Raw genomic sequence first — 72,089 nt, 5'->3', positions numbered from 1 at the left:
TAAATTGGGCGTCAATCAACCAATCCAGATTAAGCCCAATAGCCAAACAGACAATAAATGATATATACGGAGGTACACTAAAGAGCCAATTGACAAATTAAATTCTCTTTGAACATTTGTAACTTACCTTGCTGACCTCAGGCTTTCATGTTCCTACCCACTTTCTCAAGATGTGATAGGACCCTAATTTGACTTTCTTTTGTCTCTCACTTGCTCCGGTCACCTAATTAATGACACTTGGCTTTCATTGATTACCAAACCAATTAGTTATGAAATTGCTGTCACCTAATCATTTAAACTCAAACTAAATTGATTTTAACTTGTATTTATCTTGATCTACCTAATTTCACCCTCTTAGATCTCATTTAGGCTATTGAGTGGATTAATTAGTTGTCAAGCAGTTAATCTAACATTAAGCAGGAAAACAAACAAAGCAAGATAGAACGCAAGAAACAACTAACTATTTAAACAAAATTTAATAATATAGTTACAAGTCCAAATCTAGAAAATTAGTAAAACATCTTACAGAAAAGATTCTAAATCTAAGCAACAACAAAGCTCAATCAGATCTAAAACAGAGTAAAGGAAAGGATTAGAAAGTGATATTTCTTCAAGCCAATATCTAGAAATGATCTTCAAGCTTGATTCAGCATCCTTTTTATTTTTGACATTTCGCAATCTGGTGCTGCAACACCCAATTCCACCCCGCAATGCAGACATGGGATCGTCAAAATATGACAACTTCGAGAGCTTGGCATCCTGATGAGAGATCTTGGCTTTGTGATGCAAATGATTAAAATTCCAAAAATTCAAAGCTTTGCCATCTCGACTCCTGCTCACACCTCTTTAGTTGCGTGATCTTGAAAGTCCATTGGTGTTGTGTGTCGCAACATAGACTCTTGCAACATGGTTGTTTCTTTGTTCTTCCTCAGTTTTTTGGCATTACTTTAACCTGAGGATACCTAAAACACAACTATAAAACATCACCTCATCAAATGTTTTTCATTTATAAGCTAAAAACTATATATATAAAAAAAAAACAACCAAAACATGCTTATGCCACCAAAATACGTAAATAAACAAAAACACGCTAAAAACACTACAAAAGCTCACAGACTTATGACTTTTAAGTCTAAAATGAAGGATAAAATCATGTTTGACATTTAGTTGGGCACATAATCACATTTGACACTCACACTTGAGTTCTAACAACGTAGTTTGAGATTACATGCAGTCAGATAAAATAATGGGTGTCATCAAATGTAGGGTTTCCTCATGGGATCACATCAATTCAATTATGATTTTTAGACTTAGGAGATTCTTAACCTTCTATATGATGCCCTGAGAGTCCTTAATGTCAGGATCATGTTCTTTTGTACAGTATGAATGCTTAGATTTATCACTCTACATCTTCTAATACTGTTTGGAAATTTTTCTGTATTCCTGAGCAGGTAACAGAATCTGATGCTGTGGATGCCATGGAGGTTGCTATTAAGTGTCAGAGATTGGGTCTCACTACTAAAGCTATGGCTTTGATTGCTCTGTTTAAGCTCTCTTCTCGATTTCCTTCTTGTTCAGAGTAAGTGCATATTTTATCATTCATTACTACTCCTTCCCCTTGCTTATACATTTCTACTGGTTTTGCTTGGCCTAAAGGTTACCAGGAATCCTTTAAAGTTTACAAACTCTATCTAAGCATAACCTAAGTTGAATTTATTTCTTGGCAAATTGGTTCAGCCATACTAATTATTGAGAAATTTCTGATTATTTGTTTGTATGTAATGAAAAAGAAAATCAAATCTTAATGATTGGTATCTGCAGGAGAATCAAGGATATAATTGTCCAGAATAAACGAAGCCTTGTGCTTGAGTTGCAGCAACGATCTATTGAATTTAGTTGTATTCTTCAGAAGCATCATAACATTAGGTATGGTTTTTTTCTGGGTGTTTTACGATTTATGTCACTACCTTTTAGAAGGTTTCCAGCACTGTAACATAGTTGTGAAGCACAAAACTGATGGATGAATCCATACAGATCGGCCCTGGTTGAAAGGATGCCAATTTTGGATGAGGCAACTTTCACTGGAAGGAAGGCTGGCTCCTTGCCAACAGCTGTTTCAGCTTCCTCCATAATACCATGTAATCTTCCAAATGGAATTGCTAAACCAGCTGCAGCTCCTATTGGAGACTTACTTGACCTAAGTTCAGATGATGCCCCCCCTGCACCTGTCTCTTCTGGTGGCGATTTTCTTCAGGATCTCCTTGGTGTTGATTTATCCCCAGCTTCTGCACCATCAGGTTAGTTGGGATGCATACTTGTGCATCTTCTAGAAACATTTGAGTGAAATTTATTTTTTCAAGCAACTGATTGTGTTTTGATCTATGAAGCATGGCCACTACACACTGACATGGAAATTTCTAAAAAACTAGGCCATGGATATGCCGATAAAAAATACATAAAAATAAATTTTTTATCTAAACATGTTCAGTATATTCGTAAATATTAATACTTTATATAACATTAAAGGTTTAAATATACTTATCAACTTATATGAATTAAGTAATTAAAGATACAAATATAAAATATCTTTATTGGGCTATACTATGCACTTATAATCTTGTCTCTTCTCATTTTTCTTAAAATCTTGTCTCTTCTCTTTTTCTTTTTCTTTCTTGTACTTTCTTTGCCCATGCACACCATTTGGTTTCGATAGAAATCCCCCCCCCGCCCCCAATTTTCCTTTGTCTACTCTCTCTAATTTTTCTCCATCTCACTCTAACCCTAATACCAGCAACACACCTTGCAGTTTGCTGCTGCTCATTGTCTCCAGCTACCATTCTCCACCGACGGTACTTCACCAAAATTTGTCAAATCATTCCTTTCCTTATCGTCTTTATTATCTAGATATTTAGATTTCATTCACCAATAAACCCTTCCTCCACTGCTCTCAATTGCTTGAAAATTTGATATGTTTCTGTGCTCTTGTTCTTCCTTTCTCCAGTTCAAAACTTCCAAAAGTTCAAGCTCCACCACTAACTGCCATCTCTTCCGTCACTATGGCTGCCTCTTCTTATGTCCTTGCATGTCTTGACCATGACAAGACTCTATCCCATCTAAGGCTGTTTTTGTTTCACTAAAAACAGTTTTCGGTAAATTATTTTTGGAAAATAAATTGATTTTCCGGAAAAGTTAATTCTTTTTGGTGTTTGGATGATTTTACATAAAATATTTTCCGTTGTTTAGTAAATTTTTTTAAATTCATTATTTGAAATTTGTTTTCAATGGAACAAACACAATATAAATTAAATGTGTTACAAAATATTTTATGGTACTATGTTATAATAATTAATATCTTATATAGACTTATATAGACTTAATAATAATTAATGTCTAATTAAAACTTAATTTGAAATTACATATATTACATATATGTGAGTGGAAAGTAGCACATTGAAGTTGAAAGGAATAAATAAGCGAAGTATAATTTACACAAATACTTATATTTATATTGTTAAAATATTCATATTTATACTTTAAAATATTTATTATTAAATAGTATAAATTGTAATGTATATGTTTATTATTAAATAATAAACTAAATATTTTCAATAAAACATGAAGAATATTATTTAAAATTCAAATATCTTATTAATGTTAAAAATTATTATAAAATAAAATTGTAATATTCAGTAATTTTATAAAAATAATAAATTATTTTATTATTAAATATAAATATGTATGTTTAATAATATTAAAAATTATAATTTTAATAATATTGAAAGTTAGAATATTTGATAGCAAGATTTTAATATTTTTAAATACTTTTAAAAGTTAAAAATAAAAATTTATTATTAATATAATAATATTAGGCTTGTTTCAAGTTATTTTTTATATAGGTTAAAATATGCTATAAGTCCCTATAGTCTTTGTAAATTTGAAATTTAGTCCATGTAATTGTATTTCTAGGAATTTAGTCTCTCTACTTTTCATATTTCAAAACTTAGGTCTAACTATTAACACTGTTAAAATATCTTGTTAAATTTAGGTTCATTATAATGTCATTTTTTTAGTTACATGGTTACCAATTGAGGTTTTTTTTTCTTTTCAAAATGCCACACCAACAAATTTAACAATATTAATAATTAGACTTGAAATTTGAAATTTAAAAAGTTGAGGGACTAAATTTCAAATTTATGAAGAATACAGGGACCAATGGCATATTTTAACCTTTTACATAAAAATCAAGTTACTCATAAATGGCTTTTTTGTGGAAAATGACTTACAATTTTCAAAAGTGGAAGTCAATTTCCAAAAAAAGGCTTATTTTTTGTTGACCTGTAAGTAATTTCCCGTTGACTATGGTATTTTCCATGAAAGAAACACAAGAAAATGCATTTACATTTTCCCTAAATCTTTTCTGGGAAACAAACATACCACAATTTTTATGTTCTTTGTCGTGTCCTAACATTGCCCTAAACATATTTTGATGTGTTGCTAGTGTGTCCATGTCAGCCACCATATGAGGGGGTTTTCTTGTGTCTGTGCTTCATAGATTTTGATGATGTAGAACACAACTAATCTAATTGTGTAACTAGTTTGCTTAAGATCTAAATTTGTCACTCTTGTTTATTTATGGGGCTAATTGTAATATCTTATAATCTAGGGTTATATTTGACTTTTATCTCATTCAATGTGCTGATTTGTGGTTGTGCCTATCTCATTGTTTCTTTCAACATCTGACCACAATATATTTGCCAATCACCAAGTTTCATCTTTGCATATAAAAATTTTTCGAGCATCTGACATGTCATACATCAATATTCCACCATATTGTTGAGCCTAGATCTAGGGTTATATATAGTATTTTACATTTATATCAGTTTTTAGTATCTTAGTGTAATTTTCTCTTTTTCCTGTTAGGTTTTGTTTTAAAGTCAAGTTTATCAGTTTTTCTATTAATGTTGCATTTGATTGGTTGAACGAAATTAAGTTAGAATGAAATAGTTATTTGGTGGGAATATAATAAAGAGAGCATAGGTTTTATAATGTTTAGTTTGGAGAATGGCATAAAAAGATAATTAAGATATTTGGCTGTTTAAAATCCAATAATGGAACATATGTCAAAGTATTATTTTACCCTTCAATTAAATGGTAATTTTCATTTATAACAATTAAACTTTTTTATGTCATAAAATATTGATAGTAATTTAAAAAATACATAAAAGTTTTAAGATCTAAAATTACTATTTAAAAACAATATTCTAAGATTTTATTAAATATATTTATTGATATATTGAAAACAATATTTTATATCTAATAATATATTAAAATATATTTAGAAATAAATAACATTTTCATATAATTTGACATCCTATGATTATAATTATGAATTCCAAATTGGTTTCGGAATGTAATGGGTGTAATGATGATTCCATTGCATAATTACTCAAGTTGACATTTGTGAAAGGGTAAAATGTTGAAAGAAAATGTTTTCTCGTTGTTTTTATTGCCATCTTTTCCTAAGAGAACTTTGTTTTGTGTCGCCATAAAGATAAATATTTCATAAAGTGAACTACTTTCAGTGTTTGATTGCTTCTTGCCTATTGATTAAAAAAGTCTGATTTTCTTATTTTGACTTTCTAGGCACAAGTCAGTCTCCAAAAACTGGTACAGATGTTCTGCTGGATCTTTTGTCAATTGGAACATTGCCTCCTGTGCAAAGCAGCTCATCAGCAATTGACATATTATCCTCCAGTCATGACAACAAAGCACCAGTTGCCAATTTAAATGGCCTTGCATCACATTCCTCACTTTCTGCAAATGCCACTTCTCCTGCAAGTTCTGCTGGAATGATGGATTTGTTGAACGGGACGGGTGCTATTACTCAAAAGCATGGTAAATTTTAAAGTTTGGAACTCTGTTTGACCGATAGTTATAGCCTTGTAGTTGCCAAAGTAGTTATAGTTATCTTTTCTGTGAGCAGAGGAAAATGGTCCAGCTTATCCATCCTTAGTTGCATATGAGAGCAGCACCTTGAGGATGACGTTCAACTTCTCAAAGCAACCAGGAAACCCACAAACAACGTTCATCCAGGCTACTTTTACAAATTTGTCACCTAATGTTTATAATGGTTTTCTTTTCCAGGCGGCAGTTCCAAAGGTAACTCGAGATTGTCATTATTGAGCTTGCTGTACATATAGTATAGAAATTTTATAACAGTCTTCACTGCCATCTTTTACTGGTGGATATTTCGTTATCGGTTTTCTATCTATTACTTTTTTATCATGGATTAATGTGAACAACTAAAAACTTTGCCATTTGCAACTGAAAGCCTGCTCTTACTAGTAGTTCTCAATATGCCTCAAGAGTACTCTTTTTCTTTAGCCTTGTTTGTAGGTTCCTAAAATTGAGTCTTCATTAGTTTCACAAAATTTATAGTATTTTCTTGTTCCTTGAAAGTAACCATCAAAGTTTGTAAATCTTATCATATAGAATTTCTCATTCTTCTCCTTTTAATGAGTGTGATGCTGATACAGTTGCTGCATTTAAATTCTGCAGTTTCTTCAGCTGCATTTGGATCCTGCTAGCAGCAATACTTTGCCTGCAAGCGGTAATGGGTCCATCACACAATGTTTGAAAGTCACTAATACCCAACATGGGAAGGTATGTTTATTGAGTTATACTTATCTGTTACTCTTTCTGAATCTAATGGCTTAGCAAGAAAAAGGTTTAGTAAATTATTCATATACCTAGTCTTTAGTTGGTTAAAATCTGTGTTGCTCCAACTCATCCATTTTGGTACCCGTGTCGACGCAAGTTGACACTGACTTGGGATGGGATTTATGTCGGGTTCCTGGGACTCGGCCTCCTGTGACTGAAAGGAGAGCAGTTAAAAAATGAGATCAGAAAGGAGATGAAGCTGTAGGACAAAGACAAAAGGCAGCAGCAAGAAACAGTTGAGGAAGGTCTAATTCTGAATTTCATCCCTCTAAAAAAATTCAGAAGTTAGTCCCTCTAGTGTACTTTGTCATAATTTAGTCCCATACTTTACGAAAACTGAGAAGTTAGTCAACTAGGTAATGTTGTTAAACCTTGTCATTAAATTTTTTGACTTGGAAACTTATAGTTAAGCAATTTTATGCAAGGAATTAGCAAAATTAAACAGTTCAAAAATTTAATGTAACAAATTAACAAATATTAGCAGTTCAACTTGATGTATTTACCAACAAATGGACTACTTGCTCAGCTTTTGTAAAGTACAAGGATCAAAATTTGGCTAACTCTTCTCAGTTCATAAAGTAGGGGGATAAAATCATAACTCGACCAATGAGGAATTAAGCCAAAACACTTGAAATTAGGCCTGGGCTTGAATAGTATGGCCCAAAAGAGTTTTAATTGTTTAGTCCAAAACAATCCATTCCAAAACATTTTTAATTTTGATAATAATTAAAAATATTAAAAATATTTTTCTCTGATGCTATTTTATTTTTCATCATAGAAAAAAGTTTTTTTTTTCTTCTAACTTTTTATCATAGGGTTTCTACTTGGACTTATCATGTTTTTTTGCGCTACTCTTTATCAATGTTTTGGACATCTTTTATACTATTTAATTTTTAGAAGTATTTGACTTTAGATGATGCTTGCATGTAGTTCCATTATAGGCAAGAGTTGAAGTGCATGTCCATTTTACTCTTATGGAGTAGACAAAGGATGATTTATTTCCCTAGATTTAAGGTTTTTAGTTTTGTGCCTAAGAAGACGAATTCAAGAGAAGCTAGGAAAAGAGGTGTTGATAAAATCTGAAAACTAGCCTGAAGGTAGCAAAGCAATATTGTTGTCCCTGAATTCGACTATCCAGTTTCTTGTTATTTTGGGGTATAGCATAAGAGGGTTTAGTAGTGGCACTTCTTCAAAAAGAGAAGGAAAGAGCTTGGAATGACATAGTTGCTAATAAAGCTATTGATTTCCTTGTGGGTTGCACCAGTATTGTTTAAGCTTGGTAGGAAAGATAGGAAGTTTGAAGATGGAAAAGAGAGTAAAGTAAGCTGTGGTAGTCATGAAACCTTAAAAAAAGACATATTCATGTTTGGTATGGAGCACCATTTTTGAAAGGGTATATTAGTAGAGATTTAGTTACTATATATTATCTACTTCACATTCAGAAATCGTTGGTGATGCGCATAAGGATAGCTTACAAGACGAACGATAAAGATGTATTGGAAGAAGGGCAAATCAACAATTTCCCTCGCGATTTGTGAGGTTGATCCATAGCGATGGTTGAAGATATTCATCTACCACCTTTTAAAACAAAGATCCTTTGAGAAATTTGTGAGTTCTCACAATGTGTAGAGATAGTGCAATCTTTACTTGTACTGGAGGGGCAAGAGATTTTTGGTGGTTGTGTTGTGTCAATGTCAAAAGGGGTGGATCACATTAATTTTTCACAATAGAAAAAATTTTCATTTATTATTATTATTTAAATGTATATTTTTAATATAAACCTTTTTTTTGTAAATCTATCTTTATGGAATTGAATTTTGGGATGGGGAGTCGCACAGAAACTCTGTTGCTTTAGATTTCGTCTTTCAAACATAGTTAGATTTATGAGAGGAATCTGAGCTTAGTTCAGTGAAAAAAAATTATACGAGGATTTGGACTCGTCTTTTTTTTTTAATTACTATTTTTTGTAAAAGATTAAATAAATCGTCAAATATGAATACTATTTTCAGTTGTAATTATATTTTATTTTCCTTTTCATTAGGATTTCTTCTTTTTCCGAGGGATAGGACTATCATTATTAACCATTGCAGTTTATTTAAGTAACTATATATAAATTATTAATGCAAATAAACATTTATATTTACCAATTATATACAAGGAAAATAAAAAGAAAGAAGAAAATGGATTTTTTTTATAATATAAAATCAATGTAAACAAATGTTCTATATTTTAAATTATATAGTTTTTTGAAAAAATAATTTAAATTATAATATAATCATTATTTTTTTATTTTTTATATGTGCAAAATATAAAAAGGAGAAAGAAAAAGAACTAGATAAAAAGAAAATGATTATAAAATAACGTAAATAAATATTTATATTTATATTTATATTTATATATATAATTAACGTAACATAGAGTAGTTATGACATTAACAACGAAGAAAACAGAAAAATATTTTCATTTTATTTTTTATAAATTATATAATTTTCTTATTATTTAATTTAACTTATATTGTGAATTAATATTTAACTTTCTGCATTTATTTGTGAAGAAAGAAAAACTGGAAATAGTTATAAATTAACAAATGAATAATATAAATAACTAATCTATAATGGCTCATTATAAAATTAATTTTTATATTTGTATTTATTAATAATTTGGAAATATATATAATGGACGGTTATTTGATACACCGGTCAAATTTTGTTTACTCCACAAATGGGGTTAAGAAATCATCATACGTCCTTAACTGATATTTTTTAAAAAATAAATAAGATACATAGTAATTAAAAAATTAAAAAATTTAAGTTGAGATTCTAAGGGATTTACAAGATCTTTTAAAATTACAAATATTTACCTTAGTAAAATACAAATGATCAGAGTGTTTAAATATTCATCGGACTTCAAGTAGATGAACCTTCAATCTCTTTAAGTAATGCTTCAGTCTTGACGGGTCAAATAACCCCAAGTAAACAAGATGGATCACCAAAGTATGCCTTGGTCACATGCTCTTTTTTATGGCATGTGACACTAGTTGTAGCTTCTTCAACATTATTTTTCATGTATTTATTTTGGTTTTAATTCCAGTCCACATCACATAATTTTGTCCACGATTTCATGGTTTTATTTTGTTCACATTTTCCATGATTTTGATTTTGTTCACTCCATTTTCTTTGAAAGCAGATGTGGTTTTATTTTTAATTTTTAGTTTCTAGTCATATTTTTGGCGTATATATGAGATTTGTGTATGTAAAAGTGCCGCCAAATCTATTAGGAACTATTCTTAAAGAGCCTGATGAGGATAGATCGAAGGATGATTATAGATCTGAGGTGATAAGGAGAAGGAGGATATGCCATCTGAGACTTAGTTTTTTGTGCGTTATTGATGTGGTAAGCCTCTTAGTGTAATGCCCTAAAAAATTGAATGTCTGACTGTTGAATTCCATTGTAATTAAGTCTCTGTATTTGTGGCTATGTGCTCTGCTTATTTGTTTAAGGTCAAGAGTTTGACTTGCATTTTTTGAAAATTTTGCTAATTTATTCTAAGTTAACCTCTATCTTGGAATTAACAACATAAGTTTAATTATGTGTGAATTGGGCTCAAGGATGAGCATGCTGGTTCAACAGTTAAGCACATGCCTGTGTTAGTGGTCCTGTGCTCGAGTCACAGTGTATGCGTTAAGAAATATTTTTTCTAAATGTTAGTAATCTTTATGGTAGTTAAAATAGAATTTAACGTTTCCTTCTCTCATTTCCCCTTTTTCCATTCTCCTTTCTTTCTTTTCTTCCTTCTTTTTCTTCGTTCTTAATTTCTTTTATTTTTCTTTTTTATTACGTCTATAAAGTGGCTATCGGGACTAGTTGAGGGTCTTACATTGTTCGTTATATCGTTGGAGGATCTTTGTGTAAGTTCTACCGTAAATTTTTTTTTTGTGAGTTTTTGGTTATTTTTTTTCTTTGGTTGAAATTGTTTTGCTACTCGAATTTTTTATTTTAAGCGTACGTTTGACTCCCTCTTTAGGCAAGGATCTTGCGAGAATCATTTCTCCAACACATTAGTTCTATTTTCGTGATCACGTGCAAAGTGAGTGTTGAAATCTGAGTGAGCAGATTGTGTCGAAGTTTTTCGACATAAGAGTTAGTTTTGTGCGTTAATTCTTGTGATTCATTGAGAATAGTTGTTGAATTGGTTATTGGATAGTCGTTCTAAGGTTTGGGTTCCACTGCGTTGCTCCTACGTCAAAATCTACATCAGGTATGTATTGAAAACCCGATTCTCTGTGAAATTTGGATGCCAAAAACCATGATTGTTGACGCCACACAACCGTGTGCCAGGCCGTGTGGTAGGTCGTGTAACTCACTGTTGCTATTAGAGACCACACGAGCTAGAGACACGAGTGTGTGTCTAGGCCATATGACTCACTGTTGCTATTAGAGACCACACTGCCAGAGACACATGCTTGTGTCCAGGCCGTGTGACTTACTATTACTATTAAAGACCACGTAGGTCAGAGACACGGGCGTGCGCCCAGACCGTATGACTCACTGTTTGCGATTTAGGACCACACGGGCAGACGACGTAGGTGTGTGTCAGGTCGTGTGAGACACACAGGCAGGCACACGGGTGTCTGAGGTTGTACGGGCCAATCATTTAGGTCATGTGGAACCACATGGACATGTGGGTCAGATATGAGATTTATCCTTGAGGCCGTAAACGTTGTCTAATGCAAACGTAGGCCTTCCGTAGTGTACATATGATCTGAATTACACCGTATAAGTTGCTATCTGATGATCTGAGACTGAGCTGTTGATTATCTAAATGTATAGTGATTATAATTACTACTGATGATATTGATCTGTACCACATGACTATGAACTAAATTTGAATGACTGTGTGTATGTTCTTGACATCTGACATCTGAAATATGCATTTGCATTAGATGAGGATTGTGTAAAGGAGGAAGTGATCTATTCTGGTTTAGTGGCTAAACAACAATTTATATGTGAATCTGGTATTTTATCTCTATTTAATCTGACAGCTAGTCTGCAATCACATTGAACGTGTCGGATTGACACTATATGGTGTATAGGGTTGGATGGGTATTAAGTTCCCTTAACAGTATGTTAGGTTAGTCGAAGATTGTGTGTAGCCAATAGGGGTAAGAATAACTGTATTTGTTTCTGATCTGTTCTGTATTTGAACTAGAATTGTTCTACCATTCAATTAATGTGTTAAGACTGCATTGGACATTCTCTAATTCTAATTTGAACTTGAGTTTAAGAATTTACTATTATAATTGTGCTTTTAATTGAATTTATATCAGTTACACATTGAGTTCTCAACTTATTTTATTGTTGACTGAATTACAAGTAACTCTTAATCTTGATCGGGTCAGCGTAGTGAAAGCTCAGTTAATCTGTTTTATCACCATTTATTTATATTTTCAGTAATTTCAGTATTTTCTTCCTATTATGACTTTCTAATATAGTTGAATGATCGACTAGGTTTTAAGATTGTTATAATCTATCAGACGATTTTTAGTTGTGTTTATAAAAGTTGGTTTTTCCCAATAACGTTAATGTAACTCTCCAAACTTGGTCTTAACGTTTAGGCCGAGTTTGGGGTGTTATATGTAGTGGTATCAGAGTCAAGTTTGTCAACACTTGGACTGTGTTTTGGGCTCCTAATGTGTGTCAAAAGGGTTAAATAAAAATAAAATATCTTTCTATAGGAGATATTCGTACTGTGAGGGACTTCCCAGACATCTTTCTCAAGGAATTGCTAAGAATACATCTGGATAGAGAGGTTGAGTTCAGCATCGATCTCTTACTATGTACCGTTCCTGTGTTCATTGCACCCTACCGCATGACACTGAAAGAACTTGTGAAGCTAAAAGCTCAGCTTTAGGAACTTATCGATAGAGGGTTCATCTGACTGAACGTGTCTCTTGGGGGCACCAATATTGTTTGTTAAGAAGAATGACGAATCAATGAGAATATGTATAGATTACTGACAGCTGAACAAGTTGACGGTAAAGAATAAGTATCCGCTATCGAGGATTGCTGACTGATTCAACCAGTTTTGCGGGGCATATGTTTTCTCCAAGATTGATCTCCATTCTGGTTACCATCAACTCAAGGTTAAAGAAAATAATGTGTACAAGACCACTTTCAGGACTTGTTATGGGCACTACAAGTTCTTGGTAATGCCTTTTGGGTTGACGATTGCCCCGACTGTATTTATGGATTTAATGAATCGAGTGTTCCACTCATATTTAGATCAGTTTGTGGTAGTCTTTACCGACGACATACTGATTTATTCCAAAATTGAGTTTGAGCATGACAAACACCTTCTTATTATTCTCTAAACACTCCGAAAAAAGTAATTGTATGCTAAGTTAAGCAAGTGCGAGTTTTGGTTGTAGGAAATTTTTTTTCTAGGGCATGTGGTAACTGCTGAAGAGATCCAGGTCGATTCAAAGAAAATAGAAGTTTTAGTTGGGTGGAAACAGCTGAGAAATGTGTCTGAGCTTCAGATTTTCCTGGGTTTAGCAAGTTACTTCCGAAGGTTTGTCAAGGGATATTCCTTGATTGCGTCACCTCTGACGAAGCTATTGCGTAAGAACGCTCCGTTTGTGTGGTTTGAGGAACAACAGTCTAGTTTTGAAAAGCTCAAGTCTATTCTGATGCAAGCTCTTATTCTAGTTCAACCTGAATTAGGCTAGGAGTTTGTGGGTTTCAATAATACGTTACACGTCGGACTAGGATGTGTTTTAATGCAAGACGGTAAAGTGGTAGGTTACGCGTCGTGACAACTTAATATACACGAGGGTAACTACCTTATGCACGATCTAGAGCTGGCTGCAGTCGTGTTTGCTCTAAAAATTTGTAAGTATTACTTGTATAGTGAAAGATGTATCATTTACACTGATCACAAGAGCCTCAAGTATCTGTTAACTCAAAATGAGTTAAATCTTAGACAGCGTAGGTGGGTTGAGTTGCTTAAGGATTATGATTGTGCGATAGAGTATCATCCTGGTAAGGTTAATGTGGTAGTCGATGCTCTTAACCGTAGAGCGATGACTAAACTAAAAGCAATGTTCACTCGTCTGAGTTTATTTGAGGATGGGGGATTGCTAGTTGGACTGCAGGTTAAACCAATGTGGGTCGAACATATTTTAGTTAAATAGTTGAAAGATGAGCCTTTGGTTTAGCGTATGCAACAAATTGATTCGAGTGAAATTTTGAATTTTAGTTTGAACAGTGACAAAGTTTTGTGTTTTAGAGGTCGAATTTGTGTGCCTAACGACAACGAGTTGAGGCGATCGATTCTACAGAAGGTACATAGTAGCCCTTATGCTATGCATCCTGGTAGAAATAAAATGTATCGGAACCTCCGAGAACTTTATTAATGGCCTGGTCTGAAATGAGAAGTGACTATGTTTGTATCACACTGTCTGACATGTTAAAAGGTTAAGGTCGAACATCAGTTGCCTTCTGGTCTACTTCATCCTGTTAAGATCCCTATGTGGAAGTGGGAACTTGTAATGATAGACTTTGTTATTAGGTTGCCTTTAACCCCCACTAAGAAAGATTCAGTTTGGGTCATCGTTGATCGATTGACCAAATCCACTCATTTTATTCCTATTAGAACATATTACTCACTGCAGAAGCTCGCTAAGCTGTATATTGTTGAAATCGTGAGACTGTATAGGACTGGAGTCTCGATTATCTCTGATAGATATCCGCGTTTCACATTTTGGTTTTGGAAGAAGCTTCATGAGGCATTAGGCACCCGACTCGATTTCAGTACTGCGTAACACTCTCAAACTAACGGACAGTCTGAGCGAGTTATTTAGATCATGGAAGATATACTTTAGGGTTGTGTAATATATTTCCAAGGTAGTTGGGAAGATTACTTATCATTGGCTGAGATTGCGTACAATAACAACTTCCATTTTAGTATTCAGATGGCACCTTACGAGGCTCTGTATGGTCGTAAGTGTCATACTTCTCTGTGTTGGACTGAGTTAAGTAATCATCGGGTTTTGGGTCTCGAGCCAGTTTCTAAAACTAAGAATACTGTTAAATTGATCCGAGACCGTTTTAAGACCGCTTCTGATTGACAGGATTTAAAGAAAAAAGATATTGAGTTTTCTGTATGGGATCAGGTGTTCCTTAAAGTGTCTTTATGGAAAAAGGTTCTCCGATTTGGACGTAAGGGCAAGTTGAGCCAAAAGTTCATTGGACCTTATCGTATTCTGAAACGTGTCGGACCTGTTGCTTATTAGTTAGAATTACCCACTAAATTGGATCGAATCCATGATGTGTTCCATATCTTGATGCTAAGACGGTATCAGTTTGATCCGTCGCACACCATCCTTATTGAAGAGAGTGAGTTACAACCGGATCTGACTTTCGAGGAGGAGCCTGTTCAGATTTTAGATCAAGATGACAAGGTATTGCAAAAGAAAACTATTTCTTTAGTTAAGGTGCTGTGGTGGAATCAGGGCACTAAAGAAGCCACCTAGGAACCTGAAAATTCCATCTATCAACAATTTCCTTATCTAGTTGAGTTAGGTAAATTTTGAGGCTGAAATTTCTTTTAGGGGAGCGAGTTTTTTCGCCCTAAAAATTTGAATGTCTGGCTGTTGAATTCTGTCGTAATTAAGTCTTTGTATCTATGGTTATGTGCTCTGCTTATTTGTTTGAGGTCAAGAGTTCGACTTTTATCTTTGGAAAATTTTGCTATTTTATTCTAAGTTAACCTCTATCCTAGAATTAACAACATAAGTTTAATTCTGTGTAAATCAGGCTCAAGAATGAGCCTGCTGGTTCTATAGTCAAGCGCTTGTTTCTGTTATTGGTAATGTGCTCGAGTCCCAATGTATGCTTTAAGGAATATTTTTGTTGAATGTTAGAAATCTTATCGGTAGTTAAAATAGAATTTAACGTTTCCCTCTCTCATTTCCTCTTTTTCTATTCTCCTTTCTTTCTTTTCTTCCTACTTTTTCTTCGTTCTTAATTTTTTTTATTTTTCTTTTTTATTACGTCTGAAAAGTGGCTATTAGAGACCACATGGGTCAGAGGCACGGGTGTGTGTCTAGGCTGTGTGACTCACTATTTGCAATTTAGGACCACACGAGTACGCACACTGGTGTGTGCCAGACCATGTGAGGTTATACAGGCTAGTTATTTATGTCATGTGGAACCATACGAGCGCGTATGTCAGATTTGGAATTTATCCCTTAGGCTATAAGCATCATCTAATGCGAATGTAGGCCTTCCATAGTGTACATATTATCTAAATAAGACCATATAAGTTGCTATCTGATGATCTAAGACTGAGCCGTTGATTATTTAAATGTATACTGATTGTAATGACTGCTGATGATATTGATCTGTACCACCTGACTATGAACTGAATCTTAATGAATGTGTGTACGTTCTTGACATCTGACATCTGAAATATGCATTTGCATTGGATGAGGATTGTGTAAATGAGGAAATGATCTATTCTGGTTTAGTGGCTAAGCCATAATTTATATGTGAATATGGTGTTTTATCGCTATTTTACTAGGCAACTAGTCTGAAATCACATTGAACGTGTCAGACTGACACTATATGGTGTGTAGGGCTGGATAGGTATTAAAATCCTTTAACGGTGTATTCGGTTGGTCAGAGATTGTGTGTAGCAAATAGGGGTAAGAAGAACTGCATTTCTTTTTTATCTATTTTGTATCTGAACTGGGATTGTTCTGCCATTCAACTGATGGGTTAAAACCATACTGGACATTCTCTAATTTTGATTTGAAGCTTTTCAAGGATCAATCACATTATCCAGCAACCATTTCGGTAGTTTCTGAGTATTTTGGCCAAGGTTATGTATGGCATGTATAGCACCTTTTGTAATGGTAGTTCATAAATGTGTTAAGGGTTGATTTGGTATGTATATGATTTTGACGTTTATGTTTGGTTTGATGGACTTTTAATGCCTTGTCAAGTTAGGTCATTTTGGCCACTAGGTTGATATTTTTGTGATGATATGCAAATGATTATATGTGATATTATTTGGTAGTTGAGGAATTAGGTTTTTGTGCTTGGAATATGGCAATATTGACTTGTTTTGGTTAATGATGTTTTGGTATAAATGTGGTTCCTTTAAATTTCATATTGGTTAGACAAAATAGGATGTTTGAAATGGTTTGTGTAAATGTGTTTGAATGATGTTTATGTGTCTTGAATGTGTGCTCAAATGGATCAATTGGTTAGGTATGGTTTGGCCTTGAAATTGCTTGAATTTAGGGTCAATTTATGGATCACACGGCTTGGCGACACAGCCTTGTGTCATTTGTAAATTCTTAGTGTTTTAAGTCAGTCTGTTACACAGCCTAGCACACGACCTATGACACGGTCATGTGTCGCAAGTCAGAGAGTTATACGGTCTGGCACACGACCTATAACACGCTTGTGTGACCCAATTCACTGAGTTACACGAGTGAGGACACTGGCTGGGACTCGACCGTGTGTCCCTTATTTAATTTTTACACGGTCGTGTGACCCCTATTTTCAAAATTTTTAACGTTTTCCCAAATGTTTTGATTTGTTTCAAATTAGTCTCGAATTGTTTTTATGTTATTTTTAGGACCTCGAAGGCTTGATTTAGGGACTAAATGCATATGTTTGATTGGTTTTTGGTTGAGATTAATTTATTTAATGTTATGGTGTTAATGTTATTCTGATTGTTCGGTATTGCTCCGTAACCATAATTCAGTGATGAAGACGAGTTAGGAGTGTTACATTTAATGCTATCAAAGCTGCAGTTTAGTCAGTTCTTGGGCTGACTGTAATATGTATGGAGTTAGAAATACATTCCACTATATAACCTGTGATAGTGTGATATCTTCTGACTCAAATCGAATTATGTTTTCATATAGATAAAAGATGTCATTCAACCGAGCTGATTCCAATGAAGTTGAAAGTAATGCGCAAGTTCCTGTTAATGTAGCAGTAGGCCTGTAGCTGAGGGCCGGGGAAGTGAGGCTAAAGAAGCATGCTTCTAAATAATGTCTGAGTGGTTCTCTGAGTTCGTTAGAATGAAATCGATGGCTCAACGACCTCCAACCCCTCCCGTACCCAACCTGTCCCCATTATTCCTCAAAGTTTAGAATTGGTACGAATGAATAGGCCTCCAATTCATAATATTCATAAGTATGGGGCTGAAGAGTTTCATGGTACAGCGAAAGATGATCTAAAAAAGGCTAATTTTTGGTTAGAGAATATTATTAGAGTTTTCGATGATTTGTCTTGCTCTGCTGTTGATAGTTTGAAATGTACGATGTCATTGCTAAAAGTCTTAGCATATCAGTAGTGGAATACTTTAATTGCGGAGATACCAAAAGATAGTGTGAATTGGGATTTCTTCCAAGTTGAATTTAAAAAGAAATACATCTGTCAGAGATACCTTAAAAAGAAAAGAAAAGAGTTCTTAGGGCTGAAGTATGGCCGTAGGTCTGTCGTAAAATATGAAAGAGAATTTGTGCAACTTAGAAAGTATGTTTGGGAATGTATACCAACAGAAGCTGTTATGTGCACTTGGTTTGAAGATGGTTTAAATAAAGATATCAAACTATTAGTTGGGATTCTTGAATTGAAAGAATTTATGGTATTGGTAGATCGATCACACAAAGCCAAAGAACTTAGTAAAGCTCAAAGAAAAATGGATTTTGAGGCTCATGACTATGGTAAACGACCTATAGGAAAATCATTGTCGTCTCGATCGAAGAAATCAAAGGAATTTCAGAGTCGTACCTCAGCTTCAGTAAGATTCTCGGAAAAAGATAAAGGGAAGTAACATTTGAATTTGAGATCTCAGGCGACTTATGTAGCGAGTGCGAAAAGTGTTCGAAATAATAAACTTGAATGTCAACAGTGTAATAGACGACATTTCGGGGAGTGCAGGTTAAGAGATGGATCGTGCTTTAAATGTGTTCACACAACCTTTTTTTGAGATTTTCTTGAAAGGTCTGATAGAGAGAAAGCTCAAAACACTTGTTTGAATAACACTGCTGCGAAAGGAAGATCATCCAGAAATAGTGGAAATACAAGTAATAGTCGAAGTGGAACAAAAGATTCTATAGTTAGACCTGAGGTTCAGGCACCAACTAGGGCCTATGCAATTCGAGCTCGTGAGGAAGCTTTGGCACCCTCGTGATTACCAGTACATTTTCTATCTTTGATACTAACGTTAATGCTTTGATTGACCCGGGGTCAACACACTTATATATATGCACAACCTTAGTGTCGGATAAGAAAATATCTTATGAGTCAACTGAATTTGTGATTAAAGTAATGAATCCTTTGGGTCAGTATGTGTTAGTTGATAAAGTTTGTAGAAACTGTTCCCTAATGATTCAGGATTGTAACTTTTCGGCTGATTTGATGATATTACCATTTGATAAGTTTGATGTAATTCTTGGTATGAATTGGTTGACTTTGCATGATATTGTTGTGAATTGTAGACGAAAGCAAATTTTGTTGATATGTCAGAATTATGAAATAGTTCGGGTTGAATATGATAAATTAGATAGTAAAACTAATATGATTTCAGCTATGTCAGCTCAGAAATATGTAAGGAAGGTTTGTTAAGCGTATCTAGCTTATATATATGATTCTAGGGCTTCAGAATTGAAGTTAAAGTCAGTCATGATCGTTTGTGAGTTCTCAGATGTATTTCTAGAAGAGTTACCAGGGTTACCGCCGGTTAGAGAGGTTAAATTTGCTATTGAGTTTGTACCGGGAGCTTCTCTGATATCAATAGCTCTGTATAGAATGGCACCTACAGAGTTGAAAGAGATAAAAATCCAGTTGCAAGAATTGACAGACAGGATTTGTTCGGCCTAGTTTTTCTCCCTAAGGTGCTCCTATATTGTTTGTTAAGAAAAAGGACAGGTCAATGCGATTATGTATCAACTATCAATAACTTAAAAAAGTCACAATAAAAAATAAATATCATTTGCCACGTATCGATGATTTGTATGATCAATTGAAAGGTGCGACAGTATTTTTAAATATTGATCTTCATTTTAGATATTATCAGTTATGGGTTAAAGATTCGAATGTGCCGAAGACTGCTTTTAGAACCAGGTACGAACATTATGAATTTTTAGTTATGCCGTTTGGTTTAACCAATGCACCTACTGTGTTTATAAATTTGATGAACAGAATATTCCGGTCGTATCTAGACAGATTTGTAATTGCATTCATTGATGATATTTTAATCTATTCTCGAGATGAAATTGAGCATGCACAACATTTGAGAATAATTTTGCAAGCTTTGCGCTAGAAATAGTTGTTTGCTAGATTTGGCAAGTGTGAGTTTGGGCTCTGAGAAGTTGGATTTTTTAGACACGTTGTATCGGCAGATGATATTAGAGTTGATTCGAGTAAAATATCAGCTATAGTAGACTAAAAGCCTCCAAGAAATGTTTCAGAAATCAGAAGCTTTTTGAGTTTAGCCAAGTATTATCATAGATTTGTGAAAGGGTTTTTGATGATTGCTACGCCGTTGACGAAGATATTTCAGAAAGATATCAAGTTTGAATGGTCCTAGAAATGTCAGCAAAGTTTCGATCAATTGAAAGTGTTGTTGACAGAAACCCCTATGTTGATTCAGCCTGAGTCTGGCAAGAAATATGTGGTTTATAGTGATGTTTCACTGAATGGTTTAGGTTGTGTTTTGATGCAAGAAGGCAAAGTGGTAGCTTATGCTTCCTGTTAGTTGAAACTGCACGAGAAAATTACCCAACTCATGATTAGAGCTTGTAGCTATTGTGTTTGCTTTAAAGATTTGGCGACATTATTTGTACGGAGAGAAATGTCATATCTTCACGGATCACAAAAACCCAAAATATTTGATGTCACCAAAAAAAATTAAATTTGAGACAACATAGATGGTTAAAGCTTCTAAAAGATTATGATTTGATCATCAATTATCATCCATGAAAAGCTAATGTTGTTGCTTATGCTTTAAGTAGAAAATCCTTAATTTCTTTGAGCACTTTGAACACTTGGTTTACGTTGATTAATGATGGTTCCATTCTAGCGAAATTAAAAGCTAGACCAACATTTCTGCAACAGATTTGTGAAGCATAGAAAAGTGACTCCGAGTTGATTGCTAAATAGGAGCAGATTGAAAAGACACTTGATTCAAAATTTCACGTTACTCCTGATGGTAGTTTGTATTTTTGGAATAGGATTTGTGTTTCAAAAAATTCTGGTATTGTGCAAAAGATTTTACATGAAGCTCACAGCAGTAATTTTTTGATACACCCTGGTAGTAATAAAATGTACAGTGATTTGAAATAGATGTACTAGTGACCAGGTATGAAACATGAGATTTCAGAGTTTGTATTGAAATGTTTGATTTGTCAGCAAGTAAAAGCCAAGCATCAAGTACCTTCTAGACTATTACAACTTGTGGTGATTCCGTAGTGGAAATGAGAACGGGTATGATGGATTTTGTATTAGGATTACCTTTGTCTCCGCGGAAGAAAGATGTGATCTGGGTTATTGTTGATCATTTGACTACATCTGCACATTTCATTCTAGTACGTATGGATTATTCACTTGAAAATTTGGCAGAGCTATATGTTATTGAGATTGTTAGACCACATGGTGTGCCGGTGTCTATTATCTTTTATAGAGATCAACGGTTTACTTCTCGATTTTAGAGTAAATTACATGAAGCTCTGGGTACATGACTACATTTTAGTACAACATTCCATCCACAGACAAATGGTCAGTCTGAGCGAGTGATTCAAGTACTCGAAGATATGCTCCATTGTTGTATTTTGGAGTCCGAGAGTAGCTGGGAGAAACTTCTTCTGTTGCTTGAATTTATATACAATAGTAGTTATCATGTGAGTATAGCTCCGTATAGAGCTTTATATGGTTGGAAATTTAGGACTCCATTATACTGGACTGAATTGGATAAGAAAAAGCTATTTAGTGTTGATTTGATACGAGAAATTGAAGAAAAAGTTAAGGTAATACGTGATTGTTTGAAATCTGCTTCAAATATTCATAAATCATATGCAGACTTGAAAAGAAAAGACATTGAATTTGAAGTTGGCGACAAAGTGTTATTAAAAGTATCACATTGGAGAAAATGTTTCTGTTTTAGTCGAACAGGGAAGTTTAGTCCACGATTCATCGAGCCGTATGAGATCATCGAGAGAATTGGGCTAGTAGCTTATCATTTAGCTTTACTGTTTGAATTAGAGAAAATTCACAACGTATTTCATGTGTCGATGTTACAGAAGTACTAATCAAACCCTTCACACATGATTTCACCTGTGATGTTGAGATTTAGCCAAATATGTCATACAGTGAAGAACCGATCAGAATTTTAGCTCGGGAAGTTAAAGAGTTAGGGAATAAATGTATAACATTAGTTAAGGTTCTCTAGCAACGTCATGGAGTCAATGAAGCTACCTGGGAACCAGAAGAAGCAATGAAAGTGCAATACCCGAACCTATTTTCTGGTAAGATTTTCAGGGATAAAAATTCCTTTAGGGAAAAGAGTTGTAACAACCCGTTTTTAGTGTAGAAAATAGTGGTTTCGATACCACAATTTCGATGATTGAGTTATTATTTTAATATTTATTTAATGTCTATGAGATGATCTTAAGGTTGTATTAAAGTTTCGTTAAGAAATTTTGAAGTTTAAATAGTTAATTAAGTAAAAAGGACTGAATCGTAAAAGATGTAAAGCTAAATTCTACTAGTTAAAAGGGCTAAATGGTAATTAGTAATTAAGGTTATATGTTATATGTTAGTGGATATTTATGGATAGGTTTTAATGAAAATTTAATGGATTTTAAAGGTTAAAATGGTAAATAAGTAATTAGTATTTAAGGTAAAAAATGGTAAAAATGCATCATCATCTTCCTTCTTTATTTTTTCTTGTTGAAATCGTACAAGACATACCCAAAGGAAGAAATTTGGTTCGACCAAGTTCCTATCTTGCATGTAAGTGAATTTAAGCCTCGTTTTTAATAATTTTTATGTTTTTGAGTTCGTTTTAGCTTAATCTAGCTATCCCAGGGGTTAATTTGTAAAAATTTAAAATAGTGAGGGACTTGCCATGGTTGTTTTTAATAGGTTTTGAAGTTATTTGATAGATTATTAATCTTGGTTATTAAACAAACATGTTTTGTTAAGTGATTTTTGGTGAAATTATATTTAGGGATTTATTTGTGAAAATGGTAAATTTTAATGGTAAAATTATGAAATGATGATTTAAGTGGGTTGATATGAGTCCCTAGGAAATTCGGCTAGCTTGTATGGAGGATTAAAATTATCAATATTCAAGTTATGATGTTAAGGACTAAATTGTGAATAGTTAAAATATTAGGGGTAATTTTGTAATTTTACATAAATATGAATTGTGGATTGAATTGAATACTTGAAGTATTTAATTGAATGAAATTATCTATTTAGATTAAGATAAATCAAAATCGGACTTAAATCGAGGGAAGGAGGAAGGTTCAGATTAGTTTCAAATTCTACTATTATTGTAACACCCCTTATCCGTATTCGATGCCGGAATAGGGTACGAGGTATTACCAGGACACATACACTTTTAATCATATTAAACCGAGTTGTAAAATTTCATCTAAACTAAAACTTTCAAATTGTTATTCTTGATTCGCTAATTAGGGTTTACGTGGCCCAATATACTCACAATCTTTCACTTCCTCGTCGTATGAATTTATAAATTTCCACTTACTTGTTGAATTCATCACGAGTACTTGAATTGATCCGTATCATTACATATTCTCATGTCGTCACATTTTCCTATTTAACTATTGTAATATATCAATTACTCAATATCTCATAAGCTAAGTGTGCACATATACATTATCCATTCATCTCCCATACAACTATCAATATTAGCCACAAAGATAGTACAAATTTTCTCTATTCGATGTTAAACCAAAACATGTTACTTCATTACCAACTAACCTTACTAAATATACACCTTATACTAGCCCAAGTGTTTAACCATTCACCCATGACATAAATATATTTTATCTATTATTGCAGAATATAGATGTGCTACCCAAATCATAATTCACCTCACATAGTAACCGAGTTAATTTTTATTATTTTTCAAATAAATTACAAAACAAGTTATATAACAAAATATAGATACATTTTAAACCTCACCAATAAACAAATTCTCATGGCATTAAATGATCATCACGCATCAAAGACAAATGTACTTGACATTTCCATCACATAAACCGAATTAATCAGTGCAACCTCAATGATGTAATCATCCTTTTAACTTACTTAACCAAGCCAAATTATACCATCATCTCACACATAGAATGACCCACCTATCATACTTCTCAATTATGTCACTTAATAGACCAAATATACCTAACCTTTATCATCATGATCAATCCACAACCAAAATACATCCATATATCAAAATTACCACACACACATATATATATATCATGACTAAATTTCTTAAACATTTGATCAATTGCTTTTCAATACCGCAATAATTCTTTCAATATCAATATGTATTTACCATTCAATTTACCATTGACCGATTATAATCGGGCATATAACCATTTATACACAATTCATTCATATATTTTATTGTCTTCCTCCTCCTCTCCATTCCACATCCTTAATGTATATAACACGCTTAATAACATTATACATAATTTCATTACTCACTTATATGTAAATTTAAAGCTACCCATCTGAGTTTGAGTCACTAAATTATTTTATTCCGGAGCTACGGATCTCCAAATTAAAATCCGTTAATTTTCCCTAAAACTAGGTTCATATATCTTTGTACCATAAAAATTTTAGAATTTTTGACCAAGCCAATAAGTACAGTTTATTCTTTAAAGTTTCCCCTATTGCACTGCTCAACAATTCTGCCTCTCTTCACTAAAAATTGATTATCTCATTGTACATAATTCAGATTGTATTCCCGTTTATTTCTCATGAAAATATACTCGTTCAGGATTCTAAAAATATAAAGTTTAACCCGTAATTAATTTTTTTATAATTTTTAATGATCTTCCAAAGTCAGAACAGGGGATTCCGAAATTATTCTGATTCTGTCTCACAAAATTTATTATATCTCATGATTTACAATTTCATTGCTTACACCGTTCCTTTTATGAGAAACTAGACTCAATGAGCTTTAATTTTATCTTTTACTCATCTTCTAATTTGATTCCCACAATTTTTGGTGATTTTTCAAAGTTGGCACACTGCTGCTGCCCAAAACTGTTTTAGTACAATATATTGATTACCATTTTAACCCTAAACTTTTAACACATGACAATTTCATCCCTAGGCTCGGAAAATGAAATTATTTCTATTTAACCCTTGATCCAAGCCTAATAATTCTCATACATATCAATAACAGCCCATGGATTTCTTAAAATTTTAGATTTTTCCACAAATTTAATACTTTTCAATTTAATCCCTAAAACATATTTTCATCCAAAATTCTTTAATAATACACCTTTAAACATCCATTAACATCTTAATTTCCTCACCAAATAACAAAAACCATGCAAACTTATCAATGGTATCTTCCAAAACTTTCAACAAAATCAAAAGCTAATAGAATACTAAGTTGGACCTAATTGTAAAAGTCCAAAAATATAAAAATTTCAAGGGAAAAACAAGAATTGAATTTACTTGAAGCTAAAATATGAAATAGTAGCTCTCAACCCTTTTCCATGGCTGTTTTCTACCGAAATTTCAAGAAGAAATGGTCTTGTAATCCTTAAAATAAATTTTGGCCACATAAACTTTATTGTAATTCCAATTTTGTCCTTAAATACATAAAAATCTTTGATTTTTTTAACAGTATGCCACCTCAGCCACTTAAATTGGTCCATTTTATCTTTTAGTCCTTCCTTATTTAATTGTTAGGCTATTTAATTACTTTAGCAAGTTTTGCATCTTTTCAATTTAGTTCTTTTTAATTAATTGACGACCAAAACGTTAAAGTTTTCTGATGAAACTTTAATACTAACTCAATGGCACTCCATAAATATTTATAAAAATATTTATGGGTCGGGTTATAGATTTGAGGTCTCGATACCTCATTTTAGACCTGATTTACCTATTAAATTCTTCTTAATTCACACTTGACCCATAATTATTAATTTATTAAATTTTCAAGCTTACTTGTCGGATTTAGTGATCCAAAATCATTGTTTTCGATACCACTAAAAATTGGGCTGTTACAATTACGACTCTAGTTATTGAGGTAAGTTCGTATGAATTATGATTGTATTAATGTTAGTTAAATTGATTATCTGTTATGTTTTGTTAATATAAACGGACTTGAAATTGTATATGTATTGGTGTATCAATAATTGACAGATCGTAAATCCTGTTTGAATCTTAAGAATTCTTAGGATACGAATGACATGTCATTAGAGGTTTCATGTTTTGGGTGCTGGTACTGCATTTGTTGCGAATTCTCCATAGCTCGTGTGAGTAGCATCGTGTAGCTAACATTCTGACCCACAGCTCGTGTGAGTAAGCTCATTTCACAGCTCGTGTGAGCATTATTGAAAAGGAAAGGTTACAGTTATATGGAAAGGCACACTATGTGTGAGCAGTCCCGAGTATCCAATGTAATTCTAAATGGTTCAACGGGTAAGTTAAGGAATGGCATCATAAGTACACAATAGGATATTGAATCATAATCTATGAAAAGGCTAATGTAATAAATGATTTGCATATGAAAATCTATTTATATTATGGTTGAATTCACATGTATCATGGATGAGCCTACTAACTTATGAGTTTGATGGTGCTTGTATAGGCTTTTACTAAACTTATGGTCTCAGTAATGATATTATGCTTATTTTATAGTTTGTACTAAAGAAATGGTAAGTTATGTTTGAGTTTATACGAGTTTACTAAGCACTAGTTCCTTACGTAGTTACTTTCTTTTGTTTTATAGATTATCAGAAGCTCGATCGATTGGAAGCTTGTCGGGGATCAATCACACTATCCATCAATCATTTTGGTAGTTTTTGAGTATTTTGGCTAAGGTTATATATGGCATGTAAAGGACCTTTTGTAATGGTAGTTCATGAATGTGTTAATGGTTGATTTGGTATGTATATGCTTTTGAAGTTTATGTTTGGTTTGATGGACTTTCAATGCCTTGTCAAGTTACATAATTTTTGCCACTTTTAGGTATTTGAAATACCTAATCTTTGTTGATATGTTTGTGATGATATGCAAATCGTTATATGTGATGTTATTTGGTAGTTAAGGAACTAGGTTTTTGTGCTTGTAATATGGCAATATTGACTTATTTTGGTTAATGATGTTTTGGTATAAATGTTGTGCCTTTGAATGGTATATTGGTTAGATAAAATAGGACGTTTGAAATGTTGTGTTTAAATGTGTTTGAATGATGTTTAAGTCTCTTGAATTTGTGCCACAAATGGAATGGTTGGTTAGGTATGGTTTGGCCTTGAAATGACTTGAATTTAGGGTCAATTTATGGATCACATGGCCTGGGACACGGGTTGTCACATGACCATATGACACACATAGCTTAGCACACGACCTGCTACATGGCTGTGTGTCGCAAGTCAGAGAGTTACATGGTCTGGCACACGGCCTACGACACGACCATGTAACCCAATTCAGTGAGTTACACGGCTGAGGACATGAGCTAGGACAAGACCGTGTGTCCCTTATTCGATTGTTACACAACCTGGGTTATGTCACACGGCTTGGCCACACGGTCGTGTGGCACTTATTTTCAAAATTTTTAACTTTTTTCCAAATCTTCTGTTTTGTTTGAAATTAGTCTCAAATTGCTTCTATGTTATCTTTAGGGTCTCAAAGGCTCAATTTAGGGACTAAATACATATATTTGATAGGTTTCTGATTGAGATTAATTTATTTAATGTTATGATGTTAATATTATTTTGATTGTTCGATAATGCTCCGTAACCCTAATCTGGCGACGGAGATGGGTTATTGGTCTTACATATATAACCACGTACTTTCACAAAGAACTAACGATGTCCAAGAAGGACTACACTTACCATGTCGAAGCCCTTTTACCCACACACGAATTAACACAAGACTAAGGAATGGATTGGCAAGGATGATGGCAACCAAATAGAAAAAGAATGGTTCACAATGGAGAAAATAATTGCTCAAGAATAGTCCAATAAAAAGAAAAGAAAGAAAATAAAATAAAGATAAATGCCTACAATTAAAAAGAAAGAAATAAACAGTTATAGAGGATGTTGAAAGAATGAAACTTGGAACGGCAAAAGAGGTGTAGTGGGAATAAAAAGAAACGTAGAGAATAAAGGTTTTTGGGAAAAACTAATTAATTCAAAATAATAATTTAATTAATTAATTTTTTAACAAAAGATTAAATAAATAAAATTTAAGAAAAACAAAAATCACAACAACCCCACTAATTCTATTTGCTCACGCAAGGATTCAAACACAGAACCAAGGGGTAAGCTGAAGCCTTACCATTAAACCAGTAGCTTATCTTTGACATTAGTTGACTGAAAAAAATGTATAAGTTGGGTCTTCAAAGTCTAAGGTTGAAATAAAAATTAACAAAAATTTAAGGAAAAGTATTCTAACACAAGAGTAGGACCTCTCACACACAAACACAATTTTTAACCATTGAACCAGAACAAATTACTTGACTTAATTTTCATAACCTTAATTCAAAATGAGACGTGACTACTTGTGGTTTCACTAACCCAATTTCTTCTAACCCAATTTTTAGGATGTGGCAATAACAAATTTGATATTAAGTGGATTTGGTTAGATATTTATTATATTTGTTTGTTTTAAAAAGAGAAAAAGTCCCTAAAATTTCTCTCATTTTTTTCCGTCCAAAATCTCCACTTCTTTCAACAATTTTTCCATTCTCTGCTTTTCATTTTGTTTCTAATTTGACTATCAAGTTTTGTTTTTCCTCCACTACCAAAATCATTTTCACTTTACACCTCTATTTCTTTTCTTTTCTTGATTTCGGTCCTTGTCATAATCCGAGGTATCATTCCATTGTTCCTTCTTTTTTAGTCGGTTCAACTTCAATTTGCCATTATTCCTTCCAATTCTAGTGTTGGCTATTGTGGTAGAAGTGTGGGATTAAGGTGTTTTCATCTTGGGTAAGAACGTTTGTGTTACCATTTGTAATGTAGTATTTCTTTTTGTTGATTTGGACTTTTAGAGGGTAAATGGTCATTGATTTAGATGATGGTGCTTAGTTTGATGTTTGGTTATTCTATTAGAAGAACGAGGGATGCACAACCAACCGTCGATGGTCTAGTTACTAATTAATCGTTGAATTTCTGGAGTAAGTGCTTAGATTCTGGTTTAGGGGACTGCTTTTAAGTGTTTAGCACCAAATTCATGTTTCAGTTTCGTAATTAGATGATAATTAAGTTTAGTTGTGAATGTCATGTACAAGATTTTGTTGATGTGTTAGTTTCGGTATTCCAGTGGCATTAAGGTGTGTGTTTCTAACCCAAAAACACTTAAAACAGTTACAAAAATCTGGAATTTCGTAAAAATTTCGAAGTTGGCAGACTGTGTCACACGACCGTATGGTTGGCCATGTGGGTCACACGGTCGTGCAGTTGGCTGTGTGGTAGACTATATGGGTACACGACCGTGTGGTTGGCCATATGGCAAACCGTGTAGGTTATGCGACCGTGTGGTTGGCCGTGTGGCAGACCATGTGGGTCACACGGTGTGGACAAATAAGGTGTGTGGGCCCATTTTGGGTGGATTGTTAGGCCTAGTTTGGGCTGGAAGTGAGATTTTGAAATTAGGTTTGCAGATACTCTGTAAGCATGTAAGACCACGAAATTCATAATTTAAATGTATGCATGTTATTAAAGCATGACTCTGATTAGCAAAACTCTGTGTAGGTTATGTGACATAATCTATTTTGAAGACACTTATGTAAGCATGTCATAAATCTGTTTTCGCTATGATCATATGTAGCATGAGATGTTAGTATATTTTTGCATGTGCATTGGGGTGGGGTATGATAAAGTGACAGAGGATGTGTTGATAGTTTAATGATCTATATTTTTCTGTGGTTTAACCACATATCTGTTTTAGTAGCTTGCCTGCAATTTTGGTGGTTAGACCACACTTATTTGGTTTTGGTGGTTTACCGCATTATTTCTGGTAGCTTGACTACACTTATCTGTATAGTGACATACGCTTACTTATTGGTGTGATGGATGGACGGGCTCTTGTAGTCCTATTTGGTATGATTGGTTGGATGGAGTGGTGTGTAGCGGATGGGGGTAGAATTATTCTATTTTGACATATGCATTTATTCATGTAAAATTTCTGATTTGTCTGTTTTGTTATACGCATTAAAGTATGTTTTGATGTGATTTTTGCTTGTGGGTCAAGGCACACACTGAGCTTTTTAGCTCACTCCATTTGTTTAATATTATTCAGGTGATCTTCAGACTTAGGATTTGATAGCGCTTGGGAGCTCGGCTCAGTTAACTATTTTTAAATCTACCATAAACTTTTATTTTGGACTTTATGGACTATTGAATTGTTTTATTTTTTGGACATTAACTTTGGTTTGAAACTTGTTAAACATTTTAATTAGATGGTAATTTTTAAACTAGGATGGTTTCTGATAATGCAAATCGAACAAATGGTTTTCAAAGTTAAACAACTCTAAGATTTTTTCCGCTGTTCAGCTTTAATTGGAATAATGTGTTTTACGAAGCATGCAACTAAAGTGTGATGTGTATAAAACTGAAATAATAAGCAATGTTTTAAGATGCTCTCACACGCTATTTGTGACAAACATTTTTACCAGAGTCACAAAGTTATAAAGTTAGATTTAAACTTCAAATTTTCAATTTCCTAAAAAAATATATTTGTTTTGAGATCAAATGGTCAAATTTTTAAATATCAATGTAACCTTCATAATCTGTCCATAACGTTTAGGCCGGGTTTGGAGTGTTACATCTTATATCTCTATCTTGTTAATGTCTTTATTCACATTTACCTCCACTTTTTTAATCAATTATTTTTTTATTCCACTTTGTAACTAAATCACTTTAGCAGTTGTCATCTTTGTTTCAACATATGTTTTGTTATTCAATATTTTCACATTTAGAGCTTAACACTTTGCCCTTAGTAAAATTTAGCAAAATAAAGGTCGAACACATAGGACTAACCAACCAAACATCTAAAATATCGCACTAGAAGTCCTGCTAGTTGTACACCCTAGAAATAGATTTGTAGCTTACATGCGTGTTTCACCATAAGACATCAATCATAGTCTTCTAACACACGCACGTTAAACGTCTATTATTGGCATGCTAATCATTTCCTAGCTATTATATTAAGTCTATTAGGGCATTACTTCCATAATATGCATAACACGTTAATTCTCACATTTCAAATATATAAACAAAATCACTTTTTAAATGCTTAGTGAGAAATTCATTGACACTTCACAAACATTCACATTTTAACTTATCAAATAGGTGAATTAAGTTACGAATTCAGTTTCACATATATAATCAATAATCATTTTCACTTAGCCAACATTTGGCAAATTCTAGTTCATCAATTTATATATGATCATTTTGCCACTCACTTTATATTTATATTACCATATTCACATTAGAATATCAAGAGACATGTTTTACCACATTATTGCTTCAGTATTTGCTTTTATTGCTATTTTGCTTCATTATATCAATTTACTATATTTTTATTAATTATTAGTAATTAGTCACTTTTTTGTACGCAATCACTTATAATAAATAAAATATATTTATTGACAACTCTTTCAAGTTTATTATTTACTTTAACAGTTTGAACATGCTTTCAATTGTTAACACACACATATTAATTTCAACTATTAATAATACTAATTTTTCTATTCAAAATCACATATCTATCAAGGGAAAGATTGGAAAACTTAAAGGTGCTTATCTCTTAGACTAGCTAAAATTCAAAATAGGGCTCTTCTTTTTATTCTCAACACTTGGATCCTTTTAAACCATGCTTGAAGCCTCTTTTCCCATCAGTCTCTCCATTTCCTCACACATACATAAACATAATATTGACATAAAAATCACTCAAACTAAAATCTCAAATAAACACTCTAGAAATGATAAAAAAATATCAGTTATTATATTGATTGAAGCATTCTCTCTTCAACTTTAACTTTCTGTCACTTACCTACATAAACCTTAAATCATTAATGGTGAAGATGATGATGTAAGTGACCAAAAATTTGATGTATTCTTAAACCAACTAAAAATCTGACTAAGGCAAGTGCACCTATCAATTAATACTATAGCTACAGTCAACAAAGATATTGTTCCCACGAAAACTAAAAGTACTAGTAATTACTGTCTTTCTATTATTTACTTGACAAATTAGAGCGATTGATTAAAACTAAAATTAACTAAATTAATTAACTAAAGAACACTACAAAGAACAATTTAGGAAAACAAACAATTAACAACCAAGAAGCGAGACAATACCTAGGAAAAAATTCACTTAGACTTCATCTGTCACTATCAATCTAAATTACGTAATTTATTCACTTATTATATTGATCTGTAGAAATCCCTAAATTATGCTAATATCTCTCTTCAAGACTAAGAGCAATTGGCTCTAGGTTGATTAATTGAAATTTATTTCTAATTAAAACTCCTATTATCACATTAACTCCATCTATGGATCCCCCTATTAGATTTGACTCTAATTCGGCAGATTTAAGTCGTCCTATTTCTAAGATTGCATGCAACTCCACTCAATTATGCTAGATCTACTTTTAAACAGAGTCTATTCCTCCTCTAATTTAAGCATATCAAACATGGATTAATAGTCTAGAAATATTAAATCAAGAATTAAGCATACATAATTGAGAACAAGATCCAAGTATTTATTGTGTAAAAAATAAAAATCAAATAACAGAATCCATCCTAGGGTTCATCGTTTTAGTTATTTGGAAAATTAGTTCATTATAGCAAATGAAAACATCTCAAAGATAGTATAACCATAAGAAATAAAGAAACTCATAACAAACTTCAAAGAAATCAAAAGGAGATCTTCAATCTTAATGGAAATCTGCTTCAGTGTCGGCTTCAATGGTATTTTTCAAGTTGTTTTCTTGAGTATTCTATGACGGCTCACTCCCCTCTCCTTATCTTTGTTATATATAGGTCTAAAAATGCCCAAAAAAACCTAAAAAAGCGTTTTCCTGCAAGTTTGGAGTGCGATTCGCGATTTCCTCACAGTTTGGCACATGGCTGTGGTAACCCCTGTGGCTCACACGGCCATATGGCTCTTGAAACTTGCTCCGATTTTCGCTTTTTTTTTGCTCCTTTTGCTCCCAAATGCTCTTCTAAGTATAAAAACATAAATTTAAAGGATTGGGAGCATAAAATTCACCATTTTAAATTGAATAATCATACAAAAATGGATTAAGAATGGTGCTAAAACATGTTACTTTTGGCATTTATCACTTAAGAGTTGGTTTTCTACTTGATTTTAGTGAGAGAAGTAAAATTGGGGGGGGGGAGATGAGATTTAGCCTTAATTTGAAGGAAGATAGATGGAAGAACAAAGAAGGAAATTTCCTAAATAAACGATCATCTCCAACCTTCTTTCTGTAACTTCAAGGAGAATACTATGACCCAACCTTTCCATGCCATGAATAAGTAGATAAGAGGATAATGAATCCCCTTGACTAATACCTCATGAAGGCTTGAATTCTTCCGTAAAAGAGCCATTCTATAAGACTTGCATTGAGAAACTAGAAGTATAATTAATAACGACCCTAATAAGCATGGGTGGCAACCCAACATCAACCACTGTGTTCTCTAGAAAATTTCACTGAACCTTATCATACACTTTCTCCAAATGAACCCTAATCTCAATCTAACCTATTTTTGTTCTACAAGATCACATGGAATGGATGACCTTCTGTACGATGAGCATATTGTTGTTAATGTTACAACTTAGTGTGAAATTGACTTGGTTGGGATCTATTAAATTTGGCATAAGGCCCTTGAATTTGTTTATAATAACCTTCATAACTAATTATAAAGCATCATACATAAATTAATAGGTAAAAAATGTGCGCCTTTGGATTGATCACTTATGGTAGAAGGACTATAGAGTCTTGTTGAAATTTGCATCAATCATTTTCTCCATCGAAAATCTATTAAAACCATACCACAAAGTAAAAAACTTACACTATCTCACTGAGATAGAAGGAATTGAGCATGCAACCCATCAAAACCCGAAGCCTTAAGGGTACCTATACATATTTCTTCATTTGATGCAATTTAATCCAAAAGGGATGAGGGAGTAGAACTAATATGTGCCTTGTCAAAGAAACCTTGCATAACCAAAACATTATTCACAAAGTCCACAAATTTTAATATATAACACATTGCCGATACGGTCAAACTTTAGTAAGGAAATCTACATTAACCGTTGTAACATTTATTCTAAACCTCTCAACAGTACGTTGCTTGGGAAGTTGTACCCTAAACCTCTACAAGAAGTGAAAAACAGCTCGAATAATAATCCCTTAAGTTGTATTCTATGTTATGCGCTCTCTCTTTTGCTCTCCGCCGTTACTATTCTTTTCATCCTGCTCTCTTTCTCCTCTCCAAGCCTTCCTTCTCCTCCCCTCTCGGCCTCTTTTCCGCCTTCACCATGGCTTCTTCTCATCCCAAAGACGAAGCCTATCTCAACCAAGTTATCGAGAAGCGCATCAAACTCTTCCAGTCCCTCCAGTCTCAACAGCAGTCTCATCTTCTGTCCCTCCCGCACGATCCACTCAAGGTCACTTTGCCTGATGGGTCAGTTAAGGAAGGGAAAAAATGGGTTTCGACCCCTATGGATATCGCCCAAGGAATTTCCAAGAGTTTGGCTGCCAATGCATTGATCTCATCGGTCAATGGGGTTTTGTGGGATATGAATAGACCTTTGGAAGGTGATTGTGAGCTTAAGATTTTCACTTTTGATAGCGATGAAGGTCGTGATACTTTTTGGCACTCTAGTGCTCACATTCTTGGTCAGGTAAATTGGGATTCCTTTTTATGTACTTTTTTTTTAAAATTCCATTGTTTGGTTGTTTTGTTTTATTTTTTTTTGGTAATTGATTAATTTGGGTTGGTGGTTATGCAGTCCCTTGAGAGCATATATGGTTGCAAACTTTGCATTGGGCCCTGTACCACAAGAGGGGAGGTAAGTTCGTTACCTGAGTTCTTGTTATGTCTAAACCTTCTTTGTACATAATCTTTGTATCTTGGAATAATATTATATCTATTGAATTTTCACCTTGTTAACTTTTCTTGGTACACACTTCTGGTAACTTCTGTTGTATAGGATATGTTAGTATATTTTATTAAATGAATTTCTTTCCCAATTAAGTTTTGGAGAATTGGCGAAAGTTTTAGCCAGATTTCATGTGGTTTCCAGGAGCGCTCAAGTTTTATATTGTAGGGATGAAGTTTTATGCATTGTAATTATCCAATATACTGCGCTGTGTAGCTTGTTGTTTCTATGCCAGTTTTATGTTTCACTTAAGCAAGACATTTAGAGATAATTATGTGGTTTAAATTATTTTTTGGTGTTTCGCTCTTCTCATCTTGATCCTTAAGTTGGTTTACCAAGGTCTTTAAAGTGGAATTTACCTCTTACTAGATGATAATGTGGTGTTACAGGGTTTCTATTATGATGCATTTTATGGTGACTTGGGCTTGAATGAGGATCACTTCAAGCAAATTGAATCAGGGGCTTTGAAAGCTGTTGCGGTATTGTAATCTTCCTAAGTGTCCAACTTCCAGCTTCTGAAGTTTTGATTGGTTTATTTATGATCACCTTCAGTGGCATTCATGTTTGTTTGGTGTTAAGTTAGTGCAATTTGTAACAATATTCTACTAGTCACTCATACCAGTGCCAAGGAAAAATTGGGTGTCTTAAAACCATATTATGAAATGTTGAACAGTGGTTAAATTTTAAATATTTTCTTATGGTCCTATTAAATGGGAATATGCTAGTTGTAAAGCTGTTATTCCATGGTACATTATTATTTTTCCATTTTTGCATCTTAATGCAGGAAAAGCAACCTTTTGAACGCATTGAAGTGACAAGGGAACAAGCCCTTGAGATGTTTTCTGAGAATAATTTTAAGGCAAGTTGAGTGGTGTTATTTTGAAATTTTCATATGAATTGGACTTATTCCTTTCTACCATATCAATTGAAACTATTCCTTTCTACCTCTATGTTTTTCCAGTGCACTAATTTCTTTAATGGCAACTTTTATAATCAGGTTGAGATCATCAACGATTTGCCTGCAGATAAAACTATCACAGTATACCGATGTGGTCCCTTGGTTGATTTGTGTCGTGGACCTCATATTCCCAATACTTCTTTTGCAAAGGCATTTGCATGCATGAAGGTAACACGATACATGATTAGATCTAAGCTATGTTTTGGAGATATTTCAATTCATGTTCACCACAATTTCCTGGTCTACTCATGAATTTCTATCTTCAGGCTTCTTCTGCATACTGGAGGGGAAACAAAGATCGTGAGAGTTTACAAAGAGTTTATGGTATATCTTTTCCTGATCAGAAACGTTTGAAGGTGAGATTAATTTTCTGGCATCAACTTTATTATTGTACCACATACGCTGTATATTTATTTGATTTGCTTTATTTGTGACCTCTGTTACCTGAAATTGCTCTCCGTCCTGCAATTTCGGAATTGGATTGCCTGATTCCAGCCATGGATCAGTGGAGTTCCAATTCAGTGGATCAGTGATCCATTTAGCGAACATAATTTAGAGCTTTTACCAGAAGTAGAGAACACTTCTATTAGGAGACCTGCAGATTATGTATTTATTTCAGTAGGGGTTTATTGGTGGATGTGAGGTGGACTGCTGAAATTGTCAGTTTATCTTGGCTCGTGAAGTAATTACCATTCAATGTTACTCCAGATATGCTTATATTTTATAGGTTTATAATTTTTTTCTAATAAATGGTAAAGTTGTTGATGTACAGCTGATTTACTTTGAAAGTAGTTAATTGCGAAATATACTTAACGTAGTTGCTAAGTTTGGGGACAAAAAATTATATTAACCCTTGACTTAATTTTTATTAATTAAACATAAATTGAGTTAAAAAAAAACAAATCGTACCAATCAGTTAAATTAATATATATACATGTTCTAAAGAAACGTTTTAGGTTCTAATAAATCATATTACACTCCTATTAACTGAAGAAGACTACCCCTATTGAAATACTGTCCAGATAAGTAGCTATTTACATTTCAGTTCTTATTCCTCTTGCCAGACCGATCCGCGTTCCAAGTAACACAATTTCTGATTGTTGAAGCAACACTACAAGATTATGATGCATAGAGAAATATATTCATCTCTCCTACTGTGATACAAAGAATATCAAAATCTGGTTTAATAGCAGAAATTACTTTAAGAAATCATTTCCTCATATTAGGTTCACATTTTACTTACCTAGACAAAAATTTGAGAGCTTTGGTAATTCTTTTACAATGAGAAAATTTTTTTTCACTTGTTTCTTAGTACATTAATTGCTCTTCAATCACTTCTTTATTCTCATTAGTGTAATGTTTTTCCACAGGAATATATCCGTCAGATAGAAGAAGCAAAGAAATACGATCATAGATTATTAGGTACAAAGCAGGAACTTTTCTTTTGCCACCCCCTCAGGTACAATATAACTTAATATGTTCTGGAGTAGTATGTTAAAGAATGTATGCAATATTAATAGTTGGTATATTTGGTAACTTTCAGCCCAGGAAGTTGGTTCTTTCTTCCTCATGGTACTCGAATTTACAACAAACTAATGGGATTTATACGAAATGAATATTGGAAAAGGGGTTATGAAGAGGTTACAAGTCTTCTCATTTGCTCTATTTTAGAGATTTAATTAAAACTCTGTTACTTGAATACTGAATCAAAAAAGTTGCATAATTTGACAGGTTAAGTCACCCAACATGTATAATATGAATCTTTGGGAAACATCTGGCCATGCTGCAAATTATAAGGAGAATATGTTTTTGTTTGAGGTGAGATTTTGTGCAACTATGGAAAAATTGAACTTGTCTGTTGTTTTAATTGTAGAGTGAATTTTGATGTGGACTTCCTAGAATTTAACAAACATTTGTTGAAAAGTGCATTTCTGCATTTAGTCTTCTATCGATGATCCTTTTTATGATGTTTCGCTCTGCCACAGATTGAAAAACAAGAGTTTGGACTGAAGCCTATGAATTGCCCAGGGCACTGTTTAATGTTTCAGCACAGGGTTCGTTCTTATAGAGGTCAGTTCATATGCATCTATGCTTTGCCTACTTTTTACATATGGCAAGAAAACCTTTGGTACTGCACATGAGAAGAAGCTCCCCTTTGCATTCTTTCTTTCTCTCTCTAAATTATATGTGATCAAGCAAAATCACCTGAAAGCGTGCATGCCAACCATAGACCGCATTGTAACTTCATTGCCCTGTGAGGAGAGCTTAAAAAAAGCATTCTTAGGCTATGCGCCTTTGTTTATTTCTTCATGTTGTTGCTCTGAACATGAGCATCCAATCTTGGTTTGTGCTTTAAAAAATTTTCCATGTACAAGCTTTAAAATGTTGGATAAACATTTCTTTGCTCCCTTTTGTTTCATACTTCATGGTAATGAGTTACCATTATATATTAGTGAATGAGTTTGTTCTAATTATAAAATCTTCTGAAACCATATTAGCTTGAATACATTTTCATGTATTCCATTCTGCATCTTTTTGCCCTTTGATTCTTTTTTTAGCCTCTAATGTAATTGCTATATGGCCCAGTCTTTACCAAGATATATAATTTTGTCAATGTAGTTTATTTATTTTTCTTCTGTAGCTTACAATGTGCTTATTTAAATTATGTTTTTCTGAAAGAGGTTCCTATCTGGCTTTGTTGTATTCTCATTCATGCAGAACTACCTCTTCGCATGGCTGATTTCGGGGTCTTGCATCGAAATGAGGCTAGTGGGGCACTGACTGGGTTAACTCGTGTCAGGAGGTTTCAGCAGGTACCCTGTTGTTAGATGTGAACTTCTGAGATTGAGCTCCTTGATAACCCTCTTTACCTTTCTATTGGATAAATATCAACTGTGAAATTTGGCGTACCATAATTTATCGCTGTGTGAAAATTTCCTTGGTAGCTTTTGGACTTAAGTTTAAAGAAGTCTCTGTTTATATGTTATACATTTTGGTTGCTTAGTTGTGCTAGTTAAAAATCTCTTTAGCTCTCCTTTCTGTGACATTACTCTTCATATTGTTCCAGGATGATGCTCACATTTTCTGCAGAGAATCCCAGGTGAGGTTGGCTTTAGCTTGTTACTCAATAGTTTTATGAAATATTTTAGCTCATTGCCTTTACACTGCACATTTCACTTTTTTCTTTTTTCAGGTAAAAGAAGAAGTTAAAGGTGTCCTGGAGTTCATTGATTATGCTTACACTGTGTTTGGGTTTACTTATGACCTAAAATTATCTACGGTATGATAAGCTCTATTTACTTAAATTGTTAGGGACTGGAATTTTATTTTCTGTGATAACATGGTGCATTCTGTTACTGATCTCTAAGTATAATGGAGTTTAGGATGTTAATGAGATTGTTTTCTGTTTATATCTTGAGATACTAAACTTACAAAACCACTAATGTTTCCTGAAATTTTAATTTTCCATTTTTATTACTATCATTAGGAATGATTCCTTTTTATTGTTTGTTTGTTTGTAAAGTGGTTTTGTAATAGAGACCTAATATATCTACCCGTTTCATGATTATATTCATGTTATAATACTAGATGGACTTGAAGAGTTATGAATCTTGATTTGTGTTTGTACTCATGCTTGGATTTTATTCTAGAATGACCATTTTTATTTTGTGTTACAAATGTTTGAACTGTAGAGGCCAGAGAAATACCTTGGAGATTTGGAAACATGGAACAGAGCTGAAGCTGCTCTTACAGAGGCTTTGAACCAGTCTGGGAAGCCATGGCAGGTAGGTTTTCTAGTTAACATCTTTCACTCTACATTTCAGGTTCTTCAGAACAATGATTGTTTAAGGATTGCCTGTGGGTGACAAATAAGAAAAATTTGCTTCAGTTTACAACCACTGTTAAAGCTTTTAGCCTGCTTATTGGGGACTATTCTATGTTGACATCCATTCTATGGTCTTCTTTCTAGATGCTTATATATTACAAGGGTCATTTTGGTACAGATAAATGAAGGAGATGGGGCATTTTATGGTCCGAAGATCGATATTAGTGTATCTGATGCATTGAACAGGAAATTTCAGTGCGCAACATTGCAGGTTTGTGATGTTCAATTGTTATTTCTCCTTTTTCTTTGCTCCTTGTGTATTATGATAGTTATCACTTATTAGCTGATGCCCTCTTTATTGCAGCTTGACTTCCAACTTCCTGAGCGCTTCAAGTTGGAGTACTCGGCAGAGGATGAAGCCAAGAGGGAGAAACCTGTTATGATACATAGAGCTATCCTGGGGTCTGTTGAGCGAATGTTTGCTATATTGTTGGAGCACTATAAGGGCAAATGGCCTTTCTGGCTTAGTCCCCGTCAAGCAATTGTTTGCCCTGTGTCAGAAAAGTCTCAGCAATATGCAATGCAGGTAGCCTACTCTAGCAGTATGCTTGTTAGCTTGTTTTTTAACCTAAATTATGTCCTTTTCATTGCTGATGTTATGGATTTTACGTTGCATCTCCATATGATAATTCTAATGATATCTGGAAGAACCAGAATTTTATTTCTTGTGTGGCTGCATGCTACTTGTACATGACAATGTAAATCTAAACCTGCATAATAAATCCTTTATCTACCTCACTCCACAATTTGAAATCATGACTTTACAATTGTCTCTTGCATTGATGTGTTGTTGTTTCCCATGAAATATGCATATATATAATCTCCTGCGCTAGTTTTTTTCTTTTTGTTTCTTATTTTTTGATATTTGACTTCATTTATTTCGAGACTTGAGGCCTTAATTACCTCATGTTTTGAAGTGTTTAGATGAACTTACCAAAATAGATGGTTTTACATTGCTTGAGGTAGTTTTCGGAGAACATAGTTCTAGATCATAGATGTGGGCAGAAGCTACTGAGTTAATTATTAGTCGTACTTCCCTCCATTTGAAGCACAAAATGGAAGTCATTTGAAACTCTAATTTGCCAGTGTTCTCGCATATTTCATTTTTATAGGTCCGGGATTGGATTCATGAAGCTGGTTATTATGTAGATGTTGACATGACAGATCGAAAGATTCAGAAAAAGGTGATCTCTTCTTCTGCATACAGTTGTGGACTTAGAATGAGACCACCATGTCATTGATCACCATATAACATTGTTGTTAATACTTTTTCGTCTTTTAATCTTTAAATGGGTTGCTCTGTTGTTTACATTCATGCAGATTCGAGAAGCTCAGTTGGCACAGTACAACTTTATATTAGTTGTTGGTGAAGAGGAAATGAACACTAAGAAGGTTTGCGAATCCTAAGATTCTGTACCTTTTTTGGGCATTGCTGGAATTTATATTTCATTAAATATGTTTTATCTATTCCTTTGTTCAATTTATCAAATGTAAGTAGAAGAGGCATGGTACGGTGTGGGTTGAGAATAGTAATGTTTTTACAGGTGAGTGTGCGGGTGAGGGATAGTGGAGATTTCAGTGGAATGAGCATAGAAGATCTACTCAATCACTTCCAGGCAGAAACTGAGGTTTTTCATTAGGATGATGCGACTCTATCAACTTAACATGTGGAACATCAATGGTGGGATTGGCTTCTTCCCTTGTATTATTTACATCTCTGCTGCCTCTTGATTGGCTTTTTGGACTTGTAAGCATTTTGTTTGGAGAAATTACACATACATCCTGTTTTACTTTAAACCATCGTCTTCCCTTCATCTTTTTATTGTTTAAATAACATTGTTGTTTAACATTTCTTCTGCCCTCATAATTCTAAATTTCATATCAATCCATGGTACTAATCACACACTTGTACAACAAGCCTTTATTGATTGTGTAGGATTGAGTTGGATTATATTAAAACATTTTGAAATTTTTTTTTATAATTTGGGTTGACTTGATTGAAATTGCAAATCATATATATTATTATATTAGTTAGAAGGTACATAAATATTTTCTCCATGACATGGCTATTTTTTATATTAAATTAGCCAGTCTATTTTACTATTATAATATTGATCCACTTTAAATTCAATATATGATGTTTAGAAAAATAGAACATTACATGAGGACTTTACATACAATGGGTCATATAGTGATAAAATTACATTTTGGTACTTTTATGATTTACCTCTCCCTTAGAGCTATTAAAAAAAATTCAATTAATCACAAAATATTTAATTTGTGAAATATTAGTTATAAATTTCTTTATTATATTTTGTAAAAAATTATAAGATAATTTAATATATTTTAATTAATATATACAATTGACTTGGGCATAGGAAAAAACCTAATATTCAATAATAGGTTAGTAGAATTTGCATGAGAGATAAAAAATAGTGAGAAGAGTATCTCATTCAGTGTGATTTGCATATAATAAAGTCACTCAAGCAAGTGAATGAGCTTCCTTATTTGTACACCTACCTGAGAATTGTTGAAATCACGTCTTCATCATTATACAATAATAAACCAACATACCGAGTTCCAAAACATCAGTCTAAGGATGTAATAAAGCCATTAAGCAGTCCTATTCTAGAATCACATTATCCATATGAATTGACTTTAGCCACAAAAGGGCAAATGCTTCTGCTAAACAAGGGCTAAGAAAGCCTTGTCAAATCTGGATAAACATTTCACCTCAAGGCCACGATGGTCTCAGATAATAATCGCAAAAATGACAGCACTTACATGCTCTAATCGAGATGCATCAACATCACATTTTAGAGAGCTGGTGGGAGGAGGTAGCCATTGATCAACAACTTGACAGTTAATATTCTTGGTCATACCGGAATAACCCCTTGCATCCTACTCGCACCAGCAACGGTTGATCTAAATCTGCCTTACACCATACATCCTGTGCTTTGGGACACATCAGAAGCACATGATCTAAATCCTTAGTGCCATTACATCTCGAATATGAAGGGATCCACGTAACTCCCTTATCCATCAAGCCAACTTTGGTTGGAACAAAATAGTTTAAACGCCAAATGAATTCCTTAACTTTGGGAGGGATTTTACAGTTTCAAAGTTGCTGCCAGACCTGTGTAATACTCTATACCCGTTTCGACCATCGGTACGAATAAGAGATGCCATCAGAACTCTTTTTCAGCTTATACGAAATCTTAATAAAACCTTAATAAAAGTTTTGTAAAGCAATTTTTAATATTATGAAAGCTTGAATACATTTTTAAAATAATTTTGAATAATTTTTTAAACATCAACATATGATATCAATAAATTTCCGAACATTTCAAGTCTTATTTAAACATAATTTCAGATATCAAATATGAATAATTCAATTTATGAATCAATGGCTAATGAGCTTGATGTGACTCAGACTAACTAAAAATACGATTAAGGTAAGTGCACCTATCGATAAATAGTATATCTATGGTGAGTAGAGATATTGTATCCATGAGGACTAAAAGTATTAGTAATTTCCGTTTTCTTATTATTTCGCTGACAAATTTGAGTGATGTGTTTTAAACTAAATTCACTAAACTAATTTAACTAAGAACTCAAAAGAGAATAAATAAGAAAAATAATCGAAAGATAATCAATGAAAGAGACAATACCCAGGAAAGAATCCACCTAGACTCCGCCTATTATTATTAAATTGACTCTAGGTTGATTAATTAAAATCTCTTTCTAATTAAAACCCTTATTGTCGCATTAACTCGACCTATGGATTCCCTTATTAGATTTGACTCTAATCTGATAGATTTATGTCGTCCTATTTCTAGGATTGCATGCAACTCCACTCAATTATGCCAGATCTACTCTTAAATAGAGACTTTTCCTCCACTGAATTAAGCACATTAAATATGAATTAATATCTCAGAAATATTAAAACAAGAAATAGGCACACATGATTGAGAACAAGAATAAAATATTTATCGCGTAAAACAGACATTAAATAATAGGATTCATCATAGGTTTCATTTTCCCTAGGTATATAGGGAATTAGTTCATAATCCTGAATAAAAACATTTCAAAGTTAGAAAAACCACAAGAAACGAATAAACTCATAAAAACTTCAGAAGAAATTAAAAGGAGGTCTTTGATCTTGATAGAAATCCACTTTAAAGTTGGCTCCAATGGTATTCTTCGAGTTGTTTCTTCAAATATCTTTGGTGACCCCTATATCTCTTCTTCTATTTGGTATTTATAGACTTTAGAATGTTCAAAGTTTTTCTGCGTATTTGAGAAGTAGGTTGCGAAATCGACACGGGCTGGCACATAGGCGTGTGTCTAGCCCGTGTGGCTCACATGGGTGTGTGTCTAGCCCGTGTGGCTCCTAAAATCTGCTATTTTTCTCGAATTTTCGCTCCTTTTGCTTTCAAATGCTCACTTAAGTATAGGAACATGAATTCAAAAGGTTAGGAGCATCAAATTCACCAATTTGCATAAATATTCATCCAAAAATGTATTAAGAACGAGATTAAAATATGTTAGTTTTGATCATTTATCAGAGCTTACCAAATAAGTTCCAATTTTAAAGGACACTTAAATTTACAAGTCAAAATATCAACAAATTCATATGATAGTCTAAGTCTCTATGTACGTGCTAAAATATAAGCAACAATTACAACCTCAAAATCTCAAATGGTGATGCGATGTTCCTAAGCCAGAATCACAAGCTTCACATCAAGTCCAACCTACACATTTAAACAAATAATGCGTGAGCTCTACGAGCTTAGTAAGTACACAATGATAAACCTAGCTATCTTATCTCATTATTAAAATTGAACCCTTTAATTGTGTTCGGTTTAGAAATCATTTGCATCACATTTTAATGATTCTAAGGGAATTAACTCTTATTACAAAATTACAAATAATTGGTTCATTAGTGATGACATTTCAAAGTTAAAATACATGACTCTTAGTAAGTACTCACATATTTAAACTAACAACATGTATAACCCTTTTTAAGCCTTTTTCTCATTTTTTTCCATGTATAAGTTAAGTACTACAATTAATTAAATATCAAAACTTTATTTTATGGCTCATGTACTTATTAATTGATCCACTTTTTTGTTATACACATAATCATTTGCCATAATTCGCATATCACAAGATCCTCTTTATGCTACAAATGTTGGGAACATGATACCCAAATATATTTGTTTATAGAATATTCACTTATTCAATTTCTTTTCAACTTAATAGCTTAATAGCTTATAGATGTTGATACTTAGATCACACAAAATAATTTATTTTTATAGATGAATCTCCTTATCACAATTTTAATTCATTTCATCTTTAGTAAATTCTAATAAAACATGACTCGAATACTCGAGATCCATCCCACACAATCAAAAAACACGTAATTGTTAGGTATCATATCACATTCCTCCCAATAAAACCAAATTGCACATAAGTGCATCCATCCCTCACAACTAGACGTAAGTTTCAACAAAACCAAATTGCACATAAGATGATGTCTACAGTTTCAATCTTTCCTCACTAAAACATGTTTTTCTCATAATTTAGAATTCAAATATAAATTTTGTTTGTTTCACTAAAAACTAGACTCACTAAGATTTCCATCCTTATGCAGCTCAAGTTTTAGTTCAATTTCTACAATTTTTGATGAATGTAAACAAAATTTTCAAGTGACACATTAAACACATTTACCTCATTAATATCACATTTCATATTTATTCACATATACCAAGATCATATTCACTAATCATTCCATGTCACATTATTAATTCATATAAAGTTTATGATTCATGCTTAAATCACAACTTATCAAACCAACATTTCTAACACATTTAAGGCATGGAAATTAAACATATTCACTTCAACAATCAATTTCATATTGAAAACATCCTAACATATTATCATAGAAAAAGTATGAATATCCAAGAGTATTTACTTTTGATGCTAAAAAACATAAAAAGGCATGAATATCTAAGTGTACTTACCTTTGATGCTAAAACACATAAAGTTGCTGGGCTGAGTTAGGGAAACTTTGTTTGGTCTGGCCTAGTAACTAGGGATGAATTTAGGAGTGCAATCGCCGCTTTGGAATTTTTAAATTTTATATATAAATTATCATGTAATTTATATTTTATGTCCACATTATATAATATTCGCCCATTTGGTCAAATTATATTTCATATAATTCGCCCTCTTAAACTATAAGGTTATACAAATTTTTTGAATGCCTTGCTATGGATTGGGAAAAGCGGATTATTAATGTTCATAGCATGCTAGTTATGGAATTGTATAGTTTGGGTTGCTTTCTTTATGATGTACTTACTCTTCTATCTTTGCTCATCATAATTATATTTATCCCTCTTTTAGCTTGCATGTAGTTTGGGGTGTAATTTGCATGTTTTGAATGTTATTTTTATTATTATTTTTATTTTAATAATTATTTACATGTTGGTTGAGTTTTAGTTCGATTGACATCGACATTGTTGTCAATACAGGAAGACGTGGGTCCGAGTGTGCTGATAAGCATAATCCTCCTATTTAAGGGTTGGGGAGGACTATGGATAGTCCTAGGCATTGTATTAAAAAGAACAGATATAATCATAATCTATAATGAGATTATTCAAAAAAATAATTATTTACATGATTTTTTTGAATGTTAGGACGTATGTTTTTAGTGAAGAAGTAGAGTGAGCAAACAAAAGAGAATTTTTGGAGATGTTGATTGTGTAAAGTCATGACCCCACGAAGAACCTTATGGTGGGATGGTGATATTTTTGAGAGTTTACCAGTATAACCTTACAACACATGATAACTAAATGTGGTAGGACTCAAACATGATAATTAAAAAACTCAGGATCTTAAGCATGAGAGCATTATATTGTAAGCATGAGAGTCTGGATTCAATCTCAATTGGATTCAATCTCAATTGTAACTCCATTCTCTTTTCTCAATTATCAAAAAGAAAAAAAAAAAGAAATAAAATTGAGGATCTCATTTTTTGCGAACAATACTTGAACTTTGTAATTTTTTTGGTCCACATTAATTCTTGAACTTAGATTTGTTAATATATGATGATGCGACATTTTGAGATTGTACTACATCATCACTTAATTTTTTTAAAAATTATATTTTTTTTATTTTCAAATTATATATAATTAATTTTTTGTGATGATGTAGTACAGTGTCATATCGTCGTTCTTAAATAAAATTTAAATTGAGGAACTAAATTAAAATTATCAAATTTTAAGACTAATGTAAGAATAATTTTTTTTAAAAAAAATCAAATGCAAAGAATAAACATTGTTTTTTTATTAATACGAATGTCCAACTTTTAAACTCAATGTCTAACAAAAACCCTCTACAAAAGGTAAGAAATTTTTCTTTTTATTTATAGTGGTCAACATCTAGAGTCAAACTTCTGACTTAATTCCTAGGAGACAAACCAGCAATGCTAAAATCAAAACTTGGCTTTGTCACAGTCATTCCCTCGGGTTACGTGGCGCTCAACAATTGGCTACTAGGTGTGCCCCACAAAAATGGAACCAAGTAATTGGTTTTGGGGGGAAAGTGTATGCACTCTACTTAAATCCTTAAGGTGGCAATGTGGTTAGTTTAAGGCATTTGTTAATAGTCCGGAGTTGGCTTAGTTGTTGAAACATCTTGAGGAGGAGGGAGATGATTGTGGAGATTGTGCCACCCAACCACATCCAGATGAGGTTGATCAATTCTACGAATGGCTAAAGTAAGCCATGCAAGGAAATGATAATAATCCTTAGTTTCGTAAAGCCAGGACTGCAGACTTTTCCTAATTTCGTACTTAAACTTTTATTTGATCCATAGTTACATTCTTGGTGATTTTATATTGCTTGGGGTACTTCCATTATCCTATTCTTCATGATTTTAATCCATTTTACTTAACTAATATCTATTTTCCATCTAGTTTTTTTGGTAGTACATCACATAGAATTTTAGTTATTTTTAAGCTTCTAGTTTCTTTTTTAAATAAGGTAGAGCTTATAATAAAAATTTTATATCATATATAAAATAAAACAAATTTGGGCACTATAGTTTAGGAAATAATTAAAAAATTTTAAACAAATTTGGACACTGTGGTGGGTTGAATACACCCTGAATGGCTTAGCTATTCAGGTGAACCAAATATGGTGTTAAGGTGGCAATGTGGTTACTTTTAAGCATTTGTTAATAGTTTGGGGTTAAATCTTTTTGGGTCTAATAATATATCATAAACTCAAGAAAATGAGAAGAAGCAATTGTGGTGAGGGCTTTTCAATTTCGGTGGTAGATCATGCCACAACCTCTCTCATTGTTGCTGTGAGATATATTAAGCAACCAATCAAATTGCAGTAAGTATTAAAGAAGTTTCAGATGGAGGAGTGTAAGGCAGTAAGTATTCCAATGAATTAGAAAGAGAAGTTATGCAAAGAAGATGGCACTAACAAAGTTGATGAAGGGTATTTCAGAAGATTGATTGGTTGCTTAATGTATCTCATAGCAACAAGACCTGATAATTTGAGTGTTGTAAGTATTTTATCTTGGTTTATGCATTGTGCAAGTGAATTACATCTCAAGGCTGCCAAAAGGGTGATGTGGTATGTCAAAGGTACAAGTGATTTTGGTGTTAAATTCACAAGGAGCATTGAGTTCAAGCTGGTTGGTTATTCGGACAGTGACTAGAGAGGTTCTATTGAGGATATGAGGAGCACTTCAAGTTACTGTTTTACTTTTGGGTCTGGTGTTTTTTCATGGAGCTAGAAGAAGCGAGAAACTGTAGCCCAATCTTCTGCTGAAGCAGAGTTTATTGCTGCCACAGCTACTGTTAATCAAGCTTTATGGCTGAGGAAAATTTTACTTGATCTTGATCTGGAGCAGAAGGAAAGCACAAAAATTCTTGTTGACAACCAAGCTGCTATTGCTATCTCTCATAATCCCGTGTTTCATGGGAAGACTAAACACTTTAATATCAAGCTATTCTTTCTAAGGGAAGTACAGAAGCATGGAGATGTGATTCTTGTCTACTGCAAAATAGAAAATCAAATTGCAGACATTTTAACCAAACCATTACCTGCTAGCAAGTTTGAGCTTCTGAGGTCAAGACTTGGTATTTGCAACTCCTAAAGCAAGGAGGAGTGTTAAGAAACTGCTTCAGGGTTGAAACATGTCCACATTTATTTCAGTTTTTTTAAGAGTTAGTTATTTTGCATGTTGCTTAAGTTTAGGAGAAAGTGGAATGTTGAAGTTGATTTTACTTTTTATAAATGCTGAATGTTTGTCGAATAAAATGTAAAATTTACCTTCATCCATTTGTCTGTTTTTATTTTTTGTTTTCTTTAAATTGTTAGACTCATGTTACTAGCATCAATGCTACAACTATTTTCCTACCAAGGTCAATCCAATCCCATTTATATTCTTACTCCAATCAATCCACCTATATACATATACATATATCATATCCTCTTCTCTTTTTTTCAAATTTTCCCCACATATATAAGAAATAAAACTTTTGATTCATCAATGTCCATTCAGAAGCCATCAACTTTTATGTTCTTCTTTATTATATTGTTTATGTATACATAAAAAATTTTCCTGTCTCCTTTCTACTTATCAAAATATCTCTCCTAAGTTTTTCTTCTTATTATAGACCATGACGATAACTAAATTAGGTAATATGGAAATTTCTATCCATGTGTAAATATGACATGGAAACAAATCAGTTGGTATTAATTTAGATCTATACACTTAGAATGACTTAGTTAATCAGGTGAACCAAACATGGTGTTAAGGTGTCAATGTGGTTAGTTTCTGGCATTTGTTAATAGTTTGGGGTTAAATTTTTTTGGGTCTAATAATATATCATAAACCTCCTCTCTCTTTTTATCTCATAACTATCAATCCCGTACCCAATTTCATCTGAGATGGAGGAAATGAGAAGAAGCAATTGTGGTGAGGGCTTTTCAATTATGGTGGTACATCATGACACAACCTCTCTCATGTTACTAGCATCAATGCTAGAACTATTTTCCTACCAACGTAATTTCAATCTCATTTATATTCTTACTTCAATAAATCTACTTATATACATATACATATACATATACATATACATATACATACACATATCCTCATTTTTTTGGGTCAATTTCCCCCACATATATAACAAATAAAACTTTTGATTCATCAATGTCCTTTTAGAAGCCATCAACTTTTATATTCTTCTCTATTATGTTGTTTCTGTATACATCAAAATTTTTCCTATCTCCTTTCTACTTATGAAAATATATGTCCTAAGTTTTTCCTATTATTATCGACCACAACGATAATTAAATTAGGTAATACTGCCTATTCTCTTTTTATATTGCAAGATAATACTTTTATAATGATATTAGTTTATCTAAAAAATTATTATCCTTATGCTCGTGGATATAGGTCAAACAAAACGTGTAATAACATTGATTTCTTACTTTTAAAAGTCACACAAACTTAAAAAATAAGTTGTGTCAACATTATAAAGTTGGTATAATTACTTTTTTTTAATCTAACAAATAAATTATGCATAAATGAATCGTCCAGTCTATCACTAGAAAATAAAGACAATTTTATTTTATTCTTAAAAAAGACAAAAGTTATAACACTTTTATTCAATTTTAACATTTGAGTAACAAGCTTTCAATTTATTATATGAAAAATTTTCTTTAACATTTGAGTAACAAGCTTTCAATTTCTTATATGAAAAATTTTCTACCAGGGGAGGAAGCAGTAAAGACTTCCCCTACCAAACAGGGATTTTAAGGTGTAATCTTATTTGAGTGAGTTTGTGATATCTTACTTTCTTCCGCACTTGCTCTCTTATTTGGCCATGACTTGTTCACATGGCCATCAGGCCTAGGCCCAACCTCTGATTTCTTCCTTTTTGGAGGTAATACCTGGTACAGAAACCGGTGTATCATCTCATAACTGGTAAATGTAATAACGGCTGATGGTGTTGTTCTCAGGAGATTAGTTGCATAGCCACGGTAAAAGCCAGAAACACCTTCCTTCTAGAATACTTTTCTAATGCAATCAACCACCTTGCATATTTGACCTCGGAGGTCCTCGCCTGCCCTTGCTCTTAAATCCTTGACCGAATTACCTGATCATAATACAAACGCCAACTAAGCCCAACATGATCCATGAAACAACATATATCAAAAACCAACCAAAACACACCTCATGTGGGTAAGTCATAATAGAGGCAAGCACTTTTGATATGGATGAGGTAATTGCAACATCACTTAGACTTCAATGAAATAATTTACACTAAAGAGAAATAAAAAAATGAAGTAATTGCAACATCACTTAGACTTCAATGAAATAATTTACACTAAAGAGAAATAAAAAAAATGAACTTATTTACCCTTTTTTTTCCATATATGATTTTATCTGTTCATATGCTGGAAACTGAACCGTTACATGACTAATCCCCACCAAGGAAGGCAAAACTCCACTGTTTCAAATCAAATGAAAATAATTTTATGACACCAATGGTAAATGGTAAATGGTAAATGGTAAATGTAAATTTGTTTTAAGATTGCAAATGATGGAAAGAAGCTCGAAAATGATTCCAAACAGTGGAACCCAATCACTGACCTATACAACCCTTCTTTATGTACAATTCTTCTTAAATACAAAGTACACCTGTATAGGGAACCACACTGGTCCTCATTCCCTGCGTCTAAACAAAGTCCAAAATGAAAAAGAATAACAATGAATACATACAAAACAACCAAAATTATAAATTCACAATGATATCTAATGAATACGATATTCAAATTAATTATCTGCCAACAACACTTACATAAATTACTCTGAAACCAAGCATTTCTAATTTTTTGTGGTATCTTTCTCATTTTACACTTTATGAACTTTGATTGCGTAAGGAGGAAGGTTTGCACAGAAATTTGTAACTTTTAAACCATCCGAGGGAACTTCAACAAATATCATATAAGCCCAACAAGAAAATGTAATATTGTTGTCATATCCCAAAAAGTAATAATTAGAGGATTGACACAAAAACAGGAAACCAAGTTTAATTATGAAGCCCTAAGACTGAAAAAATATAAATCAATAAACCCTTTTGCAAACTTGGTTTTCATGTGGTGTCAGTACATTATATGATATTAAGCTAATTAGCAGTCAAAATCAGTCGGATCTCCAAACTCTTGAGAACTACAATAAAATCCAATGGCCAAGGTACTACCAGGCCAGCTGAAATTGGCCTATTGCATGTTTTGTATTAAAGGGCACCAATCACAATTATAGTAGAACTTCCTAAATATCCTCTATATGACTAAATGCAGCCAACATTCTCACAGTTCGTTTCATTATATCCTTCAGTTACAACTATTTAAAGATGGCTAGAAAAAGCGACATGCATTACAACAATGTAAAGCTGCATCCAAGGAGGTTATTTCTATTTGTCAATTTTTTTCATACTTGACTTGTATAATCAATTTGGTTGCTTCTTTAAGCGAGCGACATGATCAATTAAGAGACATTGAGGCATCTCATACTACGAAGTTGGTTTATAGTGGTGAGCTTGAAATTGGTAAAGGGAAAAATCAAATTAGTACTCTCCAATGTCTAGGTAATACCCAGTAGGGGTCTTATTTAGATTCTCTCAATAGCTTGATGAGGATGTTTGATTTCGTCTGTGTAGTATTACATGATATCATCAAGTCCGACAACCTTACTCAAAGGAGTGAAGTTGATGGAATATATGATGCAATAACATCTGTTGAATTTGTTTTCATATTGAATTTCATGATTGAGATGCACAACTGTCACATATTGCAGTATAAATCGCATGATATACTAAACGTAATTCAGCTGGTGTCATAAACTAAAACGCTTCTCTAGATATTCAGGGAACATGGGTGAGATCCTTTGTTTGAGAAAGTGAAGTTATTTTGTGAAGATCATGAGGTAGAAGTTGTCAATTTAAGTGCTCCGTACAAAGCTAGTCGAGGTTGGTCTTGCATCCAAAGAGATAACCTCACAATTGAGCATCACTATCGGTTTGATATATTCATTGTTGGTATCGATTCATTGCTAACAGAAATGAATTCTCACTTTAATGATGAGGTAATGGAGTTACTTGTTCTTAGCTCCTCTTTGGATCCACGTGATAATTACAAAACTTTTCGGGTGGAAGATATTTGCAAGCCTATAAATGATTTTTATCCAAAGGATTTTATGGAGCAAGAAAAGCTACATATTAATATTCAATTGGAGCATTTTCAACTTGATGCTCATCAAAACTCAAAGTTGCAGAAAGCTTCTACAGTTGTCAAGTTGTGTCAAGTGCTAAATAAGAAAGATAAGTCAAATATTTATCATCTTCTTGATAGAATTATTTGTCTTGTGCTAACTCTTCCCGTGTCTATTGCAACAATTGAACAAAGATTTTCATCCATGAAAATTGTGAAGACAAGATTTCGTAACAGAATGGAGGATGATTTTCTTTCAACTTCCTTGGTGGCATGCACAAAAAAAGAGAGAGCTTGAGAATTTTCAACAGATTCTATGATTGATGAGTTTGATCTTATTAAAAAGTGGAGAGTGCAATTTAGGATGTCTAGTATTGAGAAATAAGACTAATGCCAAGTTTTTTTTAATTTAATTTTTGGAATTATAATGATGTTTATGAAAATTTTAGTATAGTATTAATTATTATTTTTTGCATATTGGAAAGAAATATTTAATTTTATATAGTGTGATTTTTTTTAAAATTTTTTTGCAGTTAAATCGTTCATGCTTTTTAAAAAAACATTAAATTGATTTCTTTGATAAGAAAAGAAAGTATCCAAGAAGATTTGACAGTTTTTTACTTTTAAAGAAAGGTCGTTTGGATTTAGAAGTTTTGCTCCCCTTAGAGTAAAATCCAAAATCCGTCCCTGCTAACAACCAAGTTGGATGCAATGTGATTCAGGAATTCTAGTGTCTATTCGATTGAGTCCGAAATCCCCTCCTGGAAATTTAATCTTGTGCAAGGTAAAGGAAGCTTGGGAAATAAAAAAACTATTAGTGCTTCAATCTAATGGTGATGATGACTAGATTATTAAACACCTTGCTACAATTGAATTAAGCTTAAGAGTAGAGGGGGTATAAGGAGGGTCAATGGTAATTTTAATTGAAATGTTGAAAACAATTTGAGTAGGAGGCCTATCATGATTACAAATTTTTTGAATGCCTTGCTATGGATTGGGCAAAGGGGATTATTAATGTTCATAGCATGCTAGTTATGGAATTGTGTTGTTTGGGTTGCTTTCTTTATGATGTACTTATTCTTCTATCTTTGCTTATCATAATTATATGTATCTCTTTTTTAGCTTGCATTTAGTTTGTTTCTTTGTGTTTCCTTATTTCATTTTGCTTAATTTGCATGTTTTGAATCTTATTTTTATTAGTTTTTTTTTATTTTTTGTTATTTTAAAAATTATTTACATGTTGATAGAGTCTTAGTTTGATTGACATCGTGTATCACTCCAAACTCGGCCTAGACATTATGGTTGGATTGTGAAGTTTATATCGTACATGAAAACATTGTTACTTAGTTTTTTTGAAAAGCTCATTTTCACTTAAAAAGAAACAGAATAGATTAACTCATCGAAAACGTAGAAATTTCGAAAATCATGGGGGTGCTTTGACGAAAACCGTTTTTTATTAACTCTATTAAAACAAACCCAAATTGCTTAATGACTTGCGTAGTAAAAACATAGTATCAGATTTAAAAAGCTTTGCAGCGGAAAAACATTTTAGCAATTTGATTGTATAAAACCATAGTATATTATTAGTTACGTCTTCTTGATTAGAATACCAATTATAAATATGAATTTTGTAAAATAAATACCAAAATCAATGTTAAAGTCCTAAACAAAAATTAAAAGTCCAAAAGCCCGCAGAGTCTATAAATTAGTCCAAAACATACTTAAACTCAAATGTCCAAACCAAGCTACAGAACCGCCGTCCAACCCTAAGCCTTAGGGTCACTTGAAGTGAAACATAACAAACGAGTGAGCTAGAAGCCTAGTGTGTGACTTGGCCCACATACAAAACTTTCTTACTCATAATGTACACATATACAAATGCCAAATCATAATTTCAGAACATATATATTTTTTCAGAATTTCAAAACATATAGCACATCAAAATAGATCCTACCCCCATTCGCTACACATCATCTTCGTCCAACCAATCACACTAATTAGGATTAAATGAGTCCATCTATCCAATCACACCAGTACGTCGCAGTATGCCACTCTTAAATATGCAGTTGAGCTGCCAAACAAAAATTACGGTTTAATCGCCAGAATTGCAATAAAACTACCATATTACACTTCCTCCAACATATCAAAATCGACACCAATGCATATGCATAATCATGATAACATACACACAAATCTCATAAGTTGTATGGCATGCATACCTGAAATATATATATTTTATAGAGCATAACATATCACATAACTTATACAAAACGAAATTTACTTGACATTCTTTCTAAGCATACTTATGTGTAACGTATCAAATTTTATGTTTTTATAAGCCTACAAAATGCCCGCGGATCCAATTTTAGAGTCCCTTAATTGACCCCTAATCGGATCTTCAAATTGGCCCAAAAAGGCCCACGCGGCCGTATGGCGCAGAGTAGTTTTAGAAACAACCCATGTTTTTGGGTTTTTTTGAGTTTCACTCGAGATTTTGGGTTAGTTTCACACACTTGATGGAAAAATTGATAATCCACACAACTATCGCACTCTGAATCCTACATACAACATTTACTCCACAAAAAGATCCCCTAAAACAGCGTTCCAACACATACTCTACAAAAATAGTGACCTAAACAACGATTACCCCGTTGGAGGATTAGATTCACACCCCTTTCGCCTAATAAGAAAACCATGAGCACACTTAACAAAATGTAGAATGAAAACTAATACAAAACTCAACCTTGCACACAACGGATTAAAGCTAAACATAACAAAAAATAGTCGACAAAACTTACACTATTATTGAATTATGATTGAAAATAGAGGGTCCAACGTAATCCCACAATGATTTAATGGCAACAATAAAGAATCAACCAAAAACAAGAAGAAAGAAAACTCAAGAGAAAAGAAGAAAAAGAAGAAAAGAAAAGAAAAGAAAAATAAACGTGAATGAAGTGGGGAAAAAGTGGATGGTTTGTTTGGTGAGTGAAAGTAGGGATTTTTGATGAAATTAAAATTTAAATAAAATAAATAAAAATTTATCTTAATTCAAATCCTAACCCATCAAATATTTAAGAACTTAAATTGAACTCTACTACCCAAACAAAAGTCAAAGCAAAAATATTCCAAACTTGTGCAACACAGGATTCAAACACAAGACCAAAAGGTAAGCTAAAACCTTACCACTAAACCAACAAGCCTTAGGCTCAAGCTTGACATAATGCCAAAATTAATAGGAAAAATTCAAAACAAGAGAATTGGTCTCAAAACCCCAAGCAAACATCTAAGGCACTTAACCACCATACCAAAACGAATTATTTGACATACTTTAACAATCTAAACACAATAAAATTAGGGCGTTACACATCAACATTGTTGCCAGTATAGGAAGACGTGGGTTCGAGTGTGCTAAAGAACATATTCTTTCTATTTAAGGGTTAGAGAGGATTATGGATAGTTCTAGGCATTGTATAAAAAAGACCATATATAATCAGAATCTATAATGAGGTTGTTCAAAAATAATAATTATTCACATGATTTTTATTAATGTTAGGATGTACGTTTTTTAGTGAAGAAGTATAGTGAGCAAACAAAAGAGAATTTTTGGAGATGTTGATTGTGTAAATTCATGACCCCATGAAGAAACTCGTGGTGGGATGTTGATATTAACTGTACCCTTTTTGAGAGTTTACAAGTATAACCTTACAAAACATGATAACTAAATATGGTAGGACTTGAACATGATAATTCAAAAACTCAGTATCTCAAGCATGAGAGCATTATATTGTAAGCTTGAGAGTCTGGATTCAATCCCAAGTAACACCATTCTCTTTTCTCAATTATCAAAAAAAAAAAAAAGAAATAAAACTTTAGGATCTCATCTTTTGCAAACAATATTTGAACTTTGTAATTTTTTTTGGTCCACATTAATCCTTGAACTTAGATTTGTTAATATATGATGACATGACATTTTGATATTGTCTCACATCATCACTTGTTTTTTTAAATTATAATTTCTTTATAAGTTTTTAATATTTTTTTGTAATTTTAACTTATATATAATTAAAAAAATTTTGTGATGATGTAGTACATTATCACATCATTGTTCTAAAATAAAATTTAAATTGATGAACTAAATTAAAATTACCAAATTTCAATACTAATGTGAGAATCAATTTTTTTTAAAAAAAATCAAATGCAAAGGATAAACAATGGTTTTTTTTTTCATATGAATGTCCAACTTTTAAACTCAAATTCTAACAATAACCCTCTAAAAATACTAAGAAGTTTTTTTTCCATTTATAGTGATTAACAACTAGAGTCAAACTTCGAACGGAATTCCCAAGAGACAAACCAGCAATACTAAAATCACAACCTGACTTTGTCACAATCATTCCCTCCGGCTACATGGCGCTAAAAAATTAGCAACTAGGTGCACCCCCACAAAAATGGAACCAAGTAGTTGGTTTTTGGGGAAATTGCATGCATTCTACTTAAATACTTAATGTGGCAATGTGATTAGTTTAAGACATTTGTTAATAGTTTAGGGTTAAATCTTTTTGGGTCTAATAATATATCATAAACTCGTTGTCTCTTTTTATCTCATAACTAACAATCCCATACCCAATGTCATCTGAGATGGAGGAAATGAGAAGAAGCAATTGTGGTGAGAGCTTTTCAGTTGTGGCGGTAAACCATGACACAACCTTTCTCATGTTACTAGCATCAATGCTACAACTACTTTCCTACCAAGGTAATTCCAATCCCATTTATATTCTTACTTCAATCAATCCACTTATATACATATACATATATCATATCCTCCTCTCTCTCTTTTTTTTTTCCAGTTCCCCCCCACATTTATAACAAAATCTATGTACGTGTGTAAGATTCACTCCTCAATCGTAGTTCAAAGCGTGGTGTAAGTTTATCAAGCTATTTTTTTGTTATTTTAGCTTTAATTTGTTCTTGAAAAAGACTTGAGGTGTTGGTGTTTAGTTTTCATTCCATTTTGTGTCAAGTGTGTTCATGATTTTGATTAGGCGAAAGGTATGAAAACCAGAACCCTCTAGTGGAGTAGATAGGGTTTCAACTTTGCTTCTGAGAAGTAAGTGTTTGAATTTCGTATTAGGGGCTGAACGTTTGATTTATGGACGTTATTTTATGGGATGAGTTTTGATGATTAATTAGTGAGGTTTGATGAATGATTGTAGGATTCAAAGTGCGCTATTTGCGTGGTTTATCTAAATTATCATCAGGTGTGTGATTCTAACCCAAAACGTCATTTAGAACTCGAAAAACTTGAGAAAACTGAGGTTGTTTCGAGACTATTATTCGTCACAAGGCCGTGTGGCTGGCCATGTGCACCACACGGGCGTGTGGTCGACTGTGTGGGGCACATAGCCGTGTTTGATCACACGGACTGGCCATTTAGGCCATGTGGGCCATATGGTCGTGTGGGCCTATTTTTGAAAAAAATTCACTTAGGCCCATTTGACTTAGAAATGTGTAATTAGATCTTTAGTGCGGTCCGTTTGGCTTAAATAAGATCAGAAATGTGATAGTTTGGAACGACGAAAATGTGCAAGTGTACACAATCGCAACAAGTAATAAAGTGACAAGTAAATGTCGAGTTATCATACCCACAAGGACTGTAAAAAAGAATATTTCTGAAATTAATGTTAAAACACTTTGGTGATGGAAAATATTTTGGTTTAAAGGTGATTAAAAACTAAGGGTTAAAAACTAAGTAAAAAAGGAATTTAAAATTAAAAAGGTTCTAATGCACGATTTCAAATAAGGTTTAATCAAGATGATATAATTGTGTTGGATTAATTATATTCCTTTAACTTAGAATTATTAAACTTATGTTTATATTGCTACGAACAAATTCACTGCAACTCGGTAATTTGCTAACTACTGCTCATACATACTTATTAAATTAATCAATATCTTGAACATTTTTCAATGTCAATCCAAGCGTTTAATCAATCTTCACAAGCATATAAAAGATCAAGTGAGGTAACAAAGTATTTCTACCTTGAAACAGTTTAATCACAATAATCTTGCAAGTTATGCAAGGCATATGTATCGCCAAATACAATGCTAAATTAACTTCAGCTACCTTAGAAGAATAAACATGCACTGATTAAGTATTGTGTCGATTAATTACAATTTCAATACGGTTTAATAATTAATTCATTATTTATCTAAAAATTAATATTGCAAGAATAACTTAGGCATGATTTCACTTAATCAATCATCTTACCGAGGCCTATAACAACACAAACACAATTTCAACAATTCAAGCAAGCAAAATATAATCAAACCAACACGGATCAAATTCAAGCTAGATTGATTAAAATAACCATTTAAATAGCATAAATATTCATAAACATGTTTGTCAAAACAACAACGAAATTTAAAAAGATAGGGAACAAGAAGCAAATCCGGTGTTTCCCTGTGGCTTGATTGGTTTATCCATTCTTCATTCTTCGTTGTCCTCGGCTATCAAGGTGGCTTATGAACACTTTAATTGCTGCTTAAAAATGGTTGATGAGGACCTCTTTCCCAAGAGAAGAAATTGGCACTTGAACAAAAGAGAAAAAGGGAAGGAAAAGTTGAGAGAGGAGAAGAGAGAATGAGAGTGTGAGGGATGGGTTGAATGATTAGCAAGGGGTGACTTTTATAGCTGATTCTGGCTGTTAAAAATAGTAAATTCCATTACCCAAAGAGACCCCCCTTGGCTGGCCACACACATGGAAAAGTTGAGAGATTCAACTTTGCTAAAAATAGCCTAGGGCAAATCCATAAAGCCACATTTTTTGGAGGGGTTTGAATGCAAGGTTGAAAGTTCTTCAAGGGCTTCTTTGCAAGCTTTTCTGATTTGGGTCAGCATATGGACGGTTCTGGGCAGCCCAATTGGTGGCTGGTTCTGTTCACTAGATTCGGTTCAACCAATGTGGTTCAACTGGACCCTTTTTTCCACAATTAATTAATAATAATTTATTTAGCCCAAATTAAATTGGGAATAAATTAAAATTAATTATATTATGAATTAACATACATTTTTGGACCATCTTAGGCTGGAAATAAATTTGCCTCAATGCTTCAAATTGCTTCTCAATTTTATTCTTCGAGCATTGACTGTCGGGCTAATTTTCGCCCTTTGTGCGAATCTGTCGAAAATAGTCAAAATTAATCAAAATTAACTATAAAATTAATTAAAATTCATCATGTTCATATTTTTAACATAATTTAATTATTTTATAATATTTAATTATTTTTCGACAAGAATTTAACCGAAATAACATGATTTTAAGTTAAAAAGGGCATGTAAAAACACATAAATTTTTGTGTTTCCACAGTTGTCAATATGTGTTAGTACATAATGTGGTTAAGGTATGTGAAAAATGTAAGTACTGCAACACCTCAAACCCAACCTAGACGTTATGGCCGAATCTGGGAATGTTACGAAGAAGGGTTTTGAAACCAATCTTGACATGTTAAAATTTTCGTATTAGTTGTTACTAGAAGAGTCCACATTTTAGGAAAACATTTTTTTACACTCTTTAGTGAAACTCTCATTTGTTTTTCCTTTTAAGTAAAACGTAACTTTGCAGCAGAAGTTTGAAAGCTGTAACATTTGAAAACCAAGCTTGTATTTTCAAAAACATTTGTTTGTGTAAAACCGTGGTTTTGTCGAACATTGCAGTATGAAAAAAACACATCCAAAACCAAAATTAAAACAAACAGTCTAGAGAGTCCCAAAATTACAAAATTCTCAAAGAAAAACCCAGTAAATTAAATAAATTATTAGTTAAAAGACAATTTCCAGGCTAGTGGTCACTACTGAGCCTCCGTTGCATCGATTCGCCTTAGCATTAGGATTACTTGGACAGAACAGACAAAGGAATGTGACTTTTAAAAACTCAGTGTGTAACTCAATGGAAACATACATGCACATACATTCAGATTTCTCACAAAACAGTACAGATACAGACATAAGTCCTTAACAGAATCAAATTATAACATAAATCATGCAGATATGCAAAGTCCTACCCCCATCCTCTACACGCCATCCTCGACCATCTCAACACACCACGTGGGGTATAAAATACCTACCCATCCCTACACACCACATAGTGTCCGTATGGCACTTAACAGAATAAATCACAACCATGCTGCGAGTATATTGGCAAAATGTCGCCACACAAAACACTTCCTCCACATATCCATAACCCATCCCATACACAGATACAGATAACAGATAAACAGATATATCAGAATTAACATGTCCCGCATGCTCAAATAAAAATATTACATATGATTATATATAACAGTCAGATCATATATATTACATTTCATCATACTCAAACCAATCTATCAAAATAACAGATTTCATGTATTAGGGTTTGTTTTGCCCTTGCTGACCTTACGGAATGCCCACAGTTGATCGAAACGACATGTGCAACCCTAGGGAAAAAATCTAAATTTTGGGCCCACACGCCCAAATTGGCCCTGCCCTTGTGGCATGCCTATGTGGCCCACACGCCCAAATCGGCCTAGACCGTGTGACCTACACAGGCACACACTATCCTGTCACACAGCCGTGTGTCACACATGGCCTACCACATAGCCAGGCACACACCCGTCTGGAGTCAACAGGCCACTTTTTTGGCTTTCGCCAAATGATGTTTTCTCGTGTTTTCGTTACATACCTAGTTCGATTTTGATACTACAGTAATCCTGAGACCTCTGAAACTGAAGAAATAGCATTCCAGCGACAAATTTAGCAATCAATTTATGAATTCATCAATGCTAAACTAAGCAACACACACTCACTTACCGCTAACAAACCTATTCACACGCACATATTAGACCGTTAGAGCGAAAACCACTACTTCACCGTCTTTTCCTACGCAATAGATTCATAGAACATTAACTTTCCTAACTTTACACTGTTACGCTAATTCAAGTGGAAAGAAAAGAAAAAAAAACAAACTAATGGACTTACACTTACCCAAACGAACGAGAAACGATCAAATTAACGAACCCCAATAATTAGAACAATCGATATATCAATCAGAGTAGAAAGAAACAAAAAAGAAAAAGGAAATACACAGAATAAAAGAGGGGAAAAAAGAAACTGACGTTAGAAAAACTGAGAAAAGAGAGAAAAATAAAATAAAAATTAAATTAAAAAAATGGAAGAATAGCCTAACTCCCCACTAACAACTAAATCCCATTAACAAACACCATGATCTTCATCCAACAAACTTAGAGTTTTAGTTCCACCAAACTTTTATTACACAATTGAAGCTAAAATTATAACCTATGCTCACATGGGGACTCGAACACGAGACTTTAGGCAAGCTAACACCTTACCCCTCAAACCAGCAAGCTCATTCTAATATGATTTGACTAGCAATAGAATATAAGCCAAATTGCTAATGAATAGGCTAGGATCAGAAATAACAAAAATTTCCAAAGGTGAGACTTGAACCCAAGACCTCAAACACACACCCAGAATACTTAACCACTAAAGAAAATACTTATTTTTATGACAGAATTCGCAAAAACAAATTTAAATAAATAAGGGCATTACAACTCTATCCCCTAATAGAAATTTCAGCCTCAAAATTTACCTGGTCCGAATAGATGAGGATACTGTTGACGAATCGAGTTCTCAGGTTCCCATGTGGCTTTTTTAGTGCTATGATTCCACCACAGAAGCTTAACCAACAGAATAGGCTTCCTTCTCAAAACCTTAACATCTCGATCCAGAATCTGAACCTGCTCCTCCTCAAATGTCAAACTTGGTCTAACCTCGATCTCCTCAACAAAAACAACGTGAGATGGGTTAGACCAATATCGCCTCAACATAGAGACGTAAAACACATCATGGATACGGTCTAACTCTGGAGGTAACTCCAACTAATAAGCGACATGTCCCACATCTTCAAAATTCGATACGACCCAATAAACCTAGGGCTCAACTTGCCCTTATGTTTGAACCATAGAGTATTCGATGTCCCTTCTTTTCAGATCTGCATACGAATTTTGTCTATCAAAAGTTGCCTTGAAACAATCCTAAATTAATCTAACTTTGTTTTCAGTCTCGGAAACCAGTTCAGGATCCAAAACCTGTCGTTTACCCAACTCAGTCCAACACAGCGGAGTATGACACTTACAACTATACAAAGCCTTGTAAGGTGCCATTTGGATGCTAGACTAAAAACTATTGTTATAGGCAAACTCGGCTAATGACAGAAAATCCTCCCAACTTCTTCAGATTGGCTATCGGTCTAAGGATAGAGCACAGTACTAAAATCCAATCTCGAACCCAAAGCCTTACAAAGATTTTTCTAAAATCGAGAAGTAAAACGAGGATTCTTATAAGAAATTATCGAAATCGAAACCCCGTGAAGTCTTACAATCTCAGAAATGTAGAGTTTGACCAACTTCTGCAATGAAGAATTTGTTCGAACAAGAATGAAATGAGCGGACTTGGTCAACCGATCCACGATGACCCATACAGAATGCTTCTGAGTAGGTGTTAAAGGCAACCCACTAATGAAGTCCATAGTTATACGTTCCTATTTCTATAAAGGAATCTTAATGAGTTAGAGCAAACCCAAAGGCAACTGATGCTCAACCTTAACCTGCTGGCATGTTAGACAACGAGAAACAAACTATGTTACCTCCTGTTTCAAACTTGACCACCAGTAGAGTTTACGGAGATCCTGATACATCTTATTTCTACCAGAATGTATAGTATAAGGGCTACTATGCGCTTCCTTCAGAGTCGATTGTCTCAAATCAGAGTCGTTCTATATACAAACCCATCTTGAAAACACAGAACCCCATCACTATTCTGCCCAAAATCAGACGTACTACCACTCTCTACTTGACAAAAACGCAGAATTAGAGAATCATCCCTTAACTGTTTATTCTGAATCTGATCAATCCAAGTCGGCTTAACTTGCAACTCGGCTAACAGACTCCCTCCTCAAATAGACTTAGGCGAGCAAACATCGCTTTCAGATCAGACATTGCTCTATAACTAAGAGCATCAACCACCAAATTGGCCTTACCAGGTTGAGACTCTATCGTGCAGTCATAATTCTTGATTAGCTCAATACATCTACGCTGCCTTAGGTTCAAATCCTTTTGAGTAAGGAGGTACTTAAAACTTTTGTGATCTGTGTAAATGATATACCTCTCACCATATAGATAGTGCCTCCAAACCTTTAAGATAAAAACCACAGCAGCCAATTCGAGATCATGCATCGTATAATTTCCCTTATCTGACTTAAGCTGTCAGAACGCATAAGCCATAACCTTAAGATCTTGCATCAAAACGCATCTCAAACCGACATGCGACTATCACTATAAACCACGAACTTCTTACTAGATTCAGGTTGTATCAGAACATGGGTCTGAGTAAAAATAGACTCAAGCTTCTTAAAGCTTGATTGTTGCTCGTCAGTCCAAACAAAAGGAACATTCTTGCTTAAAAACTTAGTCAAAGGAGCTACAATCAATGAGAACCCCTCAACAAACCTCCGATAATAACCTGCAAGTCCCAGAAAACTACGGATCTCTGAAGCATTCTTAGGCAGTTTCCAATCAAGTACCACCTAAATCTTCCTAGGATCAACTCAGATCCCCTTAGCAGAAACCATATACCCAAGAACAGTTACTTCCCACAACCAGAATTCACACTTACTCAACTTAGCATAGAGCTGTTTCTCTCGAAATATCTAAATGACTACTCTAATATTCTCATCACGCTAACCTTCGGTCTTAAAGTACACCAGAATATCATTGATGAAGACTATGATGAACTAATCCAAATACAGTTGGAAAAACCGATTCCTCAGATCCATGAATGTAGCAGAAACATTCGTCAAACTAAAGGGCATGATTAGGAACTCGTAGTGCCCATAACGAGTCTTAAAAGTCGTCTTATGAACATCAACTTCCTTAACCCTAAGCTGATGATACCCAGAATAGAGATCTTTCTTCGAGAATACTGAAGCCCCACAAAACTGATCAAACAGATTATCAATCCTTGGAAGTGGGTACTTATTCTTCATAGTTAGGTTATTCAATTATCAGTAGTCGATGCACATCCTCATGGTACCTTCTTTTTTCTTCATAAACAAAACCAATGCCCCCACAAAGACACACTAAAACGAATTAATCCACGATCCAGAAGCTCTTGAAGTTGAGCCTTTAGTTCTGTAAGCTCATTCGGTGCCATTTGATAATGAGCGATGAATACCGGACCTGTACCCGATAGAAGCTTAATGCCGAAGTCAACTTCTCGATTTGGAGGTAAACTCGATAACTCTTCGAGAAAAACATCAAAAAATTCCCTTACTGTTCTGATGTTCTTAACAAAAAAGTCCCCAGAGGTTGAAACACTTACGCAAGCCAAGTATGCTTCACACTTTTTTCGAACCAATTTTTTGGCCACTAGAACGGAGATTACATTGGACAAGTAATCCCGATGCTCGCCGATCACAACAACTTCGACATCGTCCTCGGTTCTCAAAACTACCCCCTTTGTCGCACAATCCAAACTGACTCAGTGCTCTACAAGTTAGTCCATACCCAAAATTAAATCAAACTCTCCAAAAGATAGCTTTATCAAATTCGGCGAAAACATAACCCCTTATACTTCTAGGGGCACATTCCTATAAAGTCAATTTACCCGAACCGATTAACCCAGCAGACTCAATAAAAAAATCTCACTCGAAGTGCTCTCAACAATAAATCACAGTCCAACTAGCTACGTAAGAGTGTGCTGATTGTATGTCTATCAAAGTAACATAAGGAACATCATAAATAAAGAACGTACCCGTAATCACATCAAGGGCATCTCTATCTTCACGGTGTCGAGCAGCATAAACCAATGCAGGTTACCTCGCCTCAGTCAGAATAGCACCTCTACCTAGTGCTCTTTGTCCCTTACCCAAACCATTTCCACCTCTGGCCAGACCACGACCTCTAGGCGGCTGCTGTACTACCCTCTAAGGTTGAACAAATCCCAGAACTAAAGCTTGCATCTGATCAGAATGTTGTAGGCACTCTCTAATACGATACTCCATCGACCCACAACACATGTAACACCCCAAACTCGGCCTAGACTTTATGGCCAAATTCGGGAGTGTTACGATGAAGGGTTTTGAAACTGACAATACTTCGATAAAATCATGTTTAGTTATTTGTTAAATTGTCTAGGTATTATAGAACATATTCGTTTATACATATACATTACTGAAACCATTTTTAGTTGTTCTTTAAAATTAATCGTTTAATTCACAGTGGAAGTTTGGAAATTGTTTAAAATAAAATCACGCTCATTTTTCCAAAAACCGTTTGTTAAAACCATTTGTTTGCATTATGCTTTTGTCAATGTTGCGAAAAAGAAAGCAAAAAGAAATCCCAATCCAAAACTTAAAATCATACAGTCTAGAGAGTCCTAAAAATTACAAACTCTCAAGAAAACCATATTTTAAAATAAAACCATTATTACTAAATAAAAATAGATTTCGGTCAAGTGGTCACCGCTGAGCTTTCGTCGCACTGACCCGCCTCAGTCTGTAGATTACCTGAACAGAACAGACAAACAAATGTGAGTTTTCGTAAACTCAGTGTGTAACCCAATAGAAATAGCCATTCAACATACACAATATTTCATATACAGTTAGATACAAATTCGGACCTAAGCCCATAATAGATACAAATATCAAAATTAGATAAACGGAACGGATATAAAGAATCCTACCCCCATCCTTTACACACCATCTCCGACCATCTCACCACACCATGTAAGGTTAAAAACACTCACCCATCCCAACACACCATATAGTGCCGATGCGACACATGACAGAATAATATGCAGTCAAGCTGCCAAAAAATAGGCAAAAGGTCACCGTACAGATCACTTCCTCCACATATGCAAATCTCACCCCAAATACAGATACAAAATACAAAATTAAAAGAGATAACATGATTAACATGCACGTATACAAATAACATATATATACTCAAACAGAACTGTCAGACATATGTATCAGTGTCCTACTCAGATTAGACTATCAGAATATCAGATCACATGAATTAGGGTTTGGTTAGCCCTTACCGAACCTACGGTAGCCCCACAGTCGATTGGAACAACCCGTGCGACCTTAGGGAAAATTTTAAAATTTTGGGCCCATACGCCTAGATTAGACTTGCCTGTGTGGCCCACACGGCCTGGCCCAAAACCTACACGCCCAATCTAGCCTAGCCCGTGTAGCCCACACGGCCATACTCATACCGACACACGGTCGTGTCATGTGCCCTGCCACACTTGTGTGGTGCCGTAAGACTCTATTTTTAGCTTTCGCCGAAGCTTAATTTTTTCGTGTTAGGAGTACACATCTAGTTCAATTTTGACGTGCAAGGAATCCCGAGCCCACCAGAATCTAAAAATTGAATCATTTTAATTCTCAAGTAAATCAAACCAACAAAATCAAAAATGGTGCAAATTAAGTGTTCAACACTTACCCATTACCCTGAATGATTCCGGCTATGATTTCGCGAGAGGAGAGCCCCGTTCTTCACGATTCATTGCTGTAAAAACCCAAAAATCAAACTATGAAAAGTAATATCAACAAAGATTATCACAAACCATTGCCTCTAAAACGAGCAAGAACTCACCACCTCCGCTTACCTAATCACACGAAGAGACTAAGGGTCTGTATCATAGTGATTTGGAACAAAAGATTTGACAGAATAAAGGAAAAGAGAGAAAAAGCTTTTAATGGGGAATGAACACAGAAAAGAATGTCGGAGAGAATTAGGAGGGGAGAGAGAAAATTATTTTTTTTAAAACCCAAAGATAAAAACAAAATCAGATAAATCCTAACTCCTCACTAACAATTCAATCTCAACTACCCACTCACTCAGACTTTCAATCCCATCCAAACTCTCTCTCAACTAACCGAAAAAGAAAATATCACCCGTGCCCACGTCAGGATTCGAACACCAGACCTCTTTACCACCCGAACCAGCAGGCTCATTTTGATATGAATTTACAAACAATGTTACATAAGTCTACCCAGCAGGTATGAGGCTATGATTAAAAATAATAGAATTTGCTAAAAGTAGGACTTGAACCCAAGACCTCACACACACACACACACCCAGAACACTTAACCACTGAAGCAGATACATATTTGTTAGAATTTCACAAAACAAACATAAATTATTCAGGGTGTTACAACGCAAACATGCCCCCAGTCTCCTTCAACACTCGCCTGGATGGCGCCTACCACAGTCACTGTACGGCTGAACCCCGGTAGGAGCAACTGGAACTCCTAATCTAGAAGGCCCATCAGGTCTGGCCCGTTTTTTAGGCCTCTGAGCAGAACTAGAGGGCTACAAATCCGTCTTATTCTTTCTTCTCTCACGATATTTGTTCTGGCGCTCAACGCGCTTAACCTCTTCGGCGATCTTCGTCTTGTTTAACAGAACATCAAACTTTTGCTCCCTCTGCGGAGCTATTAAAACTTTCAAACTGTCCCTCAAACCATCCTTAAAGTGAACACATTTTTTGTACTCAGATGCCACCATCCCTCGAGCATAACGGCTCAATCTCAGAAATTTGGCCTCATACTCGGCCACAGTCCTATCTCTTTGTATGAGATTCATAAACTCACGCCTACGAACATCCACATAACTCGATCCCACATACTTCTCTTGGAAGACGGTCTTTAAATAATCCCAATTAAGTCGACCCAGTTAAGTACCTTTCTCAATCGATAGCCACCACTGGTATGTCTCATCGTGAAGCAAAGAAACTACACCCTTCAGTTTCTTCTCAAGTGTGTAGTCAATATCATTCATTATTCTCTCGGTGGCTTCTAACCAATATTTAGCCCTCGTAGGGGTGACTCCAGTGACGCCCCTAAACAATTCAGTACCATTAGACCGGAGTCGTTCAGTTACTGAGCCACAGCCCCCAAATCCAGAATGGAGTCCAGTGACCCTCTCCAATACTCTAAGCATGGCTTGAGACAGTGTGGCGTCCCTAACCGAGCAGATTTGAGACCTAATCTCAGTAGTAGGTGTAGCCCGAGTCTCGCTCGTATCCAAGTTTGGCATACTGCCTAATGAGGAATACTCAACTCGAGTCCCCCTACGACGCCCGCTGCGCCCTCAAGTACCACGACCACGCGTTCCACGAGCGATCATCGTAATTATTGCTTTATCTACATTACAAAATTTTGTGCACCAGTTTCAGTGTTTATTAGCAAGTATATTCTGCTTCAAGTACTTATTAGAAGTTTCAAAAATTTTCCAGAAGTTTTAGTCTTTAACTAACTCGGTATAGTTTCAGTCAATTCTAACTACAGTATTTCTAAGTTCAGAATTACTTACAGGATCGACGCCGAAGACTCAGTGTACCACATACTTTACTCGAAAAGAAAACAATCTTTGTTTGAAAACTAGTTCTGTTACAAATACCATTTTGAACCCAAAATTTACAGCTCGAGTTTTGTAACCTATCTCTGATACCACACAATGAAAAACCTCAAACTTGCCTAGACGTTATGGTCGAATCTGGGAATGTTACGAAGAAGAGTTATGAAACCAATCTTAACATGTTAAAATTTTCATATTAGTTGTTACTAGAAGAGTCCACATTTTAGGAAAATATTTTTATCACACTCTTTAGTGTGACCCTCATCTATTTGTCCTTTTAAGTAAAACGTAACTTTGCAGTGAAAGTTTGAAAGTCGTAACATTTGAAAACTGAGCTTATATTTGTAAAAACATTTGTTTGCGTAAAACTGTGGTTTTGTCGAACATTGCAGTATAAAAATAAAAAAAAACACATCTAAAACTCTTAAAGAAAAACCTAGTAAATTAAATAAATTATTAATTAAAAGACACTTTCAAGACTAGTGGTCACCGCACATCCTTACATGCCACATGGGGGATAAAACACCCACCCATCCCTACACATCACATAGTGTCTATATGACACTTAACAGAATAAATCGCAGCTATGCTGCCAGTATATTGGTGAAATGTCGCCTCCCAAAATACTTCCTCCACATATACATATCCCATCCTATACACAGATACAGATAACAGATAAATAGATATATCAAAATTAACATGTTTTGCATGCTCAAATACAAATATTACATATGATTACATAAAACAGTCAGATCATACATATTGTATTTCATCATACTCAAACCAGTCTAGCAGAATAACAAATTTCATGTATTAAGGTTTGTTTGCCCTTACTAACCTTATGAAATGCCCACAGTTGATCAGAACAACGTGTTTAACCTTAGGGAAAAATTTTGAATTTGGGACCCACATGCCCAAGTTGGCCTTGCTCATGTGGCCCACACGGCCTGGCCCAAGACCCACATGCTCATGTGGCATGCCCATGTGGGCTACATGCCCAAATCAGCCTAGACTGTGTGACCCAAACGGCCACACACTATCCCGTGTGGCGTCAACAGGCCCTTTTTTTAACTTTCACTGAACGACATTTTCTCGTGTTTTTTGTTACACACATAGTTCAGTTTTGATGCTATAGCAATCCCGAGACCTTCGAAACCTAAGAAACAACATTCCAAAGACAAATTTAGCAGCCAATTTACAAAATAATCAATACTAAATCGAGCAACACGCACTCACTTATCGCCAACAAACTCATTCACACGCACAGATTAGACCGTCGGAGCGAAAACCACTACTTCATCGTCTTCTCCTACGCAATAGATTCATAGAACATTAACTTCCCTAACTTTACACCATTACACTAATTTAAGTGGAAAGAAAAGAAAAAGAAACAAACTAATAGACTTACACTTACCTAAACTAACGAGAAACAATCGAATTAATGAACCCCAACGATTAGAAAAATCGATATATCGATTAGAGTAGAGAGAAACGAAAAAGCAAAAGGAAAGGCACAGAGGAAAAGAGGGGAAAAGAAGAAACTAACGTCAGAAAAATTGAGAAGAGAAAAAAATAAAATAAAAATATTTTAAAAATGGAAGAATATCCTAACTCCCCACTAACAACTAAATCTCACTAACACACACCTTGATCCTCATCCAACAACTATAGAGTTTCAGCTCCATCGAACCTCTATTACACAACCGAAGCAAAATTATCACCCATGCTTACATGGGAACTCAAACACGAGACTTTAGGCAAGCTAACACTTTACCACTTGAACCAGTAAAGAATATAAGCCTAACAATAGAATATAAGCCAAACCATCAAAGAATAGACTAGGATAAAAAAAAAATTCAAAGGTGGGACTTAAACCCAAGACCTCAAACACACATCCAGAACACTTAACCACTGAAGCAGATACTCATTTTTATGACATAATTCAAAAAAAAAAGTTAAATAAATCAAGGCGGTACAAGTAAGATCTATGTTCTAGTAACTCTAAAAACGTAATTATGTGTTTGATTACGCATGACATCTTTATGTGGAATAATTGTTAGTATAAGAACTAAGATATGATATGATCTGTGTAACTTATGTGTTGTTTTGTGCTCTGTAAAATATGTGTTTTGGTATGCATGGCATATCACCTACGTGTTATGTAGGTAAGTTAATATAATTTTACATTTGCATTGAGGTGGATTTTGATATGATGGAGGAAGTGTTTTTTGGTAGTATTACTTCAATTTTGTCAGTTAAACCGCAATATCTGTCTGGAAGCTTAGCTACATCATCATGAGTGCCATACCACCATGACCCG

At 33.8% G+C, this 72,089-nt stretch overlaps 2 protein-coding genes across 3 annotated transcripts in view; both read left to right on the top strand.

Moving 5' to 3' along the window:
- LOC107945256 (AP-1 complex subunit gamma-2) overlaps window positions 1-8,735 on the top strand; it is an 18,432-nt gene extending 9,697 nt beyond the window's left edge. The window contains exons 12-18 of one of the 2 annotated variants that reach the window (XM_016879199.2): window positions 1,452-1,579; window positions 1,822-1,926; window positions 2,035-2,297; window positions 5,644-5,895; window positions 5,984-6,159; window positions 6,559-6,663; window positions 8,163-8,735. In XM_016879199.2, coding sequence (XP_016734688.2) covers window positions 1,452-1,579; window positions 1,822-1,926; window positions 2,035-2,297; window positions 5,644-5,895; window positions 5,984-6,159; window positions 6,559-6,663; window positions 8,163-8,258 — 1,125 coding nt within the window. In that variant the 3' untranslated portion in view covers window positions 8,259-8,735. Of the gene's footprint in view, window positions 1-1,451; window positions 1,580-1,821; window positions 1,927-2,034; window positions 2,298-5,643; window positions 5,896-5,983; window positions 6,160-6,558; window positions 6,664-6,817 lie in introns of both variants that reach the window. The other variant, XM_041108375.1, reaches the window with a different exon arrangement.
- Window positions 8,736-34,218: 25,483 nt separating this feature from the next.
- Window positions 34,219-41,865, top strand: LOC107945257 (threonine--tRNA ligase, mitochondrial 1). Its single transcript, XM_016879200.2, has 19 exons — window positions 34,219-34,878; window positions 34,987-35,046; window positions 35,526-35,615; window positions 35,921-35,995; window positions 36,134-36,262; window positions 36,361-36,450; window positions 37,465-37,553; window positions 37,638-37,734; window positions 37,826-37,912; window positions 38,080-38,164; window positions 38,813-38,907; window positions 39,162-39,194; window positions 39,288-39,374; window positions 39,787-39,879; window positions 40,099-40,191; window positions 40,285-40,506; window positions 41,093-41,164; window positions 41,301-41,372; window positions 41,525-41,865. The coding sequence occupies exons 1-19, from the start codon at window positions 34,399-34,401 to the stop codon at window positions 41,618-41,620; spliced, it is 2,145 nt and encodes a 714-aa protein (XP_016734689.1). The 5' UTR covers window positions 34,219-34,398; the 3' UTR covers window positions 41,621-41,865.
- Window positions 41,866-72,089: the final 30,224 nt, after the last annotated feature.

The sequence above is a fragment of the Gossypium hirsutum genome, chromosome D12 (assembly GCF_007990345.1).
Source record: "Gossypium hirsutum isolate 1008001.06 chromosome D12, Gossypium_hirsutum_v2.1, whole genome shotgun sequence".
Classification (NCBI taxonomy): domain Eukaryota; kingdom Viridiplantae; phylum Streptophyta; class Magnoliopsida; order Malvales; family Malvaceae; genus Gossypium; species Gossypium hirsutum.
The sequence above is the reverse complement of the archived record's forward strand: the minus strand, read 5'-3'. Positions and strand labels throughout refer to the sequence as shown.

Coding starts and splice junctions, on each gene's coding strand:
- LOC107945257 (XM_016879200.2), top strand. CDS start 34,399: ATGTTATGCGCTCTCTCTTTTGCTCTCCGCCGTTACTATTCTTTTCAT. Junction 34,879..34,986: donor GTGCTCACATTCTTGGTCAG/GTAAATTGGGAT, acceptor GTGGTTATGCAG/TCCCTTGAGAGCATATATGG. Junction 37,735..37,825: donor GGAAAAGGGGTTATGAAGAG/GTTACAAGTCTT, acceptor ATAATTTGACAG/GTTAAGTCACCCAACATGTA.